At 33.4% G+C, this 72089-nt stretch overlaps 2 protein-coding genes across 2 annotated transcripts in view; one reads left to right on the top strand and one right to left on the bottom strand.

Moving 5' to 3' along the window:
• The window catches only part of LOC134722369 (DNA polymerase III PolC-type-like), a 45120-nt gene extending 43793 nt beyond the window's left edge, over positions 1 to 1327 (top strand). The window contains exons 6-8 of the mRNA XM_063585985.1: positions 72 to 91; positions 651 to 748; positions 1316 to 1327. Of these exons, the coding sequence (XP_063442055.1) occupies positions 72 to 91; positions 651 to 748; positions 1316 to 1327 (130 nt within the window). The remainder of the gene's footprint in view (positions 1 to 71; positions 92 to 650; positions 749 to 1315) is intronic.
• Positions 1328 to 15512: 14185 nt separating this feature from the next.
• Positions 15513 to 57355, bottom strand: LOC134722368 (uncharacterized). Its single transcript, XM_063585984.1, has 24 exons — positions 57250 to 57355; positions 50129 to 50174; positions 47501 to 47591; positions 45881 to 46043; positions 44471 to 44696; positions 43090 to 43156; positions 42437 to 42499; positions 40377 to 40448; positions 39646 to 39702; positions 39214 to 39270; positions 38181 to 38285; positions 35108 to 35248; positions 34566 to 34619; positions 33204 to 33344; positions 30459 to 32102; positions 29641 to 29715; positions 25961 to 26167; positions 24638 to 24672; positions 23279 to 23402; positions 22358 to 22432; positions 21506 to 21580; positions 20665 to 20739; positions 19152 to 19265; positions 15513 to 15822 (listed from the first exon to the last, which is right to left on the bottom strand). Coding segments are annotated over exons 1-24 (3870 nt in total). The 5' UTR covers positions 57252 to 57355; the 3' UTR covers positions 15513 to 15661.
• Between the last annotated feature and the right edge of the window lie 14734 nt (positions 57356 to 72089).

The following is a 72089-nucleotide window of genomic DNA, read 5'->3' as shown; positions in this document are numbered from 1 at the left end:
AGATATGTTTACACAATATCATATTTTAATGTGATTTTACAGGTAGAATACCTTCATTTAATCTTGAATAGATTATATAAAATAAAAGCAAGTATAGAGCAGCAGCAGACTCATTACAACAAACAGATATTTCAATAAAACCTTGAGTCATTTTGAAAGCCAAAGGATCCAAAATTAAACTTTTATATGATTTCAACAACATCTGAATTCTCAGGGCATTTTGTAGTGAAACTTAAAGACTTACAACATAAATTCAATGATTACTTTACCTACTTACAAATTTTTGATATTTTAAATAAGATGAAAAATGCCATTGACAGTAAAACCTGATCTGACTCATTTAACAGTATTAATACATTGAGTTTTGATTTATACATTAACAATTATTTTTTCTACAATTCATAAAAAAGTTAGACATAAGGATTGACTACTAGTAAATCAGAGGCGTCCTTTATACCTACTTCAAAATTTTGATATTTAAATAAGATGGCAAACACCATTGACATTTAAAATCTAATATGACCCATTTACAATTAATATTGTAACATTGAGTTTCATTTTATACATTTACTATTATTTTTTTTTTACAATCCATAAGAAAGTTAGATATAAGGATTAACTAAATGTGTTTACATTATTTGTTCATTAAGATGTTGAGGAACCAAAGTCCAAGAAAAAGAGGAAAGTACCAGATAACAGCTATGATGATGATGAAATAGAAGAAGTTGACAATGGAGGACTAACTGAGGTACTTTAAAGAAAGCATTTATAACAAAAACTTTTTAAAAAATTTTTGTACAATCATCATGTACATAAAATTACTGTGTATGTTATAATCTATAGACAGCTTGCTTTCTTAATCATGTTGTCTCTTGATGGAGAATAGCGATAAATAGTGAAATATGAAAGGAAGTTTATGAGGAGTAAGATTTTGTTCCTTATGTGCCAACAAAGTGTTAATCAAACACATGCAGAAAAAAAACCAACTAATATAAGGTATATTATACATAAGTTAAATGGTTTTAGAAATATGAAAATTATTTTATTACTTTTTCTTTTATTGCATTCTAAGTAAACCAGGATGGATCAGCAATACAAATGTTTAAAGAATGACCCCCCTTATGATGGCAATGTAACAGGAAATGATCTCTGCTTTTTATATATTCTGCAGGATAAGCAAATAGTTTACATTTCATTTGTCAATAAACTAAATATAAAATTAGGGACTTGACACACTTTTGAGATTCTCAGTTGTGTATAGATGCTTTCAAATGATTTTTTTTATATTTTATACTTGTACATTTTTCTACCACAGATTGATAAATAATTATACACTTGCCTGACTTTAATGCAAATTTTGCTGTTTTATTGATCCAAAGTATTGAATAACATTGTTCCAATAATCTTTAATGTATTTTTGGCATGGAATTCTTATTCTTTAAATCTATGGTGAATAGTACAAGTGCCTTGTGGTTAGATCTGGAAAGATCAAGAGCTATGGGAGCAAGCCCAGAAAGAAAAGACGAGAAGATTGAGCTCATCAGTCATGGTATGCAGTCATCTATGGAAAGGAAAACCCAGACTGCAAAATTCCGTCCTGCAGATAGTAGGTTTCACCCATGGCTTATTACCAGGCAAAGTGAATTTTAGAATGAAGAAGAAAGCTTAAATTGTAAGATGAAGAAACATCAAAGATAGGCATGTGATTTATATGTTATTCAAAATACATCATTCCTAAAAATCAGAGGACTCATTCTTAAGAAAAAAAGGTATACTTGTGATATTTGTAACACAGCTTTTTTGGTAGACATCATCTCTGAACACACACAAGCAAATTCCACCCTGAACCTGTCTGGAATCCATGTATGAAAGATTCTTTGAGTAAAGGGGGACCTCAAACGGATTCCCTCTACGAAATCAGTCTGATGAGGCTGTCGTGTCATTGTCATCAATGTAAAAAAAGTACTCTCCCTTCTACCAGAAGTCTTTTTATTTATCTTTTCGTTTCAACCACCATTTGAATTGATGAACAGGCAACTGCATCAATCAACAAATGACTACTTGATTTCAAAGTACCATAATATATTGATATCACAGATTGTGTTAATTGTAAACGCCGATAAGAGTGTAATTCAACAAAAATAATATGATATTTTTTTTTTATTTTCCTTATACATGTTATATGCCAAAAAAAAGTGCAATAAAAATCTCTGCTAAAAAATATTATTTTCAATCTTTAATGTGTGAAATTATAAAGAAGTATCCCTTTCAATGTTTTTGAGAGTCAGGATTCCAAGAGAATTCAGAACAAGAGTAAACTATTCTGTTCCATAACACCCATATATGACTACAATATCTGATAAAGGGTCATTACCCAAAATTTAGGACAGACTAGGTTTCTTTTCTTTCGATTTAAGACCCAAATACTATCAATGCCAAATTTATGGTCTGATCAAGTGAACCTTTTCCTGCTAACTTAAAAAAAAATATCTGGAAAAGGAGCTCTCTATCATCAACATTTTTAAAAATTTTCCTAACCCAAAATTTTAGCTTTTTTCATCAATTTCAAAATCTAGGTGGGTTTTTTTAGTTTCACTTCAATACATTCTTATGACAAAGAGACTTTGACAATCTATTCAAGAAGCAAATTATAGCTAGTTTTAATGCATTAATTGTAATTTGGGATTATTAATTTTTTCACCACCAGTGGAAATATGCTGGCTTAAAATAAAGTTAAGTAGTTGGAGTATGTGACTACAATAAACATGGTTTGCACTTGAAACAGCAATTCATTTTTAAAAGCATCATTTAACCAGGGTATCAATCGTAATGCAGTGCAATTCAAGAAATAACACCAATAAGAGGGAATACTCTATTGCTGTTATTTAATATGATGATCTTTGTCTATAGTTTCATGTAAGGAATTGTCTAAAATAAAAGTATGAAAATTACAGACAAAGTCATTTAAAGACAAGCATTTCTCTATCATACACCAAAATGACAGAAACCAGCAGTGTTTGGCGTAAGTCCTGAACCAGAAAAATTGAAAATAAAACAGACAATCATATGAATTGCTGCAAAAGACTGTACACAATTTCATACTGTACTTGTTCTATGAATGAATAAGCAAAACAATTAGTCAATTAATCTATCCAACAACAAAAGCTTCAAAAGAGAGCAACATTGCATGGACTTAATATACCTTTCATAAAAAGGGAGATAAGCAATGAAAGTTAAAATGCCAAATAGACCATTAACAAAGCTCAATTATTAAAGAAAATATCATTTATATTGCTAAAAGAACATATATGCTTATATATCTTCCTAAAGGCCAATTGGTGAATGGTAGTTTTCTGACAAGAGCTATGTTTAAATAATATTCTATTTCTGCATTGTAGGGGGGGAAAGCTTAGATCATCTTGAGATTATTAAATCAAAATCAAACAGAAATATATTTTACATTCCGTGATTAATTCAGTTTCATTGATATAGAATCTATATTTTTATTTAACATATGTTTGTAACTTTCCTTTTAAATACAAGTTATTGAAGTCACAAAATATAAGTTTAACAAGGTTAATTTTTTAGTCATTAGCATATAGCACTTTGCTATTATCCAGTGTTGTCAGTGAGAGAAACTCACGATACACACATTCATTTACGTTAAGTTAAAATTATTAACAATTGAGCAAATACTTCAGTTTTAGTCAGGAAACTATATTTGTGGCCGATAATGTTGAACAGCAGCAAGACCGCCAAAATTTATGGTCATATAAAAATAGGGTTTCAAGTTTTTTGTATGTACTATTTTAACAATAATCCTTAAAGCTAATTAAAACAAAACTTGCATTTTACGCCAACGTTTAAGCGTCAATTATAGCACCTTTAAACATTTTATATAAGCTGTGGTAAACCTTTAATCATATATATTATAAGCTATGGTAAAGCAGTAAAATACTTAGCATTTTCTGAGACTCTTCAGCTGCAGGGCTTTACAATGGTGAAATATTGACTAAAATATCTGCTGCAGGTCACAACTAAAAGTGTAGGAAAAATAAACTGCAATGAAAAAAAGTTGATGAATTATGAATCATTAAAAATATGATTTTGACTTAAACAAAATTATTACTCTAGTACAGGAACCTGTAATTCAGTGGTTGTCTTTTGTTTATGTATTACATATTTGTTTTCTTGTCACTTTCTGTACATTAATTAGGCAGTTAGTTTTATTGTTTGAATTGTTTTACATTGTCATGTCTTGGCCTTTTATAGCTGGCTAGGCAGTGTGGGATTTGCTCATTGGTAAAGGCTGTACAGTGTTAATTTATGTGCCAATTGGTCTGCTGTGGAGCCTTGTCTCATTGGCAATCATACCACATCTTTGGTGTATAAGATCTTCAGAAAAAAATGAAACATTTATTTTTCATTACAAGTTTTATTTATTATCTTAAGTAATTGTTACTTTATCATATGGCACAAACATCATTCCTAAAAGTCAATTCTTGTTGGCCCCAGCTGACATTTAAAATGTAGATATCATTCAAAAAGCTCCAAATTATCTCCCTTTGGTGCAAAAATGCCAAAATTGAATTATCTTTTTTAACTCATCGCTGACCTTTATTCTTTATTGTTTGTTTTCGAATATGCTGTACATAAACTTAATAATTGTAAAATTTAAGAGATTTCTGTAATTTACTTCTTTTTTTTATTTCGATATTACCACTATTTCCCCTATTAGTTCAACAGAAAAAAAGGACATTTACAAAAATGTATGCTTCTTTCGAAGGGAGATTGTGAGTGTAAATGAATGGTGACCCCATTTTTTTTTATTTCATTTGTCTATTAAGTATAAGACAAAGTTCATTTTAAAGAAAAATATATCCAAATCCTATATTAGATAAACAAAAATAGATTTAGACCCATGAGCCCCCTTAATAGCTCAGAAACCACAAAACCTAGGAAAAATCTGATTAATAAAGAACGTTAAATAAACAGCTGCCCCGTAAGCATATGATACACCTGTCACATTTTCAAAGAATAACGTTTGATTACTTCTCAATGTCAATTGATGAAAATCAAAAAGGAGCGTTAATCAATAGAATAATCAATTCAACCAAGTTTAATGAGAACTGCCTAAAGCATTTTTGAGATATTGTTCCTAAACTGGAAAATAACCCTTTTTGAATTGAATAAAACCCCACAACTCTGATACTTAAAATTAAAACTCTGTTGGTTGAGAAATTTGTAGTCTGATTAAATACACACCTGTTTTTCTGTTGGTGGAGGGATGATGATGCTGATTAATAACACACCAGGTTGTTTGTTGGTTGATAGATGAAAAGCTGTTTCAGTACAAACCATGATATCTGTTGATCACGAGATATGGAAGTCTGTATCAGTACACACCAGGCTATCTGTAAATGGAGCGATGATGATGCTGATTCCGTACAGACAAGGCTGGCGGTTAGTTTTGAGATTAAAAGGCTGTCCCAGTTTAGACCAGGCTGTCTGTTGGTGGAGAGATGTGTAGGCTTATTCAGTCGATACTAGATTGTCTGTTGGCTGAGAGATGATGATGCTGATGAAATTTAAACATGGTTATCTGTCATGGAGAGATGAGAAGGCTGATTCAGTTCACACAAAGATGTCTAATAATGAGATGTGCTAATGTTGATTCAAATCACACCATGCTGTCAGTAGTTGGAGATATGATGATGCTAGTTCAGTACACATTAGGCTGTTTTAGCTTAAGAGATCATGATGTTGATTCAGTACCCACCAGACTGGTAATTCGGTATGTGCCAGACTGTTTGTTCGTAAAGAGATGATGATGTTAATTCAGTATGTACCAGATTGTTTGTTGGTTGAGAGATGAAGATGCTGAATTTATATATACTAGACTGTTTGTTGGTTGAGACATGAGGATTGTCATTTAGTACATCCCAGACTGTTTGTTGGTATAGAAGATAATGCTAATGGAATATATGCCAGACTGTTTGTTGGTTAAGAGATAATGTTCCTTGTTTAGTTTATGCCAGACTGTTTGTTGGTTGAAAGATGATGATGCTAATTAGGTATATGCCAGACTGTTTGTTGGTTGAAAGATGATGATGCTAATTAGGTATATGCCTGACTGTTTGTTGGTTGAAAGATGATGATGCTTATTCAGTATATGCCAGACTGTTTGTTAGTTGAAAGATGATACTAATTCAGTATATGCCAGACTGTTTGTTGGTTGAGAGATGATTTTGCTATTTCAGTATATGCCAGACTGTTTGTTGGTAGAGAGATGATGAGGCTTGTTCAATATATGCCAGACTGCTAGTTGGTTTAGAGATGAAGATGCTAATTCAGTACACACTATGCTGTTTGTTAGTTGAGAGATGATGATGCTAATTCAGTATATGCCAAACTATTGTATGTTAAGAGAAATGGTGCTAATTCAGTATAAGCCAGGCTGTTTGTTGGTAGAGAGATGATTATGCTAATTCAGTATATGCCAGAGTGTTTGTTGGTTGACAGATGATGATGCTAAATTCGGGATAAGCCAGACTTCTTGTTGGTTAAAAGAGTATGATGCTTATTCAGTATATATGCAAGACTGTTGTTGGTTGAAAGATGATGATGCTAATTAGGTATATGCCAGACTGTATGTTGGTTGAAAGATGATGATGCTTATTCAATATATGCCAGACGGTCTGTTGGTTGAGAGATGATGATGCTTATTCAGTATATACCAGACTGATTGTTGGTTGAAAGATGATGATGTTTCTTCAATTTATGCCAGACTGTTAGTTGAAGGATGATGATGCTAATTCAATATATGCCAAACGTTTTATTTGTTGAAACATGATGATGGTTATTCAGTATATGACTGACTGTTGGTGGAGAGATGATGATGCTTATTCAGTATATGCTAGACTGGTGACTTGTTGAGACATCAGGATGGTAATTCGGTATATGCCAGACTGTTTGTTGGTAAAGAGATGATGATACTAATTCAGTAAGTACCAGAATGTTTGTTGGTTGAGAGATGAAGATGCTGAATTTATATATACCTGACTGTTTGTTGGTTGAGACATGAGGATTGTCATTTAGTACATCCCAGACTGTTTGTTGGTATAGAAGATAATGCTAATGGAATAAATGCCAGACTGTTTGTTGGTTAAGAGATAATGTTCCTTGTTTAGTTTATGCCAAACTGTTTGTTGGTTGAAAGATGATGATGCTAATTAGGTATATGCCAGACTGTTTGTTGGTTGAAAGATGATGATGCTTATTCAGTATATGCCAGAGTGTTTGTTGGTTGAAAGATGATACTAATTCAGTATATGCCATACTGTTTGTTGGTTGAGAGATGATTTTACTATTTCAGTATATGCCATACTGTTTGTTGGTTGAGAGATGATTTTGCTTATTCAGTATATGCCAGACTGTTTGTTGGTAGAGAGATGATGAGGCTTGTTTAATATATGCCAGACTGCTAGTTGGTTTAGAGACGAAGATGCTAATTCTGTACATACTATGCTGTTTGTTAGTTGAGAGATGATGATGCTAATTCAGTATATGCCAGACTATTGTATGTTGAGAGAAAATGATGCTAATTCAGTATAAGCCAGGCTGTCTGTTGGTAGAGATATGATTATGCTAATTCAGTATAGGCCAGAGTGTTTGTTGGTTGACAGATGATAATGCTAATTCGGTATAAGCCAGACTTCTCGTTGGTTGAAAGAGTATGATGCTTATTCAGTATATATGGAAGACTGTCTGTTGGTTGAGAGATGAAATTGTAATTCAGTATAAGCCAGACTGTTTGTTGGTAGAAAGATGATGATGCTGAATAAAAATATACCAGACGGTCTGTTGGTTGAGAGATGATGATGCTTATTCAGTATATACCAGACTGTTTGTTGGTTGAAAGATGATGCTGTTTCTTCAGTTTATGCCAGACTGTTGGTTGAAGGATGATGATGCTAATTCAGTATATGCCAAATGTTTTATTTGTTGAAACATGATGATGGTTATTCAGTATATGACTGTTTGTTGGTTGAGACATGAGGATTGTCATTTAGTACATCTCAGACTGTTTGTTGGTATAGAAGATAATGCTAATGGAAAATATGCCAGACTGTTACTTGGTTAAGAGCTAATGTTCCTTATTCAATTTATGCCAGACTGTTTGTTGGTTGAAAGATAATGATGCTTATTCAGTATATGCCAAACTGGTTGTTGGTTGAAAGATAATGGTGCTAATTCAGTATATGCTAGACTGTTTGTTGCCTGAGAGTTGAGAATGGTAATTCAGTAGAAGCCAGACTGTCTGTTTGTAGAGAGATGATTATGCTAATTCAGTATATGCAAGACTGTTTGTTTGTAGGATTATGACGATGCTAGTTCAATATATGCCAGACTGCTAGTTGGTTTAAAGATGAGGATGCTAATTCAGTACATACTATGCTGTTTGTTGGTTGAGAGATGATGATGCTAATTCAGTATATGCCAGACTGTTGTTTGTTGAGAGATGATCATGCTAATTCAGTATATACCAGACTGTTGTTGGTTGAGAGATGCTGATGCTTATTCAGTATATTCCAGACTGTTGTTTGTTGAGAGATAATGATGATAATTCAGTATATGCTAGTCTGTTGGTTGGTAGAGAGATGATGATTATAGTTCAGGATATGCCATACTGTTTGTTCCTTGATATATGATGATGCTTATTCAGGATATGCTAGACTGTTGGTTGGTTGAGAGATGATGATGGTAATTCAGGATATGCCATACTGTTTGTTCCTTAATAATTAATATATGATGATGCTTATTCAGTATATGCTAAACTGTTTGTTGGTAGAGAGATGGTGATGCTGATTCAGTTAATGCCAGACTGTTGGTTTAGAGATGAGGATTGTAGTGCAGTACAACTAGGATGTTTGTTGGTAGAGAGATGACGATGCTCATTCAGTATATATGCCAGACTGTTTGCTGGTAGAAAGATGATTATGCTAGTTCAATATATGCCAGACGTTTGTTGGCTGAGATATGATGATGCTTATTCAGAATATGCCAGACAGTTTGTTGGTTGAGAGATGATGATGCTAATTCAATATACGCCAGACTGTTTGTTGGTAGAGAGATGGTTATTCAGTACACACTAGGCTCATGATTGGGTGAAAGAAGATGATGCTTATTCAGTGTATGCCAGACTGTTTGTTGGTAAAGAGGTGATGATGCTTATTCAATATATGCCAGACTGTTTGTTGGTTATGAGATGAGGATAATAATTCAGTATAAGCCAGCAGGTTGGTTGAGAGATGTTGTGCCAATTCAGTTTACAGAAGACTGTCTGTTGAAGGGGATATGATGCTGATTCAGTTTAATAAGACTGGCTGTTGGTGGAGAGATGTTGATGCTGATTCAGTTTACATAAGACTGGATGTTAGTAGAAATATGTTGATGCCGATTCAGTTAACATAAGACTGGCTGTTGGTGGATAGATGATGATGCCGATTCAGTTTACAAAAGACTGGCTGTTGGTGGATAGATGAGAATGCCGATTCAATTTACATAAGACTGGCTGTTGGTGGAGATATGATGATGCCGATTCAGTTTACATAAGACTGGATGATGATGCTGATTCAGTTTACATTAGACTGGCTGTTGGTGGAGAGATGTTGATGATGATTCAGTTTACATAAGACTGGCTGTTGGTGGATAGATGAGAACGCCGATTCAGTTAACATAAGACTGGCTGTTTGTGGAGAGATGTTGATGATGATTCAGTTTACATAAGACTGGCTGTTGGTGGATAGATGTTGATGTCGATTCACTTTACATAAGACTGACTGTTGGTAGAGAGATGATGATGCTGATTCAGTTTACATATGGCTGACTGTTGGTGGAGAGATGATGATGCCGATCTAGTTAACATGAGACTGGCTGTTGGTGGAGAGATGATGATGCCGATTCAGTTAACATAAGACTGGTTGTTGGTGGAAATATGATGATGCAGATTCAGTTTACATAAGAGTGGCTGTTGGTGAATAGATGAGGATGCCCATTCAGTTTACATAAGACTGGCTGTTGGTGAATAGATGATGATGCCGATTCAGTTTACACAAGACTGGCTGTTGGTAGAGAGATGATGATGCCGATTCAGTTTACAGTAGACTGACTGTTGGTGGAGAGATGTTGATGTCGATTCAGTTTACATGAGACTGGCTGTTGGTAGAGAGATGATGATGCTGATTCAGTTTACATAAGACTGACTGTTGGTGGAGAGATGATGATGCTGATTCAGTTTACATGAGACTGATTGTTGGTAGAGAGATGATGATGCTGATTCAGTTTACATGAGACTGGCTGTTGGTGGAGAGATGTTGATGCCAATTCAGTTTACATAAGACTGACTGTTGGTAGAGAGATGTTGATGTCGATTCAGTTTACATAAGACTGACTGTTGGTAGAGAGATGATGATGCTGATTCAGTTTACATGGGACTGGCTGTTGATAGAGAGATGTTGATGCCGATTCAGTTTACATAAGACTGGCTGTTGGTGGAGAGATGTTGATGTCCATTCAGTTTACATAAGACTGACTGTTGGTAGAGAGATGATGATGCTGATTCAGTTTACATGAGACTGGCTGTTGTTCGAGAGATGTTGATGATGATTCAGTTTACATAAGACTGACTGTTGGTAGAGAGATGTTGATGCCAATTCAGTTTACATAAGACTGACTGTTGGTAGAGAGATGTTGATGCCGATTCAGTTGACATAAGACTGGCTGTTGGTGGATAGATGATGATGCTGATTCAGTTTACATAAGACTGGCTGTTGGTGGAGAGATGTAGTCCTATAATATAAGACTCTGGAGGTTCATATCATTTACATTCAACGTTTTTTATCGGATATTTTTTTTTTACTATCAATGTTGAACCCCAGAGTCTTATAAAATTTGTCATTTTTTCTCGTAGCAAAAATTTAAATTAATAATCCACTGCCAAAACAAATAAAATTATTCGGAACAACCTAAATATGAATGAAAGTAACTTCTTACCGTATTAATTGTTAAAAATAATGTTCCTAATCCATCACTTTTATCCTGAGTTGACAAAAAAAAAATTTCACGCCATTTTATTTCAAATATATGTGCCGATTCTTTATTTTAAGGATTTCGCGAACGAAACGAATTTGACGATAATATTTAGAACCAGTAAAGAACAACGTACGAAAACACGACCAATTGTAATGAGGGGGAGGACAGGGGTGGGAGAAAGGAGAAAGGGGTAGGAGAAAGTAGAGGAAGGCTGTGAGAAAGGAAAAAAAGTTGGAGAAAAAAAATAAAATATGAAAAAAAAAAATATCTCTTTTTTCCGGTAAATTTGAAAAAAATAAAATAAGGAGAAGAGGGGTAGGAGAAAGGAGAAGAGGGATGGGAGAAGGGAAAAATGTACCCCCTGTCCTCCCCCTCTGTAATGGTGTCATGCAATTATTGAGATAACCATAAAAAGTGGTGAGAGAGATTACGAATGGGGTTAACAGAATAGAGAACTATCGGCAAAAAACCAAAAAGAATAAAAAAATATGGCTTCTATTTTTAACCACCCCCCCCCCCCCCCCCGAAAAAAAACGATATAAGTATATTGTTTACAGTTGAAAAGAACAATGTCCAAAATACAGTTATAATGTATCAACAGATTAGTAAAAAATATGTTTAAACATTAATTATAAGACTGGTATAACTTATTTATTAAGCAAACCAATCGTCTTTCACAAAAAGTTCTCTACTCCAAGTTGTTAATTGAGCACCAACAGAAATCATGGGCGAGTTGTGAGAGCGGGCGAGGTTATAAATGTCTTTCAAAATATGAGTTCGGCATGTAACGGAGGCGTGCGAGCCAAATTCACAAAATAATAGTTCTCTAGTCAAAAGAACGGGCGATGCGATGGATTTCTTTTGAAATACGAGTTCAAATGTTCATGAAATCTGCTAGCTGCTAACGGTATGAAGTTGCAATGATCCATGAGAGTGCGCCAATGTGAGAGCGAGCGTGGCAATAATGTCCTTCAAAATATGAGTTTATACAACGGAGTGAGCAAGCCAGTTATCTTGTCCAAGCTGTTAAGAATGAACATAAATCAATTGCGAGTTGTGAGAGCGGGTGAGGCGATGATCCTTTAAAATACGAGTTCATACAACAGTGAGCGAGCCAATTCTCATTCACCCAAAGTTCTCTTGTCCAAGTTGTAATCATCAGTGGAAATTAATTTCTAGTTGTGAGGGCGGATGAGTAGATAAATATCTTTCAAAATACGAGTTCCTACAACGGGGGTGAGCGAGCCAATTCTCATTCACCAAACGTTTTCTTGTATGTATCAATGGAAATAAATAATAGCTGGCGAGGCAATATTTGTATTGCTAAAATCGAGTTGTTACAAAGAATAATAGCAAGTTGTTCGAGAAGAAAGTTCAAGAAAGAATGCAACTTTAATGTCTGGGTGTTTTTAGAAACTCGTCCACACTAAATTTGCTCCTTTCTCGACAAGTACAGTTTTTTAAACACTCTGCAAAACATTTACAAGAAGGACACCGACAGTGATGAAAATCGCATCCTTCGTCTTTCTTTGTATCTGATTTATCTTCTATGAAGTTGTCTACGGTCAATGCATTTACAATTTAGCATCTGATACAAGTGCTGGTGCAGTTTATGATATCGCTTATATATTTGCCGGTGGCTTTAAGTTTAAGCGACAAAGTAAAATTATCATGATAAAATAAAACTGAATCCATCCCTAGCGCATCTGTCAGCTTATTGGCAATATAATAGGACAACACCAATTTTGGACATTTGATATTTAAACTTGTCATCCATGTATGTTGATCTCGCAATTTTACCTTTATTTTTTGGTGTGATGTCTCATATGCATTGAAGGGCTTAAAGTATTATTATTGTTTGAATATGACAAGAAGAAAATAAGTTTTTTGGAAATAGTACATGAAGTCGTTTAAAATTATAAATTAGAAAAAGAAAGGGAAAAGTAGCCGCCAGATTAACAGCACAAGAAACATGAAAGATATTGTAATGCATAAATTCAAATTCATAAAATTATTGGTTTGCGTAATTTGTGTAATATTTATATCATTTGAATCACTTTTTAACATGTTACACAATACTTATAGAATTACATTTTACAGTTCATTTATTTATATTTGACCCCAGACTGCTTATTACCGGTGAGCTATGTATTAAATGTATAACTAGATATACAAATATATTGTATTAATATGTGAATCTTTTTTACAAAGCTTAGGTAGAAGTTTATACAAACAAAGCAAGCAAGCTGACCAAAGCTTTACTCTACAAGCATTATGCAATTAGCCCTAATCAAAATTGCAAGGAGATGTGGTATTGAAGCCGATGAAACAAAATAATGTTACATTTACAAAAGTTTAAATGAAGTTGATGTAAGCAGTTAATACCACATGGCCTTCCACGAGAGGAAAAAAAAACGCTGTAATGGCAAATCTCCAACATGAAAAAAAATCTGTAAAGAAAGTAAATCGAGAAAGCCAACTACCTTATTCGTGTATGTAATAATAGTCACCATTTCCAGCTTTGACCATTATTTTCATTACACAGTTTTTTTTCTTTCAATAACTCTTTGTAGAAATTTTCACCGTGTAATTCCTGTTATTATCGGGACATAGCATTCATTTATACAACCATCCTTTACCTTTTTATGAATACTAAATGGTCGCCTCTTAAGGGTTAAGAAAGATTTGATGGTAAGCTTCCTTTTCTATTGATGAGGAAATTAAAATGAATTAAATCATTTCATCATTTATAATCATCTTAAAGTCAAAACAAAATTCGTTTTCCAATGTATATTCTGAAATATGTACAACTGATTAACATTCGGAAAGACCTGCGGAACTTCTCGTACTTGATCCGCTTGACAATTTGAAATAAGGGGGGACAGTTTGAAAAGTGGTTAAAAAAAAGGATATAAATCCAACATATGATAAGGTAAGACATTTTATTTATTATTTGAGATGTTCACTTGTAAGGATAGTGACATAAGTAAACTTAAAACTTCCGTAAACATTGTCAAATTGTCGTTCAAAGTTCCCACAAAAATTCGTTGGGAATCCACTACGAGAAAATGGATACTTGTTATAAGACTCTGGGGTTCAACATTGATAGTAAAAAAAAAATATCCGATAAAAAACGTTGAATGTAAATGATATGAACCTCCAGAGTTTTATATTATAGGACTATGGAGAGATGATGATGCCGAATCAGTTTACATAAGACTGGCTGTTGGTGGAGAGATGTTGATGCTGATTCAGTTTACATAAGACTGGCTGTTGGTGGAGAGATGTTGATGCTGATTCAGTTTACATAAGACTGACTGTTGGTGGAGAGATGTTGATGATGATTCAGTTTACATAAGACTGACTGTTGGTGGATAGATGATGATGCCTATTCAGTTTACATAAGACTAGCTGTTGGTGGAGAGATGTTGATGCCGATTCAGTTATCATGAGACTGGCTGTTGGTAAAAGATGATGATGCCGATTCAGTTTACATGAGACTGACTGTTGGTGGAGAGATGTTGATTTACATAAGACTGGCTGTTGGTGGAGAGATGAGAATGCTGTTGCAGTTAACATAAGACTGATTGTTGGTGGAGAGATGAGAATGCTGATTATGTTTACATAAGACTGGCTGTTGGTGGATAGATGTTGATTCCGATTCAGTTAACATAAGACTGGCTGTTGGTGGATAGATGATGATGATGATTCAGTTTACATAAGACTGGCTGTTGGTGGAGAGATGTTGATGATGATTCAGTTTACATAAGACTGGCTGTTGGTGGAGAGATGTTGATGATGATTCAGTTTACATAAGACTGGCTGTTGTTGGAGAGATGTTGATGTCGATTCAGTTTACATAAGACTGGCTGTTGGTGGAGAGATGTTGATGATGATTCAGTTTACATAAGACTGGCTGTTGGTGGAGAGATGTTGATGCCGATTCAGTTTACATAAGACTGGCTGTTGGTGGAGAGATGAGGATGCTGTTTCAGTTTACATAAGACTGGCTGTTGGAGGAGAGATGTTGATGCCGATTCAGTTTACATAAGACTGGCTGTTGGTGGAGAGATGTTGATGCCGATTCAGTTTACATAAGACTGGCTGTTGGTGGAGAGATGAGGATGCTGTTTCAGTTTACATAAGACTGGCTGTTGGTGGAGAGATGTTGATGCTGTTTCAGTTAATATAAGACTAGCTGTTGGTGGAGAGATGTTGATGCCGATTCAGTTAACATAAGACTGGCTGTTGGTGGAGAGATGAGAATGCCGATTCAGTTAACATAAGACTGACTGTTGGTAGATAGATGATGATGCCGATTCAGTTTACATAAGAATAGCTGTTGGTGGAGAGATGTTGATGCCGATTCAGTTTACATAAGACTGGCTGTTGGTGGAGAGATGTTGATGCCGATTCAGTTTACATAAGACTGGCTGTTGGTGGAGAGATGATGACGCAGATTCAGTTTACATGATACTGGCTGTTGGTGGAGAGATGAGGATGATTACAGATTAAGAGGCCTATTACAAGTCAATCTATTATATGGAATGCATGATATTCAGAATGCTCACATACTTTGGAGGGTTTTCTTAAGTTTCTTTGAAATTTTTTCTCTGTAAACTTTTCTATCATTGAAGATTTTTGTCTTGATGGCTGTTATCCTTTTTTTAATTTCAATATCTTGAAGGATTGGATGCTTCTGAAGAAACTCTCTTACATCTTTTGATCCTGAAAAAAACAACAATCTTGTTCATTGGCATAGTTATTCATTAAGCATACAAAAAAAAAATTGTTGGAATTTATTTTACAGAGTTACCCATAATGTGCATTTGATAAGGCAGTGTCTATTGAAATGTGGCTGACTTTTATATTTGATGTTATATTTGTTTACTTTTTTCTCCTTTTTGCTTTATTTTTATTTTTTTATTCTTTGGGCTACTTTTACAATCTCTTAGTGTTGTAAATTAGTTCTAAGGTATCCATGCCTTTCCCCTGTAGAAAAAAAAGTTGAGGGCCAGTTGATGGCCATGTGGTGGACAGTTGAGGGTTAGCTGTTATAGGTTGCATTTCTGTAAATATTGACAATGCAATTTCCCATAGGAACTCCTTTTATGGCTAAAACTGTACTACTTTTACTATGAAGTTTTGTTTATCCTAGAATTGAAAGTTAATATTCACCAAATTTTTTTTCAAAGGTCAAGATATAGAGCTGTGCAGCATATTTTCAACTTTTCTTTGCCCTGAACTTTTCAGAGTTTTAACTAACACTAATTTTCTTAACTACCCCTACCTCAAATGAAAGGTTACAACAGATTTTAATGTAAACAATATGCACATGTTTATTTACTGCTAACATTCCCAAGTTATGTCTCTGTGAGGTGGATCACAGAGAACACAACTGGGAACCAGTATGTAAGCAAAATTAATTTTCTACAAGTATTCAAGATCTCCCCAAAAGAGGCATGTTTTGAGAAACAGCTGTATTAACAGAGTGCAACCTATAAGAAAAATAGTTGAGGGCTAGGTGTTGAGCATCTTAGCTCAACTCAAACCTGGACAAGAACTGTAGGTTTGATAGATGTCGCTCAACTTGCCCTCAACTGAAGCTGTACATTAAGTTGAGGAAAAGTTGAGCAATTGGCCTTTGGTTTTCATATAGTTGAGCAAAAGTTAAGCATTCAGACTTGGAATTTTTTGTAGCTGCTGAAAAGTTGAGCAATTAGAAATATGACCTGGTGATATGAATGTTATTAGCCATCTGTTTTCTCTGTGTATGGTGCAAATGGACAGGAAGTATTATTATAAATGTACACAAAGTTTGAGGCAAAATTAAGGGAAGCACATATTTATATCGTTTTTCTGTATTTTACAAAATCTTTGAAATAAAGATAAAAAAACAAACAGTATTTCTTTATTATGAGATATATCAAATATTCAAGGTTTGGGTAACAGTTATTATCAGAGGTAAATCACACTGTCACAGTACCCTAAAGAACCTCAAACATTTAAAATTTTAACTTGGTTTGAGCATAGACATGGCAAACAAAGATGTCTTCAAGCTATCATGAATAAAATATGAATTTTACAATGGATGTAGATAAAAAAAGTTACAAATAACTGTATTGACATTGAATAGTGCAGTATATTCTTCTGATGACATGACTCTTGGATTTAGGAATATTGATGGTTTAACATATATTTCTGGAAACATCTTTTGGTAAATACCTTGGATTAAAATTTCCACCAGATTGAATAAGTGTATATGCTCTTATAATTCAAAATAGTGATATTTAAAATGTCTTCTTATTTTTGAAGAGTGAAGAAAAAATTGAGACAATATAGTTATGCATTAACTTAGATATTATCAAAATGTGTAAGACAGGAGACATATTTATTTTATTATTAAGATAATTTGTTTTAAAAAGTATTACTAATAAAATAAGAATATTCTAATATGATGAATTTGGTATAAAATTATAGATCCATTCTAATTTACTAGATCCAAAAAGCAAGGTTAAAGTATTAATGTAGTGTGTTGTGAGTTGAGATCTAATAGCAAAATTTTGGCTATAAAAATACACCATTTTAATTTATTTTATCTACAATGTGTAGCCCTCAGTTTGCAATTACCAGATAATGCCCAACTTTTTAAGACCTAGCCCTCAACTTTTAATGACCTGGTCCTCAACTGTTGGCCAGGTACCCCTCAACTGTAATTGCTCAATTGTTGGACACCTAGTCCTCAACTGTGATATTTTCTTAAAGTTGCTCACTAATTTACATAAAGTTGAGCATTTCTAGTTGAGGGCTACCTAATTTGCATGGCAAAAATCCAGGTAGCCCTCAACTGGCCCTAAACTATTTGCTCAACTGATAGCCAGCTAGCCCTCAACTCTTAGTTCAACTGGCGGCCAGCAGGCCTCTACAATACCCTTTTTTCAACTTGTCCTACCAAAATTTACTTGTCCCAATGATATTGTTACTTGTCCAAAAAATTTCTATTAAAAAATAACCTTTTTACATTTTTAGTTGATAAAAGGAACAAAACGAATTTAAACAATAGACAGGATTTGATGTATTTCTTTTGATTTGAAATACTTTTCAAAAATACGAGTCAAGTACAACTAAATCTAGTCATGTCACGGGACTAAGGTTCTAGTTTTCATCAATGTCAGTCTCATCAGACTCTAAACAAGAGGCACCATCTAATAGGCCTGTACACTCATTGGATTTGTATCCTGGTTTTTTTTTAAGTTGAAAAAAGTTTATTGAAATGCAATCAATAAAAAGAAGATAAGGTCTGATTGCCAATGAGACAACTCTCTGCAAGAGACCAAATGACACAGAAAACTATAGGTCACCATATTGTCAGTATTGGTTTTTTTTCTACTTATGATCAAATATGAGTTTGTGAATTTAATGGTAAATTAAAAAAAATATTTCTGTGAAAAAATTACTGGTATGGTATTTCTTATAAGGAACAGAATAATGTAGCAAAATGAGGTACTGATTTGTCTTGGTCCCAAAATATCTCCTGCCTTGCCAAACTGTCTATCAATCATGTCTACTAAATATGTTTTCTCAGTGCCAAACTGTCTATTAAAACTTGAGGTGACGAACTGTCCTGTTAAGTTACCTGATCTACAAAACGCATCATTGATTCGGATCAGTAAATACCTTTCACCTGTTAAAAAGTATCTGACAAAGAACCAGTTGAAAATAATCAATTGCAAGTAAACATGTTGAAGAAAAAAGTTTTGCATTTAAATAAACAGAATGCAGAAACATGTCAAATTAATATTTGTTTTCGTGTTTTTTGTTTATAATAACTTTGTTCTTCAAAGTTGGATTACATTTTTTTTCTGCTGAATAATTGTGCTTGTCCCGACGGACAAGCTTGATACAGCTTTTACTTGTCCGACTTTTTTCACCTCTGGTACCGGGCAATCGGACAAGCGTTATTGTCGATGCCTGGTCCAGTTGAGCAATGCAGTTGGCTTAGTGATCATTTTTTAGGATAGGTTTTGTATTTGATAATCGATAATGCAAAAGTTTACCTGGCAATGACCCTTTGTTGTCCAAGCTAGATGTATCTGTAATGTATCTCTTAAAATAAACATCCACTACTTTAGTATTCTCTTCAGTCCATAATTTATATTTTCTTTTTGTTCCTATAAAATATTCAATTACAAAGCTACTTGTTTAATAATTGTAATCACTCATAAATCAAGTTACCTAAAATCTCCATAGATTTTGGGTTTGAAATAAATAACAATTTGAACATCAACCTTTTAATTTCCATGAATATAAATTCTGAAAACCTGCAAAATATTTATTTTAATTTATAATTAAATGTTGATGTTCAAATTCTAATGTATATCCATATCGTTCATCAGCTGCATAGACAAATTCCAATACAATATTAATTATCACTACAGTAGTCCCTCTATGAAACAGCCCCACCCTAGAACGGCCACCTCCCTTATTGGTCCACGTTAGGCTTACAATTCTGCAATTATATGCAGAAGTACCTCCCATGTATAGCCAATTCCTTTATCTGGCCAGTGGCTAGGTGTTTTCATGCTAGATTTGAAAAAATTAGGCCAGCTAATGTTCTCATGTAAAACAGGCTTTGGTATTTTGTACAGGCACATAACATTGACAAGAAAGATACTTCCTATAGTTTGATAAAAAATGTGTGTATGATTGTAAATTCAACAGTTCAGGGAAACTTGCAACATCATTTGATGTGGGGGAAACATAGATCAATGATATTGTAATATATAGAAAATCAGATGGGTCAGCTATTCAAAAATTGCATCAACAGAAAAATTGTAAAATTGCTATGAATAATGATGAAACCAATAGGAAAACTAACATGTTCATGGATATTTAATTTCATGGTTTTGCCAAAGTCTGCATTCACACTTATGGATTTTTTTTTTATTTGTTGAACATTTGATTTTGTGGATTACCTGTACCCACCAAATTCACAATGATTTGTATCCAACAAATCAGAAGTTCTAATTGAATAAATTTGACAGGAAAAATTTAAAAGTTTAAAACAGAGGGAAACTTGACAAATTGTTAACATAATACTGTGGATTCATTATTATTCGTTAGATACCAATTTTCGTGGGTGTTGTGGGTACAGGTGAACCACAAATTTCAATGTTCATATTATCATTAGGCTCTGTATACAGAGATTGGCAAAACCAAGAAATTAAAATTGCAAGTTTTCAGCAAACCACAAAAATTGATACCAACGAAAATAAATGAATCCACAGTACGCGTTTTTGCCACAAAACAAATGTCAAGATCTTGCAAATCTACTGCACAATATTGTGCAATTGAAGATTTCTTCTTCTGAATCATTAGACAGGAATTGGGAATACACAGGGTCCATTTTACAAAGGGTATTTTAAGAAAGACTTTGAAGTGAAAAAAATAGGACTTTAGTTTTAGCTGAATGAACAGGAAACCAGTTTATTCAGGGTCAGTTTACTAAGGTTTGACTGTATGAGATAAAATTATTATTGCAGCTTTAATGTCAATGTTATAGAAAGTTACCTTTTTCTGCCTCAGGTTCAGTTGGAACTTTCTGAAGTTTTGCAGCCTTGTTATCATCATATGTTGAACTTTTCCCTAAAAATAACAATAACTCAACTAAATAGTATAATACTCTTTCTCAGTCATAAGAACTTTCCATCATTACCGAACTAAACAAAGAAATAACACGATGGGTGTCGTATACGGTGCAGGAAATGCTTACCCTTCTAGAGCACCTGATTTCACTCCCGGTTTATAGTGGAGTTCATGTTGTTTCTTAATTATTATTTATAATTGTTGATGTAAATGTCCTTTGGTTTTGCGAGTCTTTGTTTACTCCTTGGTTTTGATTGTTATTGTCTTCCTTTCTTATCTATATTTAAGAAATAAGCTCCATCTGGAGGTTTTTTATATTACTGCTGAGGTCAAACTCTAAACAGTTGGAGCAAGATTGGACAAAATTTTCAAGCTTGAAATGGTGTGAATTTGGAATGTGATCAATTTGTCAAATAGACCTCTGTAACATCAGTCTCTGATTTGACACTTTCCCTTTGTGTTCATTGTTTCTTTTTGCATTAGAATCCTTGTGTTATCTGAGTTGTGACACAAGAGATTAGTTTTGACAAGTAATAATTAATGTAAATAAGAGTATTGAGACTAAATCATTAGACAGGAATTTGGAATACACAGGGTCCATTTTACAAAGGGTATTTTAAGAAAGACTTTGAAGTAAAAAAAAATAGGACTTTAGTTTTAGCTGAATGAACAGGAAACCAGTTTATTCAGGGTCAGTTTACTAAGGTTTGTCTGTATGAGATAAAATTATTATTGCAGCTTTAGTGTCAAAGTTATAGAAAGTTACCTTTTTCTGCCTCAGGTTCAGTTGGAACTTTCTGAAGTTTTGCAGCCTTGTTATCATCATATGTTGAACTTTTCCCTAAAAATAACAATAACTCAACTATATAGTATGATGCAATCTATAATATTCTTTCTCAGTTATAAGAACTTTCCATCATTACCGAACTGAACAAAGAAATAAGACGATGGGTGCCGTATACGGTGCAGGAAATGCATACCCTTCCAGAGCACCTGATTTCACTCCTGGTTTATAGTGGAGTTCATGTTGTTTCTTAATTATTATTTATAACTGTTGATGTAAATGTCCTTTGGTTTTGTGAGTCTTTGTTTACTCCTTGGTTTTGATTGTTATTGTCTTCCTTTCTTATCTATGTTTAAGAAATAAGCTCCATCTGGAGGTTTTTCATATTACTGCTGAGGTCAAACCCTAAACAGTTGGAGCAAGATTGGACAAAATTTTCAAGCTTGAAATGGTGTGAATTTGGAATGTGATCAATTTGTCAAATAGACCTCTGTAACATCAGTCTCTGATTTGACACTTTCCCTTTGTGTTCATTGTTTCTTTTTGCATTAGAATCCTTGTGTTATCTGAGTTGTGACACAAGAGATTAGTTTTGACAAGTAATAATTGATGTAAATAAGAGTATTGAGACTAAATCATTAGACAGGAATTTGGAATACACAGGGTCCATTTTACAAAGGGTATTTTAAGAAAGACTTTGAAATAAAAAAAATAGGACTTTAGTTTTAGCTGAATGAACAGGAAACCAGTTTATTCAGGGTCAGTTTACTAAGGTTTGACTGTATGAGATAAAATTATTATTGCAGCTTTAGTGTCAAAGTTATAGAAAGTTACCTTTTTCTGCCTCAGGTTCAGTTGGAACTTTCTGAAGTTTTGCAGCCTTGTTATCATCATATGTTGAACTTTTCCCTAAAAATAACAATAACTCAACTATATAGTATGATGCAATCTATAATATTCTTTCTCAGTTATAAGAACTTTCCATCATTACCGAACTGAACAAAGAAATAACAAGATGGGTGTCGTATACGGTGCTGGAAATGCCTACCCTTCCAGAGCACCTGATTTCACTCCCGGTTTATAGTGGAGTTCATGTTGTTTCTTAATTGTTATTTATAACTGTTGATGTAAATGTCCTTTGGTTTTGTGAGTCTTTGTTTACTCCTTGGTTTTGATTGTTATTGTCTTCCTTTCTTATCTATGTTTAAGAAATAAGCTCCATCTGGAGGTTTATTATATTACTGCTGAGGTCAAACTCTAAACAGTTGGAGCAAGATTGGACAAAATTTTCAAGCTTGAAATGGTGTGAATTTGGAATATGATCAAGTTAGTTATACATTACTATAGACTCGTGACACAATAAATGTGGTCGGAGAACTTTATTTGAGTTACCATATAGCAACGATCTATTTTGTCCCTAGCAACTTATTCCAAATTCATTAGTGTTAATTAGTTTAACTTCCATTTAGAACATACATGTGTAAGTAAAACTTCAAAACACTAAACAAAACAACTGTTGAGCTGCATGGAAAGTTTGTATTTCGAATGTTCAACCTGACAGGATTTAAAAACATTGGCACCTGATGTTCAAGGGACTTGTTCTTTAAATAGGCCAATTAGATGTGCAACATTGAAAAGTAGCAAAATTGATTACAAGAACACAGCTTGACTCACTATCACATTATTTACCCATTCATTTAAAAAAAATTAATAACAAGTTATACAAGACAGCCATTGTTCTAAGTTTAAACTTACTTTTGTTTGTTCTTCTCTCTGCTTGCTCCTCTGTATCACCAGATATCATAGAATCATTTGAAGAACATGGTTCATCTTCACAATCTCTTAAGTTTATATCACTTACATCTGTTGTATTTAAAATCTAAACAGAAAACAAACTTAAGACTTGTTGACTATTTTATTAAATGTGATTGTTTATTTAATGCATCATGTAAATGTAGCGGAATTTGATGAGACTGTTATTAAAGTGAGAGGGTTAGCGCTATAGAACCAGGTTTAATCCACCATTTTCTACATTTGAAAATGCCTGTACCAAGTCAGGAATATGACAGTTCTTGTCCATTCGTTTTTGATGCGTTTTTTTTTTGATTTTGCCATGTGATTATAGACTTTCCAAATTGATTTTCCTCTGAGTTCAGTATTTTTGTGATTTTACTTTTTAAAGGATGTACATTGACCTATAACGGTTTACTTTTATAAATTGTTATTTGGATGGGGATTTGTCTTATTGGCACTCACATCACATCTCCCAATATCTAAATACTCTCAAAACTTTCCTGTTTAAGATGTATAAAATATTTTATGGAAGAACCTGCAAAATCTGTTATGAAAGTGTGTATGTATTCTGAAACATAGCAATTGCAGTAAAGCCTCCACTTTCAAGATTCATAGCATACAAGACATCCAAATATACTTAATACTTTTGAACTTGACATAAAATGTAAGAAAGAATGTTTAAACAACAGCTGTCAGAATGACAAGAAACCAGACTTTTTTTACATCTATTTGGGTCCCAGCATTTTTCAATATCACAAGGACCAAAATCCTGCACAGGAATAGTGACAATCATCAATACAAAACTGTTGTTTTACATTGTCTTATCAGGCCCTTTTATAGCTGACTATCAAGTATGGGGCTTTGCTCATTTTTGATAGCCGTATGGTGACCTATATTTGTTGATGTCTGTGTCATTTGGTCTCTTGTGGACAGTTGTGGGCACTCATACCACATCTTCATTTTTATATTGACCTCCATTTTATCCTTACTAACAACATATTAAAATTTGAAAAGCTTTGCTTTGAAGGATTTATGAATAAATGCACAAATACAACTGGATATGCCATTTTTCAATCTTTCAAGAACCAGAACTCATGAACAGTGAAAATGAAAATCCTTCATATCAAGCATGACCTCCATTTTGTCATCTAATGAGTAAAAATATTTTAAAATTCTACAAGCTTTTTTAAAAGGTTCCTCAGTTTATGTATGATCCATCTTTTTTTCAAAATCACTATAAAACATTTATGTACCTTGTACATATCAAGTACTGACAAAAATACAACATGTATTATTAACTAGCTATAGGGTGATATTTACCATGTGGGATCTCTCAGATTCATCATCACTACAGTCTGAAAAAAACCACCAACAGTTTGATATCGAAATGTTCAGAATAACATATTGGAGATAAACACAAATAAATGGAGATTGTCATGTTGTGTCCATAAATGATGCCCCTGTTTAAAAATTATAAAGGGACATAGCTCAAGAACTTGAAAAGTGACACTACCCAAACATGTACTTGTTCTGGTTTTTTTGGCAAACAAGTATTGTAAATTGTGTATAGGTCTCATAATGTTTGGTAGGGACAAACTTAAGTAATAGAACAGAAACTAAAAATTATGCAATTTTTCCATTTTTAACCAGATTATGATTCAAATGATGCAACCAAATTTCATCTGTGTTTGTGGTAAAAAGTATTGTGTATAAGTTTTCTAATGTTTGGTTTAAGCAAACTCAAGTCAGAAAACAGAAACTAAAATTTTTGCTATTTTTCTATTTATAAAGGGCCATATAACTGTGAACGGTAAAAGTGACACCACCAAAAGTCATACTTGATCTGTGTTTTGTGTAATAAACATTGTACATAACATTTGGTACAGGCAAAGTTATGTTTAAAATTTTGTAATTTTTCCATTTATAAAGGGACAGAACTCTATAATGGTTAGAGTGACACTACCATCATTCAAACTTGATCTGTATTTTGTGATAATACACCTTGTGTACAAGTTACATAACATTTGATTGAGGCAAACTTAAGTTAGAGAACAGAAACAAATTTTGAGACGTACGTAGGTACATTCAGACAAGGGTAAAATCAAATGTCCCCCTGCTATAGTTTGGGCATACAAATTACCAAGCAAAGTTAACATTTTTATGTCAACTTACAGGTATGGATTTTTAAAGAAAGTATTGACTCTTACACCTTCTGAAATGTTTAACCTTCCAAATCCCACTCACAAAATTCACATGCACGATTAACCACTCCATTGACTTATACACTACCCAAATGGAATTAACTGGAAAAAATTTATGCATGCATGATCATCCCAAAAAATGTGCACTACTAGGGTGACTACATAAATACAGATGTCATATCACGGAGATAATGCATATTCCAATTAAAAACAGGCCCATTTAAAAAAAATCACCAAAAGCACCAAAATTAAACGTCCTGAAGCTCCTGACATTGAAGTATACAAATTTTCAGTAGGTCCCACTATCCAGTTTGAGAGGACAAAAAAACATTATGGATGTTTATATAGAAGATGACGCCAAATTAAAAGAAACTTGACCTATTGGATAGAAGGCGCTTAAAATAGATTTTTGCATGAAACATATTATTTTCATTCTTCATACCTGGAAGTAAATCAAAAACTGATTCAGCTGCCAGCCAAGCATCATCTGTGAAGTATTCTTTTGCTGCATCTTGTAGCATCAGATCTTTCATGCAGCTTGCAGCTCTTATTTTTTCTGGTCTTTGTTCTACTTCATCTTCCTCTATCAATCCTTTTCCTGATATTGCCCTTACTGCAACATTATCATCCACCAGTTCATTCAAAAAGTCTGAAATCAAAAGTAACCAACATTTAAATATTCCTGTTATTCATTAACAACATAATATTTTTGATCTTATTGTCTATGGACAATGAATGAAGCTGATATTGAAATCTGGCAATTACTACAAGCATTAATCATGTTAAGGACAGTCACAAAAACTATTATTTTATCATTCCTCAACCTAATCAGTTTGTAAAAACGGGTACATATTCAGTGGTTAAGAAAAAAAATTCTGTTTAAACCACATTATTTATTAACGTATAAAGATTTACAACAATTGACTGTTTACATTTAAAGGTTCCTGATCTTTTTTTTTTTGTGACTTCTGTTGATCATCTCATTAAGTATTATAATCACTTACAATGCATAATATAAATAACAACTACCAAATTTATTGCAACAGATGTGCATTTCAACAAATAATGTCTCTTCAGTGATGTTCAAGGCTGAAATATTTAAACCAAAACACTAATACAACTGATTTTGAATAATTTGAAGATCAACTCAACAGTCAATTATTTAGGTGGCATCTAGGCTTATGTACACAAATAAAGCCGCTGTAAGCACTGTAGGCAGATAACCAAAAACCAAGGCAAACATAATTATGAAAACTGTGGTAATATTGCTTCAATTTATTTTCAAAGATTTAAAAGAACAAACATTAAACATTCATATATAATTGTACATTTATGCAAATAATTCATAGTTTATCAAGGTTTTCAAAAGCAACACATATATCAAGTATATTTTTTTCGCTGTCATGAGTCTGCAGTGGTACAAATTCGCAATGATTGCAGTTCTTCTAGTTTATAGTTAATGTTCATATAAGTTGACTGTTAGTATTTCAATTTGACTTTAGTACGAGCTTGTAAAAGTATGAATGGACTTGCTTTCCTGAAAAGAAAACTGAGTTTGTGTTCTACAGTACAAAAGGTATGAGACACAAATCAGATAAATGTTTACTACTACAGGGATCAAAGATGAGGTCTGACTGACCAGTTCATAGTAAATGTAAATGACCCCCACCTTCACCCCAAGTCTATGATGTCTAAGTTTGGAATAAAATGACAGGTAATTATAACGAGATTGTGTCCAAAGTCCACTTGCACTATCATTTGTATGTCATTCAGTCTTTTTTGAAATGAAAAACAGGAATGAATATGGTTTAGGAGTTGGTATTTCAATCTTTTACAAGTTATCAAAACACACACAAGAGGGGGTGGGGTGATCCTAGGGACTACGCCTATATTTCAATTATTTTTTTATCTTGTCATATGAATTAATATGGTTTGGGGTGGGGATCTCAACTGTTATCAAGTTTTCAAACAGGAATGAGTGGGTGATCCTAGTGACTTCCCCTATATTTCAATTGATTTGTTATATTGTCCAATGCATGAATATATATGGTTATGGGATGGGGATCTCATCTGTTTCTAAGTTATCAAACAGGAGAGGGTAAGTTGACCCTAAGAACTCTCCCTATATTTCATTTGATAAGTTCTCATACATGAATATATATGGTTAAATTTAAAGTTGGGGATCTTGACTGTTTCCAATAACTCCATCAGGAGGGGTGGGGTGACTGCATTGACTCCCCCTATATTTAATTTAATTTAGAGGTTGGGATCCCCACTGTTTCAAAGTTCTCAAACAGGAAGGATGGGGTGACCACAGGGACTTCCCCTATATTTAATATGATTTGTTATATTGTTCCATACATGAATATATATGGTGTAGGGGTGGGGATCTTGATGGTTATGAAGTTCTCAAACAGGAGGAGTGGGTGACCCCCAGGGACCCCCCTATATTTCATTTGATTAGTTACTAGTATATTGTCCAATACATGAATAATTATGGTTTAGGGTTGAGGATCTCAAATGTTTCCAAGTTCTCAAACAGGATGGTGTACAGTTACCCTAGAGACCCCCTTATAATTCATTTGATTCCTTCAACTTTTGCCATTAGGGAAATCTAAACTATTTGTCTTTAGAGATTTTCAGCGATTAAATATTTCATACATTTGTTTTTGACATCTTAGCCAAAAGCTCAGGGGATAATAAACTACATATGTGCTCTACTTCCTATGTGCAACTTCAAAACTTTTGGAAAAATCGACGATCATTTAAGTTTTTTCTTGTCATATTTTTTGTAAATCAGAATTAAAAGTATGAAAAACTGTCCAATAAGTTATAAATAACATAAAATCCAGCTAGATAATAACAATGGCAAGTATTTCAGCAATTATTGGGTAGAACACAAATCCAGGGTGCTTGTATAAGGCAGTTTAACTGCCTAAAAATAAAGCTACATATTTTGAGCAAATGTACGGTAAAGTGTTAAATTTAGACTTTTTATAATTTGGATAAATGTTTTACATAGTTATAAATCCCAAATGAGAATTTGATTCAAATCAGAGAACATGAATTCAATTTGACAGCTAATGTCCCTTTAAGATAAATTCCAAATCATATATCAGACTAACAGCAAATCAATTAAAACAATATCTGTATTTTTAAGCCAGTACCAAGGTTAAGTTTCATCAAAACATTGTTAATGTGAGAAAGAGTTGCACTAAAAAAATGTATTGACCAACAGATAGACATCCATCTACAGGCAGACTGAATGAAATTCATATATAATAAGTAGTAAAAGACATAATAGGATATATTAGAGAGCAACTAAATGGAAAAGACCAGTCAGCACAACAATACAAATACTATATAAAAATATGAATAACAAAAGAAAACTACATAAAATATAAACACTCCTCTGATAATGTACCATAATAAAAAAAACATAATTTACGCAAGGAAACCACGTTACACTATAACTAAATCACTTTTGGTCATATATAATTAGTAAACTGTGAAAGTACAGAATATTATAAAAAAAAAAGTCACAGGGCAAACACACTATGAACTACAACTGCATGCAGAATGATACCCATTTAATATTTAATAATCTAAACTGCAACTTTTAATCTTTTAATTATTATAAAAACAAAATTTTGATAAATGAAAGTCAGATTTCTGGTAGTGAGATGCTAGTACGATAAAGTGTTAATTTTATATACTCATAGTTCTCGTACATATGGGAAATAGTAATTTTATCCTGGGCTTGATTTTGATAAGAATTATTTTAAAATTCAAGATACATTTATATCAAAAGTTCATGTTACTGTTTTCTTTAGGTGACCTAATTAACACCTTTGATGGTCTTTAATCTGTTGATCACATGATCTCAGGGTTTCAGTGAGTTTGTTATAACTTACATGGGTCAATGTTTACTTTGCAGTTTCTGTCAATTCAAACAATTTGTAATCTTCATATGTAATGGCTTAAATTTTTCAATTTTTTTTTTTGAAAACTAAAATCAATGAATCTAAAAACCAATGAAGATGTAAATGTTGCTCAAACCACAAGAATTAAAGTACTTTCACAGTACTGTATGTACCATTTAACTAATTAAGTTTGACTAACCTTTAAGAGAGAAGGTAATTTCTGGATTTTTTGGACCAGTCTCTGCAACTTTTGATGAGGAAGCTTTCATGTTTCCTGCAAAAAAAATTTAACTTTCAGCATTAACATTTAACGCAAAGGCAAACCTCAATCAGAGTTGAGAACCACATCTGCTTGCAAAAATCTTAGGACACTTATTTTTCATCTATAGGTTTAATTTGGTTCAGGATATATATTTGTCTTCATCATTTGACAAGTGTAACTAGTAGGTTTTCATTAAAATTGATTGTTTTGGCTCCAGCATCTTCAGTTATATTGTATCTCTTAATTCTGATTTTTAGACCTTTATAGTTTATGTATATATATATATCTTATGTTTAATTGTGTCATATAATATTTCATTATGGCGTTTTAAATAAATCTGACTGTGTGTTTGTATTGCCTGAATTGTTTTATAAAAGTTATTTTAGGGCCATTTGTAGCAAAGTGAGTCAAGGACTCATGCTGAAGGTTGTACTGTGACTTTTAATTGTTTATATTTACTACTTCAGTTGTTGGATGGAGAGTTGTCTCACTGACAATATATCACATTTTATTTTTATGAACATGTAAAACTCTAATGTTGAGACTTACCCCCATTATTGTCTTGCTTCTTATATCTAAACATACAACGCCTTATCTTGTATGCAAAGTTTCATGGAGTGCATGGATAGAATGAATGACAAGACTGATTTTATGAAGGAGGGGAGTTATTATAAAAACTATTGTAATTATATGACATCAAAAACTCAACTACATCTTTGCTAGCCAAGGGTTAAGATCCTTAACAATGTACTTACCCCTGTCTAAACATTGAAGAGCTTTCCCAACAGATGTTGTTATCCTCACAGATTCAGGGCACTGGTATACATCTCTATTCATGTCTGCACTGTGCCCCATGTGTAAATAAAATAATCGGCGCTCTTTTTCTGGGATGTCCATTGCAGCATATAAAGTTGCAGCCCTGTGTCGCATATCAGTAGCAGTGATGTCCTTGCTAAGTCTGGCTTTTTTGCAACATTTTTTTACACAACTCCATCCAATTACATGTTCATCTTTACCAGCAGTTGTGGGAAATAAAAATTTATTTCCTTTCCCAATGCCGGCATCATCTCGAACTTTTTCATCTGCAAGGATTCTAATGGCATCCCAACAATCCTGGGGTATTAACAGTGACACAAGCTTTCTTTTTCCTGCTTGGTATGCAATCTTTAATTCACATAATAATTTTTGCTCAATGGGGTCCTCCACCTTTTCCACTGAATCTTGCGAAAACCAGACTCCATTTTCTGCATCATCCCATTCTGATAGTAAAAGCCTAGCAGGTTCGCCTCCTCTTCGAGCATTAAATAGTGTTAATCTGCATACAAGTAAATCTCTAATCTCAGCATATTCATTAGAAGTTATAAATTGGAATTTGGTTTTAATGTCTTTGATTTTATTTTCCAGCCATTCTTTCAACATCTTAACATCATCCTCATCTGGAAGGCGAGATGGCATCCTCAATTCTTTCTGTCTTAGTACAGTTATTTTATATTCTGCATCCCCAAATATACCTGGCCAGCAAAATTCCAATAGATCTCCGAAGCGCTTAATCTCATCAACTTCAGCATCTTTTTTTTGGATGAGAAATTCTCCAGTGAGATATTTGATAACTCTCTTTATGAGATAGCCATATCCGATTTTTAGCCCTGCTTTTGTGTGCCCAGTTTCTTCATTTATTGTTAGGGCTAAAATGGATGACTCCAACGAATGAAAATTGCCTCTGTCAAACATGTTTACAGCTGATTTAGCCTCAGCATCACCATTTATCTCACATTGTTTTCTAAATTCTAACAATAAATGGGCCACTCTCCTCATATCTGACATAACTGATTTTCTTTTTTCTTCTTTTTTACTTTTCTTAGCCTCCACATTTCTATACATCTGCAGCCCAAATGATGTTATAAGATTGTCTGTTCTACATAAATTTCCTACCTCAGAATTATGGAATTTTGCTAGAACATCAAAGTTAAATGAAGAAGTAAACTTTGGAGATGCAATATGCACTGGATCTAAGGCTTTCGCTGTAGTTGTTGTAGATTCAACTGCAGTGCATGTGGATCTGTGTCTCTTATAGTAAGACTTTGTTAAAAAACCTTTACATAAAGAACAGTAAACAAGTTGACCTGCTCCATGCTCCCTCTCTTTAAAATATTTTACTTCTGCTTGAGATCCTTCATCCTCCATTTTTTTCACCTGGTCTAAATTAGCTTTCCAAATACCTTCTTTCCTCAGGTTAGCCATTTGCTTTACTTGATCTTGATGGGGCAGCCTTTTTAAAACTTTGACCTCAGGAATATCTTTGTGTTTGCGAAGGACGTGATTGGACAATCTAGCCATAAGGAGACCACAGAAAGGGCAGGGTCTGTAAGGTTTTGACCTTGTTGATTTGCTTTTTTCTCCTGAAAGAAACATTTAAAAGAATCAAGTTAATAAAAACTCATTCAATAAAAGAGAGCCACTCATGACTTTAATTTAATTTGTCTGTTTAGGGAATAATGAAAGCAGGAGATGTGCTGAGGACTGTATTCTGCCTACAAAAATAAAACTGTTTCTAAGCTTAAAAATAATTGTTGAGCATGTGCTTTTTTACCAAAAACAAAGACATTGCACTTAACAGTAAGATAGGTTTAACTTAGGATTTTCTATCTTCAGGAAAAGATTACCTTAGATTATTTTGGGCCAGGTGAGCTAAAAAAGCTACAAAATTACTGTTAATTACTAGCTATGGGGCAGCAACCAAACAATGTGTTGTAGAACTGGTCAGTGTTTACTCTAAATGCTTTGGAGATAAACTAAAATCTACATTTTCCCCCTATGTTCTGATCTTAGCTATGGCCACCATTATTGTTGGCAGGTGGGGTCATTCGACACATTTTTAAAACCAAATAACCTAATGAGAATTGTGGATAAATTTGACACAGATGTTTCAGAGAAGAAGATTTTTTATAAAAGATTACATACATACTTCAAATTATCATACTATGACCCAACATATAAATTTGGAATGATGGTTCATGACATCCCCCTCTTTTTTCTGTAAGTGAATTACTCAATTGTGTACAGTATTCATTTATAACTTCAAAAATGGCAGGACAACCCTTGTGGTCCAAAAAATGATAAGTAAAATCATCATTACGAAAGCTAATTTCACAAGGCAGATAGTCTACAGATTAAGGAAAAATATTAAAGTCATTTTGTTTATTTTCTTTTGTTTCATATTCTGACATCAAATTCAGACCTCTCTTACTAGTTTTACTGTGCATATTGTGCGTATTGTTGTTCGGTTTTTTATACCTGTCCCAAGTCAGTATGATCTATATTGCTTATATTCACTACTTTTGGATCTTGGATGGAGGGTTGTTTCATCATTACAACATATTTTTTGTGTTCATATTATAGGCTATAAAAGTATATGTAATCAATTTCAAATTCATTTCTGTAGTAGATCTCAAATTTATTGCTTCGCAAACAGACCATCCAATCTAATGAAATAAATATACCAGTAGATGATTTCACTGGTCTGCCTCTAGCTTTCTTTGGTCCTTCACTGAAACTGGCTGTCTCCTGACAATTCATCTTATTTTGTGCAGGTATGCGTATTGAAGTATCATTGAATGCAGGTGATATTCTTTCAATATTATCTGTATGAAAATAAAAATATATCAAACAGATATTTTGGACATTGACTGTCATTTAAAACAATTTGACATTTTTAAGAATAAGTGACTTGGGGAAGGGGTACTTTAATTGTCCTAGATAAAAAAAAAAAATCTGGTCACCCTCATAAGGCACATTCCTGCTATGTTTGGTTTAATTCCATTCAGTGATTCTCTAAAAGAAGACATTTGTATGTTGGACCTCAAAGATGACAATTTGAAAACAGGCCCAAAATTAAATAGCCTCTCACAATATTAATTTTGACCCTTTGGACACTAATGTGGATCAACTTAGAGCCCAATATCCAAATCTAAATAGCTGTTGAATGTTTTATGCAATTATAATGAACACTATCCTAGTAATCACTTCTGTTTATGCTATTAAAAAAAATTTATTGTTATGAATAACAATGGACTGTACTTTCTGGATGTAGAAGCAAGTGTTTCGAGAAACCCTGCTCTTCACACCCTGTGGTAAAAATCTATTCTTTTTTGTAACAATAGATTTATTCAATTTAAAATTGTTTCAGAGATAGATGTGACATCAAAGTTAAAAGAAAAGAAAATATGATTGCTTGGAATAAGTAGAACAGTTTTTTATTCTATGTTCTATAAAATAAAAAATAAATGTTATGTCAGTTTGAAAGAACTTGTGCATTTCCACTGCACACAATTATCATACCATCATAACATATATGAGAAGAACATAACCCGTGTCATGCCAACAACTGGTATATTATAGTAAAAGTGTTAAGTTCCGATGCAAAGACCCTATTAGCGAATCAATTAAAAATTATTCAGCTTTAATTGGTAAAGTAGTTTGATAGTAAAAGATCTTTGAAATAGTCTACACTGAAGGACGGACAACAGAAGCGACAAAAGACACCAAGTTATTGCAAAAACTTAATAGATATAGGATGATGTGGTGTGAGTGCCAATGAGACAACTCTCCATCCAAATAACAATTAATAAAAATAAACCATTATAGGTCAATGTATGGCCTTCAACACGGAGCCTTGGCTCACATAAACAACAAGCTATATAGGGCCCCAAAATTACTGATGTAAAACCATGCAAAAGGGAAAACCAACGGTCTAATTATATTAAGGGAAAGGTGAGCTAAAAAGTTTTCAAGGAACTCTGGTAATATTAATCAATACAATTGAAATCACAGCAAAATTGACAAAAAAGCATAAATTTGTTTACCTCCATCTTTACTGTAACTTTCATTTTGACTGGCATCTCCTGCATCTAAACCAACTGACATAAAAAAAAATATTATAAATCACTGAAATTTTGCAAATAAGCTACACAAATAATTGTAAAAACTAGGATTACACCCAAAAATTGTCTTACTATCTTCTTTAAAGGGCAATAACTCTTATAAAAGATGGTTGACAATTTCAGTCATTCTTACTTTTTTGTAGATTTTAATTGCTTATTTTTTTTTTACTGTTTTCAATTTCACTTTTCCTGTATTAAAATAAATTCAAGACAATAATTGAAACTGTAAAATAATCATCATTACAGGGTCGGTAACCCAACAATATGTTGTCAATTTGTTATAAAATTTCAAGAACACAAAGATTTGGACTTGTTCACATTATTCATTAAATAAATTCATAAATTCAGATCACTGAAAAAAATACATTCTTAACTTCATAAAAAAGCCTAGTTTAGATAATTACTAAAATCTACTCTTAATGTTCTACAAACCCTACATAAAAAAATGATTCAAATAAATATACCCATAGAGGATTTAAGTGGTGGGCCTCTGTCCTTTTTTGGTCCTTCACTGCAACTGGCTTTCCCTTGACTATTCATTTCAATTTGAGCAGGTATGTGTTCTGTAGTATCATTTGATTTGGATAGCATTCTCTTTACATTATCTATAGAAGTATAAAATCAATAGCTATTGTTATTTATTGTTTTGTACATGTATATGGTAGTGGCAAAAAGTGATCTTAAGTATGAAGCCTAAATCCTAGTCAATAAGCTAACACCTAGGAATTGAGTTATATGCCTGCACATATTTTTCAGGATTTAAGACTAATGCCTAACATTTTGTAGGCAATAAACTCACTGCCTAGGTGTTACTTTATTGCTAAGGATTTAAGCTGAATGCCTTATTTCCAGGATAGCGGCTGTCATACAAACTATTATCTTTAGAATAAAAAGTGAAATCAGATACTGTGGATTCATTATTATTCGTTGGATACCAATTTCCATGGATTTCGTGGGAACAGTTGAACCACGAAATTAAATGTTCAACGAATGACAAATTTTCTTATGGCTTGTGTGCAGACTTTGGCAAAACCACGAACTCAAATATCCACGAACATGAAAGTTTTCCTCAATCCACAAAAATTGGTACCCACGAAAATAAATGAATCCACAGTAAATGTTTCAAAGATACAACATCTCTAATCTAAACAGTATTCAGATGCTTCACAGGGCGCAGCTTGATACGACCATAGAGGATCGAAACCCTGAACAGTTTGGGCATGTATGAACATAACATTTAAGCTTGATACAGCTCTGAATTTGGATTGTGATTAAAAAGTTGACACAACATAGGTTTCTGACACAAAATGAATGTGGTCTGAGAACTTTAAACTTAAAAAATTTAAATTGGACATTTACCTATTAAGTCCAATATCCAAAATCTAAACACATGGTTGGATTCAGCATATCATAAAACCCTAAGAATTCAATTTTAATGAAATCAAATAATGTTCTATTTTAGACCCTAATGATCTCAAATTGAGGTCCTCAATGTGGACCAATTTGATCTGGGCCCAAATATTAAAAATCTAAATACATGGTTAGATTAAGCACATTGAAGAACCCCATATATTCAATTTTTGTTGAAATCCAACAAAGTTTAATTTTTTACCCTTTGGACCTTATGCAGACCAATTTGAAAATGAGACAATACTGTGCAATTGAATATTTCTTACTATATAGCAAAACTGTGCTCTTAGAAATTTCTTGCTATTGCACAATATTGTGCAATTAGATATTTCTTGTTATTGCTGAGTACTGTGCAATTGAATTTTTTTTTGCTATTGCACAATACTTAACATATTAGTTTTGGACCATGATTTGGACCAACTTGAAAACTGGGCTCATAATAAAAAATCTAAGTACATGTTTAGATTTAGCATAACAAAGAACCCCAAAAATTAACAATCTGAACACACAGTTAAATTTGGCATATATAAGAACCCCAATAATTCATTTTTTTGATGAAATCAAACAAAAAAGTTTAATTTTGGACCCTTTGGGCCCCTAATTCGTTGGGACCAAAACTCCCAAAATCAATCCAAACCCTCCTTTCATGGTCATAAACCTTGTGTTAAAGTTTCATAGATTTCTATTGACTTATACTAAAGTTATTGTGCAAAAACCAAGAAAAATGCTTATTTGGGACCTGTTTTTGGCCTCTAATTCCTAAACTGTTGGGACCAAAACACCCAAAATCCATACTAACCTTCCTTTTATGGTCATAAACCTTGTGTTAACATTTCATAGATTTCTATTTTCTTTAACTAAAGTTAGAGTGTGAAAACCAAATGTTTTCGGACGAGGACGCCACCAACATGATACCAATATACAACTAAAGGTTCCTGACATGGCCCTCTAAGTTGGGTATCTATAAAAACAGTGCAAATATTGGAAATAATACATTTTTGTTGGTGCTTCCGAAGTGAAATATTTGTGTTACCATGACATTACACAACATATCAATTGACTTAATGTTCAGAAGAATATTACAAACTTTAATTAACTCTATACCCTTACCAAGATTGGCCTCAGGGGCTTCAAAGAAATGTAAAATATCCTATATGAGCAGTATTAAATTAGTTTATCATAATGAAATATTATCTAATTGAGTCACTTTTACAAGAGTCTAAAATTAAAGACTTTTGTAAAAGTGGCTAAAACTTCATACCTATTGATGTAAAAACTTTAAAGAATAACGTTCTGTATACAGTTCAAACAAGAGCTGTCTGACAATAAACTGGCTTTTATTACATTTATTTGAGTCCACAAATTTTTTAATAACACAAGAACCAAAACTCCTGAACAGTAATAGTGAAAATCATCAATACTGAACTTGACCTCCATTTTGTCACCGTTGATTTTTCTAATAAAATATTAAACTTCCACACATACCTCAAATATCAAATACATTTTTGTTCCAATTTGCAAAATTCAGTTATTCTTATTTTTCAAATCATAAATGTCCCACTCTCACATTAAATCAATGACAGTGCAAGTTGCAACTTAAAGTAAACCTAGCGTTAAATTCTTATTTCATTTCACATTAAAAAAATGTGTCCACAGTACATGTATGCCCCACGTGCACTATCATTTTCTATGTTTAGTGGACCATGAAATTGGAAAAATTCTCTAATTTGGCATTAAAATTTGACTGATGTTATCAAAGGAACATGTACACTAAGTTTCAAGTTGATTGGACTTCTACTTTATCAAAAACTACCTTGACCAAAAACTTTAACCTGAAATTTGCACTATCATTTTCTATGTTCAGTGAACCGTAAAATTGGGGTTAAGAATCTAATTTGGCATTTAAATAAGAAAGATCATATCATAGGGCACATGTATACTAAGTTTCAAGTTGATTGGACTTCAACTTCATCAAAAACTACCTTGACCAAAAACTTTAACCTGAAGCGGGACAGATGGACGGACGCACAGACTGATGAACAAACAGACACACAGACCAGAAAACATAATGCCCCTCTACTATCATAGGTGGGGCATAAAAAAAATCTAAATACACCAAATTCTTACCAGTGAAATGCACGCCCATATGGCTCAGAAATGATTCTCTACTTCTTAGTTTTTTATCACATAGGGCACATACAAATAGCTTTTCAGTTTCCCCTTCAGATTTTTCTGCAATAAATAACAAAAGAAAAATAAATAATGCTTCTATAATTGTTTTACAAAATTTTGGAAAACAAAATAAGGAATGCCACTTAGAATAATCTCAATTCATGAAGAACAAATCAAACATAGTAAAATGACTCTGTAAAATAACACGTGCCTTTAAAGTGCGAGTACCTAACATCATGCATATGTCCTTTACCATGTCAATTGATCATTAAAGTGATGTTTTGTACAGTCTGGCTTTACAACTCTACATGTACAAATCATTGTTTTTTAAGTGAGGTTCTGAAATTTTGGCATATATTGTCAACAGTATACTAGCAGTTAAATTTATCTGAAGTTTGATTTTCATATGAATTTGAGTACATGTCTTCCAGTATATTTTTTTTATTGTTATCCATATATATGAGCTACAACTCTTAATACCCAACTTTATCTTTCCTTCAAATAAACCCCAAAAAATATATCAGCCAGTGAAATCAATTTTTTTGAGATATAAGTCAAAAACTGCATTTTACACTTATGTTCCAATTTTAGCAATGACAACCATGTTTGTCGATGGATCAAAACTTTGGATACAATTTACAAACAAGATACCCTAAGGAATATTTATTTAAGGTTTGAAGGTATTTGGCCCAGTAGTTCCAGAGAAGAAGATTTTTTAAATAGTTTACGATGACAGACGACAAAGACGACAGACGTCAAATTATGGCCCCCTGAGCTTAAAAGCCAGTATAATGGTTTGCTGTTTGAATGACAGAAAGACAGACAAGGGTAAACTATATGGCCCAAACCACTTTGTGACAGAGTCATAAAAAAAGTAAATACAGCCAAGCAAATTTATACTAAGGACAAAGCTCTGGCTTGATTTAGACAATTAATGTCCGAAACCCATTAGAAATCAGAAATATACCTGAACAACAGTTCACATTACCTTCTTCAACCTCAATATTACTGCCCTCTTCCTCATCTTCTAATGGTTGTATCAAAACTAAAATAAAACAGGAAACATCCTAAGGATCATTTAAAATAAGTTTGGCTGCAATATGTTCAGTAGTTTCAGAGGAGAAGATTATCTAAAGTTAACAAACATGATGAACAAATTGTTTAAAATTGTCTTTAAACGCTAATAACTCTTTAAGGCAAATTAACAATTTAAGTTATATTGACTGAATTGTAAATCATACTTTGCTGAACATTTTTGCGTTTTACAGTTTATCTACATCTATGATAATGTTTAAGATAATCAGGGTGGAAACAGAATGGCATGGTTAGTATCCAGCACACTGAGAGTATTGCATAGCAATACAAAATTCATCGTTCCCAAAATAAAATTTGCGCATGATTTTTACAAAGTTCACATTACCTTCTCTAACCCCAATATTACTACCAACTTCCTCATCTTCTGATGGTTGATTCAATACTAAAATTAAACAGGAGAAATATAATGACATATGATAAATCATGGCTCCAGATTCAGATATAAATGTGGCCTTGAACAAGGATAGCACACTTATCAGTCCCAATATTATAAGTTATATGGTTTGTTACTGACTCCCTACAGATCCAAAGAGGGTTAGTAAAATAAATAGGTGATGAGGCAGGCGGATTTAATATCCCTCTATGGTTTTGTACGGGTCAGTAGTAAACTGTATGAAGAAAATATTGCAAACAGGACTTTTCCTGCTGGGTTCCGAAGAAAAATAAACAGTGAAACCCAACAACATCAATAGATGAAGTCACCATTGACAGAAGTTACAATGTAGCTAACCCCATACAAATCCATAGGGGGTTACCATGTGACAGTGTTTAACCAATCACAACATGATAATTTACCTGTAGTGTGATAATGATTTTTAGGATGTAGATGATTGAAAATGATACAAAAAAAGAACACAAAAATTCAAACTTTACACTCAATTAACAGGAAGAACATGCATATATATGATATAGTAAAACATCTTAAACAAGCTCAGCAAATGATGCTATTGTTTCGAACGAATTCTGTAAATATTCTATGAAATGTTCTCTAGATTTCGTGAATTAATTGAACCATGTAGGAAAGATGTATGGATACACTTAATTATTCAAAGTTACCTTGTTTAACCTCATTACTTAGGTCTAATTCTTGTTTCTCCTCATCTTCATCATCAGATGGTAGTTTCAAAACTAAAAAACAAGAGTGTATGCAATGTTCTGCTAAGGGTTTATCTCAATTAAAACTAATCAAAAATAAATATTGGGTCTGGCAGTTTGAAAATAGGAGACATCCCAATGTCAAAGCTTTATTCCAATCTTATGATACGCTTTTCACATGAAAGAAAATTTAAAGCTTTTAAAGTTAAGGTTTTATATTTTGAATATTTATATTCTTAAATGAAATCAACTAGTTGCATGAGTTACTTGATTTTTATAGTACTGTGGAAGATAATATTCCATTTGCTATCTACATGTAAGTATTTTCAAGTTATCTGAAAAATTCATTAGTGGCAGATCCAGAAGTTTTCATAAGTGCTACAGTCTACAGTCATGCTTCAGTGATTTTCAATATAGTCAACCAAAATTTTCATAGAAAAGGGGAAGCGGCCCCCCTCTAAATCCACCTCTATTTATCTCAATTGCCACCTGGAGATTTTAACCAGGTGAGCTAAAAACTTGATATTAACAATATATAATATACCCTTTTATATGAAAGTAACTCAAGTCATTAGCAAGATGTAGGAAGATGTAGTATGAGTGCCAATGAGACAACTCTCCATCCAAATAACAATTTAGAAAAGTAAACTATTATAGGTCAAGGAACAGCCTTCAAAATCGAGCATTGGCTCACACAGAACAACAAGCTATAAAGACATGTAAACCATAAAAACTGTATATCAAGGAACCCCAAGGATTCAATTTTTGTTAAAATCAAACTAAGTTTAATTTTTGACCCTTTGGACCTTAATGTAGACCAATTTGAAAATAGGACCAACAAGAATGTGTCCAAATTACACGGATGCCCCACTCGCACTATCATTTTCCATGTTCAATGGACCGCGAAATTGGGTGAATATTCTAATTTGGCATTATTTAATAAGAAAGATCATGTCATAAGCAAAATGTGTACTAAGTTTCAAGTTGATCGGACTTCAGCTTCATCAAAAACTACCTTGACCAAAAACTTTAACCCGAAGTGGGATGAACAGACAGACAAATGGACAGACTGAACGAATGAACAAACAGACACACAGACCAGAAAACATAATGCCCCTCTACTATCCTAGGTGGGGCATAAAAATAAAAGCTTGACTGAAAAACTCTGATGATTAACTCATGTGGTATGCACATTCATGCATTTATGTGTTGGTTGGTCACATATTGAATGTTTTTCTTAATTTTAATTCTTGGATTAATTATTCCTTAAACATTCAGTGTTATGTGTACAAATGCAAAAGGTTATTACTAAATAACTTTCACTGGGGCATACAATTACTATGCTTCTAACTAGGTCCAATACCAAAAAGTAAAATCACAAAAATACTGAACTCAGAGGAAAATCAATTTGGAAAGTCCATAGTCACATGGCAAAATCAAAAAACAAAATGCATCAAAAACGAATGGACAAGAACTGTCATATTCCTGACTTGGTACAGACATTTTCAAATGTAAAAAATGCTGGATTAAACCTGGTTCTATAGCGAATTGATATTGAATTCAATTTCAAAAGGAATGTGGTATTATCAGATTATCACATGGCATTTTTCATATCGCATGTATTATCAGCCCTAGGTTCAATATCAGCCCAAGAGTTGCATGGCTCAAGGGCTGATATTGACCGATGGCTGATAATACATGCGATTGGCAAAATGACGTTTTATGATCTTTTGATCATAATATGCTTCAACCATGGAGAAAAAATAACTGATTCGTATATTGATCCTTATACGTGGTTCTGTAATAGAAGTTTAAAGATTGAAAAGTTCACGGACGTCGGACCCCAAATTTAGTACATTCGATATGAAAACGTAGCATTGAAGTGTATTTTCCGGAACTTTTCATATCAGCCCGCTAAGGACCAATTCGAAAAATATGGAATTTACGGTAATTCAATGATATTATCATACAGTAAAAATCATATGTTATTTAGTCTAAGTATATGATAATAAAAGACATACCTCTTTGTTTCCTTGTCAAGTTCTCAATATCACTATCACTGTCAGTATATGCCTCTCTATTGCCTATGAATAATTGAGATTATGAAAGAATTAACAATATATGCATGCTGTTTTACTCAACATATAATTTAACCTAACCAAACTTAGAAGTTCTTTTTAAGAACAAAATAAATAATATGTGCAAAATATGTGTTATGTGTAACTCATTAACTTTTAGATTTCTCATCAGTGAAACTTGTATGTTAGAATTTTACATTTTGTAATATTTATCACCAGTACCCTTGTAGCCAGTACTTCGGAAAAAAATATTGATATTGTTATATTGTAATGTTTCATAATAACCTTCAATCATAACCGAACTGAACAAAGAAATAACATGACAGGTGCCATATACGGTACAGGAAATGCCTACCCTTCCAGAGCACCTGATTTCACTCTCGGTTTTTAGTGGAGATCGTGTTTTTTCTTAATTATTATTAAATGTCCTTTGGTTTTGTGAGTCTTTGTTTACTCCTTGGTTTTGATTGCTATTGTCTTGTTCCTTGTTTAATGCTCTTCTGCTTTATATTATCAATTCTAAATTCTAGACTTTTTAAATTTCACCCAAGTACATTCTTTAGCTCAGAACTTCTATACAAATTCATATAACATACATGCCACTTTATGACTATCATCTTTAATCTCCAGTCTTCTTATTGAAACACAACATTCTTTCAATATCTGTAAGATATACATTTAATTTTACAAAGTTTACAAAGTTTACACATAAATAAAGTAAATATCAACAAAGTATCATTTGTTGGGATATAACACAATTCATACAAGTGAATACCTGCATACTTTGAAAAAGCAACTTTGTAATACACATGAAATCACTCTGCCACACAGCAAATGCAGATAAATAAATGGATGATTGCTTAACACACATTCATATTGGAGAAATGTTAGAGCCTGTTATCACTTGCTCTGAATTGAATTGATCTTTAAAAAAAACAGCTTGCGTTTAAATTTGAACAATGAAGATAGATCGGGAACTAGTGCCTTAACATTGCAATTTTATCTTAAAATGATAGGTTTAACCATTTCAATAGCAAACAAGAATGTGTCCCCAGTACAAGGATGTCCCATCCACACTATCATTTTCTATATTCAGCAGACTGTGAAAATAGGGGAAAATTTCTTATTTGGCATTAACATTAGCAAGATCATATCATAGGGAGCATGTGTACTAAGTTTCAAGTTGATTGGACTTAAACTACATAAAAAACTACCTCAACCAAAAACTTTAACCTGAAGCGGACAAACAGACAGACAGAGGAATGGACGTACAGACCAGAAATCATAATACCCACATGTCACAAGTCATTAACCAAAGAAATGTGAAAATAATATTTTGATTGAAGACAAGGGAAACAGGATTTATCTTTTCAGAAAAATGACATGAAAACATGGAATATATTTCTTTGTTTTTTATCTTCAAGTTCTGCCAAATTATTTGAGAATATGGATGAAACCCCAAAAGGCCGTCATTTCGAAGAATATATATACCAACGCAACCGTATGTAGATTTATTTTTATATCTAAGTATAACACTTTCACTCTCAGAAAAATCACAATCGATCTAAGAGTTAACACTTAAAGAAAGATAAATTCATAAAAAAAATCACATGGGTTCCACAAGGGTTCCGTGAACCCTGTGTCTCACCTACTGCAAGATTTGTAGAAATCTGGGATAGTTGAAAAAAGTTATTTTAATTTAAAAAACTTTCACCACAGAGTGAATATTTGTGGACAACAATGGAATGTAGGATGGCTATGTCTTGCTTTTGCAACTACAGTTGCAGGGTAGACAAAAACTGTGTGTCTGTTATAACTGTAACCTAAGTACCAATTTGTATATAATATCTACACCACTTATGATGTAAAAAAGAATGACAAATGATTATAAAAGGACTGTAAGTCTTCATCTTTGTTTGGCGGTAACAGAAACATATTTATATGGGACCGTTTTTTTTCAATTTAAATTGAAATTACCGTATTTTTTTTTTCATCTGTTAGTGGTCTCTTTCTCCATGGGAGGTTTCGACTAACATCACCATAGTCATATCTGATTTCATCTCCTATATATATATCCCTTCTGGCAAATAAAACTAAATGTGGGCTCCCATCCACAACAATTCTTTTCATTAAAGCATTCTCATCTGCTCCAACTCCATCATTAACAAACCTTCCCATTTGTTTAGAAAAAGTAGCATCTATGCTAAAATAATGATTGAGATACAAAAATGACAATGTTTGTTTCAAGGTAAAATTCTAAATTTTCAGATGACTACTTGTATGTCAGTATGGGTGACATTGACCTTTAACCTATATATAACTACTGACACCAAAATCCAAAAATCAACAGTCCTCTTCCCTACCTAAAAGTCTTCACCTATCATGCCTATGTAATTTTCTTATTAGCCATGAACATGATGAAGACTGTTAGAACTGAAAATTAAACTATTCTACTTTTGTATCTAAAATCATTTCTAATAAGATAAGCAAAAAATTATGACTGCTTAACATTTTAATGAAGAGAATGAACTTAAATGACTAGTAAAACAATTGCAAGAATTCAGAACAAAGCATACTACATGTAGTTTACTTAAACTTTCCCAAAGTAATTCATAGTTTATTCAGTGATATCATAAAAGAACTATATAGAAAAAGAATGATAGTAAGTGGGATGTTTTCTTTATGTCATAATATTCAAGAACAATTTTGCTGTGTAACAAAGGCTTAAAGAACTTATGCATCTGAAACAAATTTTCAAAAGAAACATTGTATTTCATCCAGTAAGTGTGACCATGACCATTTGACCTGCTGACTAATCAAAAACAAATTCAAATAAAGGTGTCTTCACTGCTCCTAAATATATGCATGATTAACAATGGTTGCGGTAAAATTGTGAATATTTCAATCTCATTTTTACCCCTAGTTTCATGCATAAAGTGTCTGAGTATCATTATTCAAATACTGTTTTTTTATGTTTTCTGATTGCCATGATCACTGCATATTGAAACAAATTGTTAGCTAAATAATAAATCTAACAGATAAACACTATTTCTTTAATATGTAATGAAATATTCTTTATACAAATTAAATTATGTTGGCCTACAGGAAAAAGTATGTACAACTATTTTTTCAAAATATACTTCAGTCTAAATCCCATAGTTTCTGTTAAAATCTTCAAAGCAAAACAAAGCCTACATATTTGGCAAAATTCATCAGAGCAGAACAAAACATAAACTTTATCTGTAACTCATCATGGTAGACTCACATGTAGCAGAGGAGATGTTTGACACTCGACAGACGACAGGTAAATTCCATGGACGCCAAGTGATGGCAAAAGCTCACATTTCCTTTCAGGAAAGCTAAAAGTAAAAAAGGCTAAACACCTACCTTAAACTTTTGCCTCCATACTTGAAAAAAAACACATAGCAGCCAAAGGTATTGCTGTGTTCCTCCAATCTCCTAGTTCCCTCTTTGTTCGAAACAAGATCCCCATCATATTCCAAAAGAAATTCACCTTTGCTAAAAGATCTTTCAGCAAACACCCCTTTTCCTGTTTAAAAACCATAGAATTGAAAAGGTGTTAAGAAAGGGAAATCCAAAAGGTTCCTTAATGATTAAGCATTAGAGGTATAAATGAACAAAAAGAAAATGTACAGACTCTAATAATTGTCCAAGCTTGATATATCTCTGAATATAGTTACACAGCATAGTTTCTGATACAGGATAAGGTAAAGGTGGTAATATGACTAAGTGGTAACAAGTGTTTAACAAAATATATATAAAATCTCAACCATTACCAACCTTACAGTAAAAAGAAATCAAGAGGCTCTCAAGAGCCTGAATTGCTCACATTTAATTTTCCTTCTTATACTCCACAATTTTTTTCAAATTAAGAAAAATTGTCTTAAGGAGGTTTGCGGGTGCAAAAATTGCAGCAAAAAGCTAAACATTTCTTTTTCATTACAAATTTTATCTATTACACTATTAGTAATAACTTTATGATATGGAACAAATATTAACCAAAAGAATCAATTGGACCTAGATGACTTTCTAAATTATCTCCCTTTGGTGCAAAAAAATCCATCAGCAGTGTATCTTAAACTGATCTAATCACAAACTAATACATGTAAACTAAGATAAGTTCCAAAATTCTTGGACTGAGGGGCAAGGCCATATATTCTCCATGGAAATGAGATGTGCCAAAGCGTATACAACTGCATACCAAATATCATTGACCTACCATTTGTGGTTCCCCATAAACTGACCTTATCACTAACTAATACATTTGTACATGTAAAATAAGCAAAAGTTTTGAAGTCAATAAACCATAACTGAGGGGGCAGGGTCAAATAATCTCCATGGAAATGAGATGTGCCAATGCTTATACAACTGCATACCAAATTTGGTTGACCTAACCCTTGCGGTTCTTCATAAACTAAACTAAAATCACAAACTTATACATTGTTGACACCATTACGTCGCCGCTGACGCTGGAAACAGCATACCTATGTCTCACTTTTAGACTCCATCAAGGCAACATAAAAATAATCTACTTTAAAAGTACAATAACTCCTTAAGATGTTAATCAACAATTTTGTTTCATACTGACTTATTTGTAGATCTTAACTTTGCTGAACATGTTTGGTGTTTACAGTTCATCTTTATCTATAATAATATTCAAGATTATAACTAAAAACTGCAAAACTTTCTAAAATTATCAATTCAAAGGCAATACCCCAAAAAAATCAGTTTTACCCCTATCTTCTATTTTTAGCCATAACTGCCATGCTTTTTGACAAAACAGTTAAACTAGATACCCTAAGAATCATTTAACTAAAGTTTGGTTAAAATTGGTTCAGAAGTTTTTAAAGGAGAAAGTCTTTAAAATTGTTAACACTGGACGGATGATGGACAAGGGCAACGGACACCAAGTGATTGAAAAAGCTCACAAGTCCTTTCACGAAAGGTGAGCTAATAACTACAACCAATGAAAATATATATCCTTACCAATTGTATCATCTATATATCTTACAACAAAACCGTCTTTGTCTTTCTTCAACCTGATATATTGTTCAGCCTGATTTTCAGGAAATGTTTCCTATAAAAAGATAGAGAATTAAAAGCTTTTTATTCATCAGATAGTTTAGAAATAGAAATTTCTACAAAGCTGTTCCTCAACCTTCAAATAAAAACAAATATTCTATAAAATTAAAGTATTAATGATTATGAAAATTACGATTTTTGCTTTATCCTACATATCAGTCTTTTAATGTTTTTTTAATTTCTGTAAAACTTTAAAGTCTTGAATAACAATGAATCTATTTTATTTGCTTTGAGACCATAATATTGTCGAAAAAATTACTAAAAATGATTTGCATTTCTATTTAAGAAGGAGTCAGGGAAACGCTTAGAATACACGATTTTGAGTTATTTTTCTCAGAGCTTCCCCTTACCAAAAAAATTTCGCCTCACCATGCTTGGCAAATATATTTTGCCTCAGTATTAAAGGGGCTCAGCTATCATAAACATTGCATTACATCGTGTCCACGGACAAAGAAGAAATTAAACCATTATTTCCTAAACAGATCAGGCTGAGGTTGCTCATTGTCAATTTCAGGAAACTAAAGTGAGTAATAATATTCAAGAACAAAAACTGATAAAAAATGCAAACATGTTGTACAGAAATAATTTTTAACATGCATTTATGTAAAACACATAATAGACTGGTCCACTAGAATAAAGAGGTTTCAGCTCTAAATTTGGATTGTGATTAAATAGTTGACACAGCATAGGTTTCTGACACAAAATGAATGTGGTCTAATGAACTTAAAATTTTCGTTTTACCTTTGAGCAATTCACTATGCTGTTGAATATTAATCTTTTCAAAAAAATGTTTGAAGAAATTTTCTTTTTATTTATGAAATTTCAAATGAGTAAAATTGACCCCCCATTTTTTTTTTACATCCCCCTTTCCTTTATTCCAAAACCAATCTCAATTCAAATTTCTAATGGAGTTTGCAACAATAATTACTCATTTAAATACATCATAAAATATTAAAATGTAAAAAAAAGTGCTTGTTATCACTGAATGGTAAAGATTGTTTGAATTTATCATTTGGTAGTAAAAGTGAATATACATTGTATATTGTATAAAACAATGATTTAAGTTGATTCAACTACTATTCTGGACAAAGAAAGATAACTCAATTTGAAATTTCTTGTTATTGCACAATATTGTGCAATTAGATATTTCTTGCTATTGCGCAATACTGTGCAATTGAAAATACTTGCTATTGCACAATACTGTGCAATTGAAGATTTCTTGCTATTGGGCAATACTGTGCAATTGAAAATTTCTTGCTATTGCACAATACTTAATATAATAATTTTGGATCATGATTTGGACCAACTTGAAAACTGGGCCCATAATCAAAAACCTAAGTACATGTTTGATTTCAGCATATCAAAGAACCCCAAGAATTCAATTTTTGTTAAAATCAAACTAAGTTTAATTTTGGACCCCTATTTGGACCAACTTGAAAACTGGCCCATTATCAAAAATTTAAGTACATTTTTAGATTCAGCATATTAAAGAACCCCAAGGCTTCATTTTTTGTCAAAATCAAACTAAGTTTAATTTTGGACCCTTTGGACCTTAATGTAGACCAATTTGAAAACAGGACCAAAAATTTAGATTTTACATACACAGTTAGAATTGGCATATCAAACAACCCCAATTATTCAAATGTTGATGAAATCAAACAAAGTCAAATTTTGGACCCTTTGGGCCCCTTATTCCTAAACTGTTAGGACAAAAATTCCCCAAATTACTACCAACCTTCCTTTTGTGGTCATAAACCTTGTGTCAAAATTTCATAGATTTCTATTTACTTAAACTAAAGTCATTGTGCGAAAACCAAGAAAATGCTATACATGTACTATCAAGTATAATAATACTTGCAGCTCTTTTGTGCATTTTAAGATTTTTTTTATATCCATCCTCATAGCAATTTCGAATGATTTTTGTATGACATTTTGTCGGTCTGACAGAGTTTAGGATACACTGTGAAAAGGGTGAGAAATTTTTCCATTGCTCGATTTTATCATAACATGCATAAGTATCTGAAACTTATCAGATGTCAGTATACATTTTAAATACAGTTAAACCACCTTTAGAAAGGCATATATATTTGTCAAACCAATTAATCTTTCTTCATTTTCTGATGTGGTATTTCCACTGATTCTAGACATAGATGCTATAAATACAATTATTTTTGACATTTGCACCAAATTTTACATTAAAAAGATTACATGATCACAATTTTATCAACAGAAATTCCATAATGTCAGTGATCTTTCAAGTATTCATTAAAAGATTTTGAAAGTTCAACTTTTTGTCAATGTGCATATCTTTCAAATAGAAAGTCTGACAAGAATGGCAGAAAAAAATGAACTTAACATTTGATAATCATTACTTTTATCCAGAAACGAATACAAAAAACTCATTCACAGATAATCTTAAATGTCAGCTGGAAGTGTGCTGAAAACCAATTTTAATTAAAAGAAAATTAAAGAATTGCCAAAAAGTGGGCACAATTTTAGTTAGAAAAGAAATTGTGAAATGACCAAACTTACAGTATTCTGATTTGCTGTGTTATTTAATCTTGTACTTCTTCTTTCCCTGGAATAATCAATAAGTTATCATAATCTACAAATTAAAATTGATAGGCTTAATACTACAATGTATATTCATGTATAGGCACATATTTTGTATATGTATTAATTGTTAGTAAGCAGACATAAAGAGCTAGTTTTTACACTTTCCATTTTGGGGCCCTGGTATAGCTTAATTACTGTTGATGTGAGCCAGGGCTGTGTTGAAGATCTTCCTGTGGTAACCTTACTTCAAATACAATTGTGACTTGTATGGAGAGTGCTATTTTCATTTACTGGTCATAAAACATTGCAAAATCTTTCGATTGGTAAGCTGGAAGCTCAAAAGATAAGGAAACTTTGTATAAGATTTTTTTTATATATTTGGTATAAATTAACTGATGTTTAAAATAAGTAATTGCTAGTTTAAAAGTTTTCAACAAAGAGGAGGTGGGTTCTGTTCACAGTGTAAATATTTTGACTCTTCCATCTTTGCCTTTTGACCATTAATAGGGTTGTAGAGGGTTTAAGTTTGTGCCAAATTAGCTCAAAACCTGCTGAACGATGTCTTAGATGGCAACAAAACAAAAGATTTCATGTATTTTATCTATTAAACCAAAGGTTAAAGAAAATATTCTAGCTGATACAGATTAGTAAATTTAGGTTAACAGTGAAGTAATTATTCATGTAGGCGACAATAGGGTACATTGGTAGCTTATAGCCTTTTGGGTTCTGTGTTTATGATATAAGAATAACACCCATAAATTACCAAATACTTTACAATGCCTTTAGGTGTACATAAAAAACATCACATATGATAGTGCAGCCTTCCTTGATCAAAACAAGTATTCTTAAGGGTACTATTAAATGCTATATGACTACAGGAAAGAAATATAAACATGACAAATGAAGCATAACCAGCTTAATCTTACGATGAAACTTTGTAAATTACAAAAGAAAAATTCTGGAAAATTTCTTGATATATTTGCATTAGCCATGTTAGCAGCTGTTGTTTCAATTTACAGCAATTACCTTTTTACATAGTGTCACTGTCAGTTACCTTTAAGTTCAGAAGACTTTTATAGCAACTAATACACCCAGGGCAGGTGTTGTACAAGTTTACAATTCTTGTAAAAATAGGTAATTCAAAGTCTCAAATGACCATCATGAAATGATACAAGAGTGCACATGTACACATTGAAATGTCTCTCCTTCTTAACTAATCACTGATATTATGTTGATGGTCATAAATATAAAGGTTTTATTACAACTGTCACATAAACTTAACATCAACCAAGAAAATCAAACATTGACAAATGAACCATGAAAATGAGGTCAAGGTCAAATGAACCATGCCAGACAGGCATTTACAGCTAACAATTCCTCCATACAAGTAACAACAAATATAGTTGACCTACTACTTATAGTTTAACAGACCAAAAGACAACCAGGTGCTCCGCAGGGCACAGCTTTATAAGACCCCAGTGGTTGAACCTTGTACAGTTGGGGCAAATTTGGTCACAATATTCAAGCTTGATTCTGTCTGAATTTGGATTGTGATAAAATTTTTGACATAATATAGGTTTTTGTCACAAAATTTATGTGGTCAAAGATCTAAAAAAAACTATGTGCACAATTAAAGATTTCTTCTTAAAACGAAGTTCAAAATTTAAAAAAATTTAAAAAAAGGAAGCCCTTCAAAAATGGTAAAAATCCATTGCAGGATTGAACCTTGTAGTACAATTTCAGAGAGATCCATACACTTAAAACCCAAGTTATTGTCTTGATTGTTTTGGAACCAGAAACATGCTTCTTTTTGGCCCCTAATTCCAACATATTTTTGTGGTATTGAATCTTCTGAAAAAATTTCATGAAGATCTATTCACTCAAACTAAAGTTATTAAACCAATGTGTCTCCGGACAGCGACCACACAGTCAGACGCACAACATCATACCATTATACAATCCAAAAAATTTTTTGGAGTCTTATAAAAACTTAACAATGAGCAATGAACCGTGAAAATGGGGTCGAGGTCAAATAAAACCTACACGACTGACATCATGGACATAGAGATCTTTAAATATTTCCATACACCAAATACAGTTGACCTATTGGATATATATATAGTATGAAGTGCCGTTAGTTTTCTTGTTTGAATTGTTTTACATTGTCTTATCTGGGCCTTTTATAGCTGACTATGTGGTATGGGCTTTGCTCATTGTTGAAGGCCATACAGTTACCTATAGTTGTTAATGTTTGTGTCATTTTGGTCTTTTGAGGATAGTTGTCTCATTGGCAATAATACCACATCTTCTTTTTTATATGATAGTAATTTTCAGTATCATAAAAAAGACAATTTTTTTAAAACTTAGCTTTCATCATGAAAATGAGGTCAAGATTAGATGACAACTGCTAGTTAGACATGTACACCTTACCATCATTCCATTCACCAAATATAGTAGACCTATTGCATAAAGGAAAAACAGACCAAAACACAAAAACTATTATTCCACTGAACCATGAAAATGAGGTCAAGGTCAGATGGCACCTGTCATTTGGACATGTACATCTTACAGTGCTTCCATACACCAAATACACTATAAATATTGCTTGAAGTATCTGAGATATGAGACTTGACCACCAAAACTTAACCTTGTTCACTGCTCCATGAAATGAGGTTGAGGTCAAGTGAAAACTGTCTGATGGACATGGACCTTGAAAGGTACACACATGCCTAATATAGTTATCCTGAAAATGAGGTCAAGGACATTGGACATGTGACTGACAGAAACTTCTTAACATGAGACATCATATGAACAAAGTATGAAGCAGTGACTTTAACCTGAACTTGGCTGAAGCTGGATAGACAAACAAATAGATGGATAAACAGACGCACAGACGAGAAAACATAATGTCCCTCTTCTATCATACAGTGTAGGTGGGTAAAAAAAAATGCGTGCAAAACATATGAATACCTGGGAAATATAAACTTTGGTTCATAATTTGAAAGATATATTTTATAGTCTAAGGCAATATTAAGATCTTATCTTTTTGAAGCATGTCACAGACAAAATAACTTTGTCAAATCATCTTTGATTGTGTAACCGGAGAGCACGAATTTCATTACAAAATTGCTTGTCTCCATCGGGACTCGAACCCGGGACATCTGTGGTACAAGGCAGCGCGCTAATCGACTGAGCTAAAGAAGTACTTCCTTAGCTCAACCGCTTACGGCTGACTAAGTATCTACTACGTTTTCTAAGGGAAGCAATCCTGCCACAAATGTCATGAATTAAAATTTAACTTGCCTTTCATCAATATTATATATACATGTACTATTCTTACAAATTACAAAGTAATTACTCATTTGTAGTATTTAGTTTATCACTGTCAAACCTACATGTATTTTAATGTATCAAGAAATAGTACTTACCAAAAACTACAATTTTCAGTATGGATTAAATACAGATAGAGTTAGACCAAATACATGAAATAATAATGATGTCTGGCAATGCTCTGGGATGGTTTTTTTAAAGTTACGATACTGGCACTAATATTATATATACATTATACAAGGTATACCAGTATTGCGATCTGTCCAAGGAACTGTCCTTGGGCCTATACTCTTTTTAATATACATTAATGATTTTCTAGAATACCTGGAACACAGCAAACTACGACTCTTCGCTGATGACAGTATTATATACCGAGAAATTACATGTCAACAAGACTGCACAAATTTACAAAAAGATCTTAATGCAGCAGCGAAATGGGAGGCTGATTGGCTCATGGCCTTCCATCCTGGAAAATGCACTATCTTAACCATCACACAACAAAAACAACCATTTAAACACGATTACATCCTTCATAACCATACTTTAGAATTAGTAACATCTGCAAAATATCTTGGCGTAACCCTAAAGTCTAACTTAAAATGGAACATTCACTACAACAACATCGTATCAAATGCAAATAAATCTCTTGGCTTTCTTAGGCGAAACTTAAAAATTTCTAACTCCAGTATCAAATCCCGTGCTTACCAATCAATAGTGAGACCAAAACTTGAATATGCCTGTAGTCTATAGGATCCACACACAGCAGATTATAAAAATAAGCTAGAAATGGTACAGAGGCGTGCGGCCCGATATGTATGTAACAATTACCACAACACCAGTAGTGTAACATCCGTGTTAAATGAACTACAATGGCCCTCACTCAGTGACCGCTGTCTCAAAACCAGACTTATCATGTTCTACATTGTACAAGGTCATCCATGGACTCATTGCAATCCCAGGGATCTCCATGACCTGTTTAACGATGGCGCCCCGCCATCGTTCAAATGTCTTCCGCCATGGTCAAATGACTTGCTCCATCGTTCAATTGTCTTCCGCCATCGTTCGAAACTGTGGTCGTTTTTATAGCCTGACGCCATTTTTGTAGCAATTTTAATCAAATGCATAGTACATGTAGTATAATCCAATACAGTTCTCACGCCTGGGGGATATCCGGATTAAAATCGCTAATCATTTGTACCTGAGCTTGTACAGGTAGATCAACAAACCAGAAAGGAGAATATTATCTGAAGATAGACGATTCATTTGTCGAATTATTTAACTTTCAGATAGACGATTCATTTGTCGAATTATTTAACTAAGTTTCTGCAAATGCTTATGATAATTTAGATTAAATAAATAAATTAATAATCCAGTTACAAATTTTAACAAGTCGAACACGTGCTTTTGTTTTGACTTACGCAATCAGCATCCCCCTTTTTAAAAATTACAAAATAAAACGTAAAACAGTAATTATTATTTCATTTCAAATAGCTCGAGTACTGCTGTATTGTAACGATAATATAGAATTACTTTAAAAGTTAAAAATTATAAACTTTTAATATTTCCTGTAAAGAAATATCGTATAGTAATTCCGAATTCATTTCGTAGTTTACAATGAAGATGATACATCCGCATTTCCGGTTTCTATTCAGACTTGAAAGATGCATGTTGCATAGCATGGATTTGCTAAATAAAGTCATTAAAAACCTTTTCATTTGACAACGTTTGTTAAAAAATACATTTTTTTTTAACCCGTACGACTCGTTTTGTCGTTGCTGCAAATCAACCATACTGGTAATGGTTTCATGACTTCTGAATTTGACAGTGTCCGTGAAAAATAATCTCAACATGATTTTTAACCCCCATACCAATTACCAAAAATAGCAAGAAAACTACATGGTGACCTTTGTGATAGTTATTTGTCATTCTAAGGGAAAGGGAGGGGGCATGATGGCTTGCATTGTCCTTTGAAGAGTTACAAACGGCAATTATGGAAAATACATATACTTCTATATATAGTATTTATTATGAAAATATAATTTAAATAAGCAATGAATTAGCATGTTCACCTATCCTTATGTGGAGGAATGAAATACTTTCGATACCGCTACACTGTACGGCGTAGATACAATTTATGATGGTGAAAGTTCCTCCATGGTTCAATTTTCATCCATGGAGATCCCTGAATCCCATCACTAGTCCTCATACCATCAGATACTAGAACAAGAAAATTCCATACTCAAACATTTGGGCAAATGTCCACCTCTAAAGACATTTACAAATGGTCATTCTTTCCGCAAACAATCATTCAATGGAACATGTTGCCACAAGTTGTGGTAGCAAGTCAAACCATTGAAATTTACAGAGATCAGTTGACACCAACTGTTCTCCACAACATAATTTAATTCTATAAATAACAATGTACATATTTTTAATCACTTGTTGTTTTCTTTCATGTAAATATCACCAAGTATTCTACTAAGTAAAAGATAATTTTTTGTTCATATCATATACTCCGCGCATGCAACAGTTCGTAATCTTCAATAATAATGAAGCTGTAACTGTATATCAGAAAATGAAGAAGAAGAAGATCACCAATTACAGGAGATCCGTATGTTTTAATGAGCATCATATTGAATTACCTAATCTAGTACTTGCGTGATGGGTCTTAGACCCTTTGGCTTTGCATATCAACGGGGTAGGAGATGTCGGAAATGATGAATTGGTACGTAATTTCAGAGCCAAACGTCGTGAAGGATGGTCGATCCGAACTGGCATTTTTTCCGATTTTAATGATCATGAAATGAACGAGCCTGAACACATGTTAAACAGAAGCAAGTTAACTCGAACCATGTTAACTCGTACCAAAAAAGTTAACTCGTACCACTGGGATGTCGTCAGGGAGTTCATAAATCCACGAAGCTGCTATCTAAATTCCTGATGACTTGGTTTTTTTACGTCAACTTTCAAAGGTGTCCACCCAACTTGGATGTTCCAGCAATAGCAGGCCCGTAGCCAGGAATTTCCAAAGGGGGGTTCGTTTGACTCACAAACTCGACATTAACAGTCACAATTCGAACAGAACATCGACTTTAACAGTGCTTATTTGTTTTCAAGGGGGGGGTCGTCTGAACGAACCGAACCCCCCTGGCTACGGGTATGAATAGGATATCATATGACGTGACTATTCGTGTCTACCTTTGGCGGTCACTAGTCGCGTCCTTGTCGTGTCCATTTTAGATGGTAGAATGGTGAATGAATCACTAAGGTTTGACGTCTCTTTATCACCCTTGGAGGGTGGTTTATAGAATTCAAAGGAGTGGTGTTAGCGTCCTGTGTCTAGCTTTTAAGATTTCTACGCATTATATTTTCACTACTAAGAACAACTACATGTATCAATAGAACGAACCTTTCTTGCTTTACAAAGGTATCTGCCTCTTTTGTTAAAATGTTGAATAAATGTTTTTCTACCCGTTCTTATAATTCTCTCAAAAGTTAACTTTTAAAAAGCAGGAATCGTGTTTAACTATCCGAAAACATATATTTGTAGGTCATGTGCTGCTATTTATTGGCACATACAAACAACATCTCTAATTTGTCTAAGTGAAAAATAAATTCAAAAGAGAATAAAATGCATAAATGTGATACAGTTTGATCTATGAGCTCAGGATACATTGGTTCACCAATTTCGTGAAATAGTTTTATAGTGTACTATGCAACCAATGAAGAGTAATGAACAATGGATTGATAAATTAATAAATACTCACATTTTGGATATTCACAAAAACCTTTTCTTCTAACTTTCACACAAATTTCAGAAATATTCGGATAAAAGTCTCACAAAAAAGCAAATATCAATAATTAACTGTCGTGTGTTCAAAACAACGTAGCTTTGAATGTTACAAATATCACGTGTTATGCGAACACCACTGCAGTAATATGAGAGTTTTATGTCAAACCTGATTGGATGATGTCTGGAAAGATGCATACATTCGGAGTATTGTACCGCAATAATATGGATAAAATTATGCTCACTCTATTGAAGATGTCTATATCTCTAAAAATACCCCTTCCCTTTTTTGGTACACAATAAGAAGAATTTTCACTTGTAGAAAATTGTTTTGCGTATTCCGCGCATTTTGAGAAAGTATAACGCAACACTATATTAATCCCACAATTCATGTAAAGTTTCATGTCAATCATACTAACAGATGCGCCAAAAAGCGCAATTGTTTCCTAAACGGAGTGGCTATTTATCCAGCTAGCCGGACGAATAATGCCAGGGCTATTTGTCCGGCCATTGGAATGCGCATGGCATATTATGTGCGTTTGGGAGTGCGTGTGACATTTGTGATATTATCTTCAGTAGCACAAGGAGGGGCGCGCTTAATTCGATCACTGATTTTCAATTTTAAGATCACGACTGAATTCGGCGATATCAACGTTTGTGATAAATTTTGCAGTTTTCAGAATTTGACAACGGCATACGAAAGTATGAACTTCAAAGAATGATATAATCTATAAAAAAAAAAGAGAGAGAATAATTGAAATCACAAGGAAAATGGGAAATAAAATGTAATTGCTCGTAGAACTATAGTTTTACTAAATAATTCGACTCGAATCAGCCGAATGAATGGTGGAAATGATTTTCAAATCAAGAGTACTAGTTGTTGAGAAAGGCCTTAACAATGGCATGTCTAACTTAATAAAATATAATTATATTCCAAAAATGAATATTGCAAGTAGCCCTTGGAATGGGATATATATTAAGGGGAGGGGTTTGAGGATACATGTGCAAAAAGTGGGGATGTTGGATATATAATTATAAAAAGTGGGTTATGACATATAGGGGACATTAAAGGTGGGGTTTGGAGAAAAAAGAAAAGAGGTATTTGGGAAAAAGAGCACACCGTGTCACCTCGACCACATCACGGAAATAAAATAGATGAAGTAATAAATATGGAATATATATGATTTGTTTTTATTATTCGTAATCCAGATTGGACTATGTACTAGTATATAAATTAAGAAAGAAAAAACTATTACAATTACCAGTAACAAGATAAGGCCCTTACAATAAAGATTACAAACATATATGCTACCCCCTGGTGCTACTGAAGATAATATTACACGCACACACAAATAGTGACATGTGCATTGTACTGGCCGGACAAATAGTCCTGGTTCTTTCCTAAAAATGTTTTATACCCGTAAATTTGATACTCTGTTTCGGATACTAAAAGTATGAACAGATTATTGTTTGTTAGTGGCTTTGAACTAGCTGTCAGTTAACTGCGAGTACTCTCAGATCTGTTCCTGTCAGTGAACTGCGAGTACTTTCAGATCTGTTCCTAGTGTCTTTTTGTTGTTGGGATGTACAAATACCCGGCCACGTCCTCGTGTATTTTTGTCCATCTGATGAGTTAAGCCTTTTTCAACTGAATTTTATAGTTCGTTCTTATGATGTATTGTTATACCACTGTCCCAGGTAAGAGGTCGGGATAGCTGGGATCCCGCTAACATGTTTAACCCCGCCACATTATGTATAAATGTGCGGCCTGTCCCAAGTCAGGAGCCTGTCGTTTGTTTATGTTTTACATATTTGTTTTTCGTTCATTTTTTTGTATAAATAAGGCCGTTAGTTTCCTTGTTTGAATTGTTTTACATTGTCATTCCGGGGCCGTTTAGAGCGTACGGTTACATATACTTGTTAATTTCTGTGTCATTTTGGTCTCTTGTGGAGAGTTGTCTCATTGGCAATCATACCACATCTTCTTTTTTATATAAAATTGTTGACGCCGTTCACGCCAATCGAAGTTACACGACAACAGTTTTCACTAAAGCATAAATGACTTTAGCTTTAGGTAAGTCCTATTTTTTGGAAACTCTTGGCTCTATTTCCAACAAGATGAGGCCTGAATCATTCACGAAACGTTCGGGGAGTGGCAAACCTGATACCACAAGTTTTTAAAATATTAATTAAGACGCTGCATGGACACCAAATTTGGAAGAGAAATCTTCTCCGGACTGAAAGAAGCTCATTGCGACAAACAAACTAGCATACTAGGCATGACACATTATTTGACAGTTTAAATCAAATTCTCTATTTTTCCAAAATATTATCTTATTGCCATAAAATTGAGAATGGAAATGGGGAATGTGTTGAAGAGACAACAACTCCATAGAACAGACAACAGCAGAAGGTCACAAACAGGTCTTCAATGCAGCGAGAAATTCCTGCACCCGCAACCAGTTTATATACATGTATATACGCCCCATATGTGTTTTCTCAGTATGCCTTTTGTTGATTATTAAACTTCTTTCATATTTTTATCGAATTTATATTTCATTATGGTCTTATAATGAGACTACTATAACACTATATGTGTTATAGTAGATCAGTCTTAGGGATGACATCAAAAGTTCAATGAAGAATAAAAAACTTAATTCACATAGTTTTTTTTCACTGACCCCCACACACCCCTCTCTTAACTTAATTTTGGAAAAATTGATTGACCAATAGGGAAATATGTAAAATCGATTTTAGATTAACAAAACTTGCAGCAATGTTGACCCCACCCCAAACTATTTGAATGAAGTTTTTTTGTCCTACATCGATCTTTCGATGTCGTCCCTTATTTAACAAATTATAATCTAACACTGAACGACATTTTTTTTTACATTAATGGGATTTTATTTGACACTGTGAGTTTTACAAGTTTTTTTCCGGTATATATATATATCAACTAGTTTTTTTCTCTTTTGCATGACACTAAGTTATTCCATTCTTACATTAGACACCACATGAAACCCAAACAATAAGGGAAACAGTTTCATTTTTAACTGCAGTACGCAATATATGAAAATGTTTACATTTATAAAGTTTTAGATTATATAAAAAGGTTGGGGTAACAGAGCTCTAGCGAAACCCTCTATCAATTAAGTATTGAAGCAGCCCCCTTCCCTTCCAAACAAAGCTGCACATCGTTTATCGGTTTATGGTACAACATCGTTAGTGATCGGTATAGGAAAGAACAGTTTATAAGGTTCTCAGGAGCAAGTCTGAGAAGTTTGACTGATTTTTGGGGGTTTTCAACCGATCTATAAAAATCATAGATATGCGGACACTATGGTTCATGTTGACCTTTTGGCTAAAATGGCTGCATTTTCACCTCAAAATTTACTATGAACTAGTACAGACAAACCTGTGCATCTGGAAAAGTTTGAAGACAAAGCATGCCTAGATAACTAGAATTCAAAAGCATTGTATAATTCAGAAAATTTATAACTCAACTGGATTTTGCAGTGTACTTTTTTTTGCTTGATATGGTCCACTCCGGTACACAGTTAAGTCACCAATTATTGTCATGTAATGTATATATATATATTGTCCATCTATTGCCCATTTCAAACAAAACAGTTCAATCCAATAATTACCTGTGGGGAAGATCTTAAATCTCTTTCTCAACTTAGTTTATTTTGGTACCTTCTGGAGAAATGAAAAAAGAGCACTGCAAAATCCTGTTAAGTTTTTATTTTTGAAATTTATTTATCTAGGGCATGCTATGTCTTAAAACTTTTCTAGAAGTACAGGTTTGTCTGCACACAGAGTGAATTGTGATGTGAAAATACGGCCATTTTAGCCAAAGGGTCCACATGAACCCTATCTAGTGAAAAATAACATTCCTTATCGCTTGTTTTAAATTTATTTTTTCAATTGATATACTCCCATAAAAAAAATTTTTTAACACAAATTAATGATATGAAAATGTTTTGTCGTAAGAAATGTATATAAAAGTAAGAAATTTAGATAATATAACTGGCTCCCGGTAATGAACGGTAACTCTGTTATTGTTTTTTCGGGGGGAAATGAATGGTTTATCATATCCAATCGTTTTGAAAAATCGATTTTTTTTTCAGGATAGTTGCCACCGTGCACTTGCACTTGCACGCAAACTAATTGTTATAATAGTATAATAGAATGATATATATACAAATGGATGAAAATTATATATACTATATATACATGTAACTATGTAACTGTTATGTTACTATAGTATATAACAACAAACCAGTGTATAATTCTCTTGGACTATTATTATATAAGTATAATTATAGTACCAAATATACTAATGTGTATCACTACAATACCATGCATGTAGTTATTACGGTGCGGTTAAATTTCCTGTCATTTATGCATCTTCCACGCACGAACTTGTATCAGAATAAAAGTATCTCTGTACATTAAACTCAATTTCAGGTATAGAGATGTGATCTTTTTCTGTGACATTTACTTTTGACAATCCACAAGAACTTGTGGTCATCCGATGTTCAGTACTTCAGTACTTTGATTATAAGTTGGGTTTTTCTTAGAGAGAAACGTAGAATATACTTTGGTTTGTATTAAATAGTTTGCTGTTAGCCCTTATACATAGCAAAACCAGCAGATTTCTCTAGTCTCAATTAATTGATAATTTGACTTGTAGCAGAAAAAGAAGAAGGTATGGCCAAGTCATCACCTTTCGAAGCAACATTACATCACAATGTACTGAGAGCATTTAAGCAAACATGGAATACTTATATAAAGTGCAGACTCTGTTAGGTCACCGTCATTGCTCAAATGATGGGGAGACAAGGAATGTCTTGTTCCAGTTTTTATTCAGGGACAAATGTCATCTCTTCATGCAAGATCTCTTCAAGTTGTTCAGCTGCGAAAATCAATTTGTTTTACAAGCTGGGTTTGTTTTGAATGGAACATCTCGTGAACAGGTCGTTGTCCATGTTTAAAAAAAAAAGATGAATTAAAACAATGGTTTTGAGATTCTCAGATCTACAATGTTGCCATGGAAACTGTTCAAAAATATCGAAATTATAAATATTCTTCAAAAATGTATAAAACTTTACAGAAATGTATACTGGCAAATGCAGATGTGGCATTTTTTTTAAAACTCCCTGAAGACGAACTGAAGAGAGTGAAAGAACATCACTCAGATGGAATAGCTGGACTAAAGAAAGAATAGCAGCTAAATAGATATAGGAAGCTGTGGTATGAGTGGCAATGCGACAACTCTCCATCCAAATAACTATTTATAAAAGTAAACCATTAATTATAGGTCAAGGCACGGCCTTCAACACGAAGTCTTGGCTCAAACCGAACAACAAGCTATAAAGGGCCACACAAGTACGAGTGTTTAAAACTATTCAAACGGGAAAACCAACGATCTTATCTATATAAGAAAACGAAACACGAAATAATTACCTTTGCAACATATTGCACAGCGAAACATTTTCTTGGTACACTTAACTTATAATGCAAGCTAAATGATGTATTGAGTGTACTGGCATGAGATACATGTGCAATTGTAGGCATGACTGCATGTTAAGTTCTACAGGATAAATCGATAGAAATTTACCAAAATTTGTATCTATGTTTTATGTGATATTCCTCATTCCCGTTTACTGGCATGACCCTGTATTTAGGCATACTAGTAAACTTGTCATGGAAAAAAATCAAAAGAGTTTGTCTTGTTTTTCTTCATGTCTTTTGGAATAATTGATCAATCATTTTGTCCTTTTAAATTAGTTCATATGTTCATCTTGAACTATATTTTTTTTTTCTGAAAGATTTTTCTTATTTTTGTCTTTTCTGTCTCAAAAGTGGGACTGTCATTTTGATACTTTTAACGTATATGATGAAACATTTGCTAAGGTCCACAGTCCCAATTGGACGATTTACATTTAAGGAATAACAGTACTGTAGTTGAAGAGTTTCCATCGTCAATTGTAGATTTACTAATGTATGTGCCTGTCCCATGTCAGGATCCTGTAATTCAGTGGTTGTCGTTTTTTTATGTGTTACATATTTGTTGTTCGTTCATTTTTTTACATAAATAAGGCCGTTAGTTTTCTCGTTTGAATTGTTTTATTGTTTTATTGAATTGTCTCATCGGGGCCTTTTATAGCTGACTATGCAGTATGCTCATTGTTGAAGGCCGTACGGTGACCTATAGTTGTTAATGTTTGTTTCATTTTGGTCTTTTGTGGATAGTTGTCTCATTGGCAATCATACCACATCATTTTTTATATTGATGATCACAAATGCAGTTTTACTGGCGACGCGTAGCGGAGACAGTAAAACGGAGCTAGATTTGGAACCGTCAAATCAAAACCTGTTTAACCAGTGGATCATATTTCACAGACTAGGAACTTATTTTACCAGGTGAGTTCACAAACCCAGAACTAATTTCACCAGGTAATTAACACATCTCAAAAACCTGGAACATATTTCACTAAGCAAGGAACAAATTTCACCAACCCTGTACTTATTTCACCAGGTAAAGTGTGGAACTTATTTTATAGAGATGGAACAAATTATTTTAAAATTATTTATGAAAAACGTTCTCCCAGGACAAACTCCCTGTGATATAAGTTCCACTGAAACTTTTTTCACAGGAACCAATTTTGGCTCACACCAACATTTAATTTGCAGCGGAATTAAACGTTTTAATGATTATGGAACCAAACCTTCTCCTTTATTTTCTAAAACAATAGTATTATAACATCACAACATAAAAAAAAAACACGAAAAAATATCAATTGGAAGCCTTAGCTCAATAAAAAACGTAAATGAACTCACTAAAGACCGTGTAAAATGGAAAAGTGTATAATGGCCATAAATGCCGACCGGCATGAAGAGAAAAGGTGAGGTTAGGTGACATATGTGGCATTCTAAAATGACTGCCGCTACCATAGACACAAGGCAAAAATGTCAAAATGCTCAAAACTTCATAAAACTTTACAAAAGTGTTAGACGCCTTACATAGACGTAGCATTTTTTTTTTTTATTTTGAAAATGGCTGCCGAACAGAATAAAAGAAGAAAATGTAAAATCAACCATACGCTATGTTGAACTAACAGAAAGATCGGTTGTCATGCTAAAATCATAGAATTGAGGGTCCTACAAAAATGCGCCCGGGAACGCCCGGGGAATAAAAAATAGCGCCCCGGAAAAGAATATGCGCCGGGGAAAAGTATATAGATATTTTACTGGCATGAGACAACTTTGTGTTGATGAAATAAGTTAAATTAAGCACATTAATTTTTATTAATTTTAGACAAGGAATTTTCAAATTCAGATAATAGACATTTGTAATAAAACAAGTATGAATGTTTCAATTTTAACCAAAAAAAATGTATGCATACCATTGAAACATTTAGTTTCATAAAAAAATTTATAATAAATGTATATCAGCATCTGCATAAAAAAGTGTTCTCCATGCAATTGCGAACATATTAGATTTTAGGCATCATAGGCCACATTTATATTAAGGACAAAACAACCAATGATTATTTTTTTTAAGGAAAAACATTATTGTTATAAAATATTATTATTTTAACCCGCCCCCCCCCCCCCCGGTGCCAAATTACCTTCCACTAGAAAGGGCGCTTTTTCCTTTCCCCGGGAGGTTTTTCTTCTCCTGGGCGCTCTCGGGCGCTTCCGGACGCTTTTTAGTTGGAAAGAGAATTGAGAATGGAAATGGGGGTTGTGTCAAAGAGACAACAACCAAACAATAGAACAGACAACAGCAGAAGGTCACCAATAGGTCTTCAGTGTAGCGAGAAATTCTCTCACCCGGAGGCGTCCTTCAGTTGACCCCTAAAAAATATATATATAAATACTAGTTTTACTGATGAAAAATCCCGAAATGGCTGCATTTTAGTGGCAATCGGCGGAGCATATAAGTTAATTTTTATGGCACGAAAGGATGAATTGAATTGATATGCAACTTTTTTTTCTAATTTCAGACACGGTTATAAACCTGATAAGCAAATAAGTTTAGCACACAAATTCATGTGTTGTAGGGACCATACATTGTGTTTTAGATTGCCACAATAAGCTTAATAAACCCTTGTCAACTTGTTCATCACTAAGAAATTTCAATTTCGAAAAGACAATGTAAATTACTAAATAGATATATGTAGCCAGTGAACTAAACTGATGACAAATTACACCAATTGCCATTCCTTTCTAAAAAAACGCTGACGTAAACACATTCTTAAAATAAAAAAGGATCAAAGGTCAACATATACTCTGATTAATAGCGACAATTACAGGAAGTTGTAACCGCAACGAAAATAAAGACTGACATCTGCTCTTGATAAAATTCAGCATGTGAAAATCTCAGTCTATAATGACGAAAGGCAGTTTCCGTTTTCATATAAAATTAGTGACGGATTTTAAGGCAGCAACCATTTGATTTTCTAGGGGGGGGGGGGGGGGGGGGGGGGGGGGGGGAGCTATGGTTTTTATTTTTTAAGTTTTTCTCCAGTTTTGGGAGGAAAAAAATAATTTGTTTTTGATTCTGAAAATAAAAAAATGTATGTTTCACCCTCAGCTGCCCTAAAAATACTAAAAAGGGTTGATTAGAACTAATGTCATTGATTATTTTCTGAGGGTCGATACATGGTGCAACGAATTTGTACTAATTCAAAAATATTATCTTGCCAACTTTTCTTGGACGTAGCAATTTCTAAAATTTATTGGGTAACTTACAGTTTTACTGGTGAACTTACATGCTCTAACGGTACATAAGTTGGGGAGTGACTAAGATTAATTGGGCTGGAAATCGTATTCGTTGGAAATATGCTCTTGTCCATATATTCTACACGTACCTCTGGTCGCAGGAATTTTTAATGACCGCTTTACGTAAACATAACATTCGAATTTTTATTTTTTTCATAAAAAAAAATTCAGAACCTTCGTTCGATAAAATATTTTTTTCTTTTGAGAAGGAAAGCAAACATGTTTTTCCTATCATGTGGAACAGAAACTTATTTTTTTTCTCTCAAAACCATAAAATTTACATAGAATTCATTTTAATTTTTTAATTGATATAAATTGTAAAGTGCATGGCTCTATCTATATCCTGACATTGGCTGTTGTCTCTGTAGTTTTTTTAACCCACTTTCTACATATTGATATTCTCTGAGTCCGTCTTACAGGAACCTCAGTCCTTGAATTTTAATACTGCAATTGAAGTGGCCACCATTGCCATATGTAATGGCAAAGAGTGAGTAGCTCCAAATTATAAACATCCACTGTTTCCAACTATGATAATTGACATTCCATTCAAAAAAGAGGTATAACGAATAACCGGTATACAAGTATGTGTCCTACACAATCGAAGGCCTTTAAAAGACTGCTTATTTTACTTTATCTATCCCTGTTACAAAAGGACCATTATTTTATAGCTGACTATGCGGTATGGGCTTTGCTCATTGTTAAAGGCCGTACAGTGAACTATAGTTGTTAATGTCTGTTTCATTTTAGTCTTTTGTGGATAGTTGTCTCATTGGCAATCATACCACATCTTCTTTTTTCATATTTCATGTTTATAACTGTTGTTATTCTCAAATTCAGCAGTGCACATTTTTTTTTCAAGCAGGTGAAAGCACGCATTTTTTTTTCAGCTACAGTGCAAAACATTTTTTTTTTCTTTCAGCTAGGCCATCAAAATATTTGTTTCCAAAAAATCCCAGCCCATACCCCCCCCCCCCCCCCCCCTCAAAGAGACAACAAACCGACCATAGAGAAGACAACAGTCGAAGGCCACCAATGGATCTTATAAGCAGCAATAAACTCCCGCACCCGGAGGCGTACTTCAGTTGGCCCTTAAACAAATATGTATACTACTACAGTAATGATTGACGTCATACTAAAATCCGAATTATACACAAATAAGAATGTGTCCCCAGTACACGGATGCCCCATCCGCACTATCATTATCTATGTTGAATGGACCGAGAAAATGGGGGATCTATAATTTGGCATTTAAATTAGAAAGATTTGTTCAGGGAACATGTGTACTGTGTTTCAAGTTGATTGGACATCAACTTATTTCATCAAAAGCTACATCGACCAAAAGCTCTAACCTGGAAGGAACGGACGAAGAGACGGACGGACGAACGAACGAACAGACGGGCGCACAGTCCAGAACTCATAATGCCCATTTACCGTAAGTGGACCATTAAAACAAAAAAAATAAATCTAACAAGACTACCAAAGGCAAGAGGCTGACTGAGACTATGTTTTTGAAACACAAGATCCCAGGATAGATAACTACGTTGTTTTTGCGATCAGTATTCTAGAAACTATTCAAACAAAAATGATCAGCAAGACAAGATCTACAAACAAGTTAATATTTCCGATATAATACATGTAAGTAGACTTTTCAAAGTAATGATGGACCTTTACTGACGGACGACTTTTCATCTTCTCTTGTGTTTTTGGTTGAAACTAGAGAAGGTAGAGAGATTTTTATCATGAACTTTTTAAGTCTACAATGTTGAAGAGTTCTCATTGTTGAACACATCTACCTAGAGCAGAAGAATGCCACGTGGTCTTTATAGCATTTTTGGGTTTTAGCTGTCAATGTTGTGTATTTCCAAAACTGTTTGCTATTGTCTTTGATATATAGCTCCTATTCTATTGTCAAGATAGTTGTTGTGTGATTTTATTTGTACCTCAGTCGTTATTCATTTTCATAGTTCTTTCCATTTTACCCCTTATGTTCTGTTCATATAAATATTTCTTCCGTTTCCGTCTCCGTTCAGTTTTCCGTTTCTACCTAGAGCAGAAGAATGCCACGTGGTCTTTATAGCATTTTTGGGTTTTAGCTGTCAATGTTGTGTATTTCCAAAACTGTTTGCTATTGTCTTTGATATATAGCTCCTATTCTATTGTCAAGATAGTTGTTGTGTGATTTTATTTGTACCTCAGTCGTTATTCATTTTCATAGTTCTTTCCATTTTACCCCTTATGTTCTGTTCATATAAATATTTCTTCCGTTTCCGTCTCCGTTCAGTTTTCCGTTTCCGCCGTACAAATTATTCATATTCAAGATAGAACAGTCTTTTTTAATTGGATATATACGTTGAAGTTACACGCCATTATTTCGACAGCCCATTAGTCCGACACCCATTTGTCCGACACCTCATTAGTCCGACAGCCCAATAGTCCAACAACTCATTGCTCCGAAAGCCAAATACCCCGACGACCCATAAGTCCGACACTTATCAAGTCAAGTATCAGGGTATACGTATCGGGGTAAAATAAAAAGTGTCTGTCTGTATTATTACGTTGATGTAATAACATACTTCAAGAAATAACTCCGTTCATATTACATACGACTAAGGTAATTCGATTACTTTCTGCATGCTCAATTCAAAATCTATATATAGATTAGAACAGAAAAGAGAGGCTCCCACATGGTACCCCCCCTCAGGTCGCAAGGTCGCTTATAAATTCGTCGCAAGGTCGCGAGGTCGTTTTTAAGGGAAATGTACAGGTCGCAGGTCGTTTTTTCCAACATAGAGGCCGGAGGTCGTTTTTATATTTAAAGGGTCTATTTAAGTCATTGATGTGCCCTTGGGCTGGGTTGTTCTTGTTTTGTTTGAGGCCATGAAGAGATGGTCGTCTGTAAGCGAGAAGCTCCTGCTCTATTGAAGTTCGTGTTGTCAGCTCTAAATTTATATTTTGTGTGGCATTTAATGATTAATATGTGATGTCTTCGTGCCATTAACCCATATCCGTTCTTTTCCATATTGAGACCAAAAACAGGACTTGAACTTTTCGATTTTTCAGAACAGTAGTTTCAACCAAACATTCAGTATATCACTAATCCAAACCAATATTCATATTGAGCAAGTTCCCAAAATCACCGGGGATGTAGAGCTGGATTTACCTACTGATACTTTGAACACGATCTATAGACTGATGGCAACAAGGAAATGTCTTGAAGACAGATGTGTCCCGCTCGGCACTCATGTCCATTTTCGATTGGACTCCCCAATTTTTACACAGTTGTTAGTCAGGCCATGCTATGATAAATACAAAGTACGGTTCAAATTTTCATGAAGATTCGACTTAGGGGACGACCATTAGATATCCTGGGGGGGAGTATTTTTTTTTTGGTAAACTAACAGGAAAGTTTATTCATTTTCTGCACTATTGAAGCAAGATTTTTCATTTTCATTAAAGCAAGGAACTGATGGTTCATTTTCACAACTTTATTTGTAATATTCGAAAACATCAAATTTTTAAATGATTTATTTATTAAATAATACATGTATAGTCAATTCACTATGTACCATTTAATCATCATCGTCTGCAGAAATGAATCTTTTATATTCTCAACTGCATATGCATGTATTTCATACGTACATAGAATTTTTTTGTTGTTGTAACTTGCTTCTTTTAAAAGTATTGGCCAAGATATTTCGCCGAGCGGAGCGAGGCAACATTTTTTTAAGGCGTTTTGGAGCCACTGAAGGCCCAAGAAGCTATAGAACAAATGATGCAAATTCATGCTTTCTGGGTGTCCTGAAGACCCTTTCATAATTTGAAAATGCAAGTTTTGTTTTAATATTTTTTTACTATATTTTGGTCTCAAAGCAAAATGTATAAATTCAGTGACTTTCTAGAGAATACACAAAAAGACCAAGGTGCATGATTAAGCAAAATTGGAATTCACATAGTTAAGTCTGTGGCTGCTATTTTTTTAAACTCATGATCAAGTTCATAACAAAATTACTAGATTAAAAAAGGAATGCAACAGAATGCAGAAGGGCAATCAACGAACAAAAGACAAATAAATAAGAAACATTGATCCTGAAACTGAAAAAAAAATAAGAAACATTGATTCTGAAAAATCAGGGCTATGTCTGAGTGAAAACAGAACTTGCTTCTTGCAAGGCATTCGCCGTGAACACAATTTGATATGGAGACAAGCGTTTCGTTTTGAAATTTCCTACATGAGGCATTTGTCTCAATGTAGTTACGACCCTGTTAGAATAAAAGTGAGGTAAGGTTTCCTGAGACAATATATCTCAAGTTAAAAGAAACCAATTTTCAGACATTTCAAGTATATTTAAGAAATATTTATACTTTTATTGTTAAAAAAAATTGTGAAGTGTTTCCCGATTTTTTTTTGGGTAAAAAGATGAATTTATGAAGAATCTTGTGCCATCTCATACTTTCGATAAACCCTGCCGAGTTATTTATTTACAATACATTGCAAGTCAGGTAATTTATTTTCAAACAACCACAGAACAAACCATTTATTTTTGTGATTATCAAGGCTGAGTTATTTATTTTCAAAATCCTCTCTTTTTTAAGAAACAAGGCATAGTACGATTCTAGCACGCCCTTGTCGTCCTCATCACACTCTCCATACGACCTGACTACTTTCATACTACGACCATCATTCTCATTGTCATTTGCACATAAAAATATTACATATCCAGGTTTTGTTTGTCTGTATGTAGTTCTTGTCCCTTTTTTCTAATGGCTCAACCATATAATAGATTATACCGTTGGTTTTCCCGTTTGAATGTGTTCTTTCAGTTTGACATTTTGGTGGCATGAATGTATAATTGTTTCCAAGAAATCTATGTACATGTATTATTCAGAAATAGAAGGAATGGAATGGTGTTGATATGGAACACGAGTTTGGCGTTATTACAGATAACAGAGTAAGATCGCGGTATGAACGTATGTAATAATCGCAGTAAAAGCGTTGTAAGATAGTGTTGCAATCGCATAACTCGTGGTATGGTCGTAGTGAGAACGTGATGAGCGTAGAAAGATCTTGATAAGCGTAGAGATCGCAAAATGAGCGGAGAACGAGGTCTAATCGTAGCGGGATCGTTGTAGAAGCGTATTAATGAGGACGTAGAAGCATATCGTGAAAGCAACGAAAATTTACATTTCAAGCCGCTCATACCGCGACCTCACCACGATCTGAATTTATTTTTGATCGCGGCGAGCGGAGGGCGATCGTGGTCTAGTAGGACTAGGGCTTAAACAAATGGGAACAAACGATATAAATCTTTGATCCGTTCTGAAGTTTTCATCTGGATACCACTATGGGACGGTACTACAGATGAAAGTATGGACGGACATCAAACCATCATGCCATGTAAAACTTCTCTACTGTGTGTAGTGGGGTATAATACAGACTACAGTAGACAAAATTGTGACTGAGATGGCCGGAAAAACAGTATGGCTGATCATGGTTGGTGGGACCAACAGTTAGCAGTTTATGTTTAATAACAGACATGTAATTTGGGCATTTTATTTCATCAGATCGGTCCGATGACGCAAGCCGATTGTTCATCCCGATCTAGTTCTACATGTGGGAAGAACGTACAGTCTTGGGGGAAGGGGGGAATAGGTAGCCTGGGGTCCTGGCTAATCTTCTCAGTATAGCCAGGCGTGTATCAATGTACTGCCTGTCAATGATTGGTTAATACTAATTTTGTCCTCAATGTTTGTTTTACATCTGTATCCAATCAATTCTTGTTTAACATCAATTAGTAAAAATTAGACTGTAATAATTTTTCTTTATGAATTGATGTATAGTGTTATCATATCTAATTAGTAGTATGATGATAATTAGTAAGCAGAAAAGGGTTAATTCTTATCAGCAATCGCCTGGTGAGAAAGTTAAAAGTTTAAAATTTCACATGTCCAAGGTGTCAATTGGAATCCAATTGCGCTGGTTTACATCAAACATCAAAAATTTATGCAAAGATTTATTTAGCGTCA

The sequence above is a fragment of the Mytilus trossulus genome, chromosome 6 (assembly GCF_036588685.1).
Source record: "Mytilus trossulus isolate FHL-02 chromosome 6, PNRI_Mtr1.1.1.hap1, whole genome shotgun sequence".
Lineage (NCBI taxonomy): Eukaryota > Metazoa > Mollusca > Bivalvia > Mytilida > Mytilidae > Mytilus > Mytilus trossulus.
This window is presented reverse-complemented; position numbering and strand designations above follow the sequence as displayed.

Excerpts from the sequence above, each read along its gene's own strand:
- LOC134722368 (XM_063585984.1), bottom strand. Across the intron at positions 47,592-50,128 it reads ACACAGCAAATCAGAATACT|GAAACATTTCCTGAAAATCA; the intron begins GTAAGTTTGGTC and ends ATCTTTTTATAG. Across the intron at positions 26,168-29,640 it reads AATTACCTTCTCTCTTAAAG|ACTTTTTGAATGAACTGGTG; the intron begins GTTAGTCAAACT and ends TTTTGATTTCAG.